Genomic DNA, 66,327 nt, shown 5'->3' on the forward strand with positions numbered 1-66,327 from the left:
CTCGGGAGCTGCAGGAGGCAGGCGTTCTGTATGGCAGCACTGGGTGCATGGGGCATAGCTCCTCCTGTGGTGCATCACACGCTGCTTGTGTCACCCTGTGGCACACACGTGCATCAGTTCCCTCAGAGTGTGGATGCATGCCCGTTATTGTCTCAGAACTTATTTACACAGGGTCCATGTCCTTTGTGCGTGTGCTTTAATCACAAAAAGGGGTTTTGGGGGTCTTCAGGACCCTCTCAGGTCCTTGTTTCAATGTTCCTTCACTCCAGAGTCTGGTCATTATCAGTTTATTCATATAACTTGCTGCTTCTTTTTCACAGTCAGCCCTTGACCACAAAGTTCTGACATTCTAGTTTGTGTCTGTGTCTACATCTGCATCCTGAGGGGCTCAGAGTAGTTGACATCTGGATGTCTGGAGATATCTGAAGTTAAGCCTATAAAACTATGGCAAGAACGAAACTTGCCACTCTTTCACTGAGGTTATTAAGCATTGGAACAGGCTGCCCAGGGAGGTGGAGTCCCCATCCCTGGAGATCACAGCATCACAGGATCTCAAGGGCTGGAAGGGACCTGGAAAGCTCATCCAGTGCAACCCCCCTGCCAGAGCAGCACCACCTAGAGCAGGGCACACAGGAACTCATCCAGCTGGGTTGGAATGTCTCCAGAGAAGGAGCCTCCACAGCCCATCTGGGCAGCCCCTGCCAGTGCTCCCTCACCTCACAGGGAACAAGTTTGTCCTTGTGTTTCTTTGGAACCTCTTCTGTTCCAGCTTGTACCCGTTGCCCCTTGTCCTGTCATTGGCCATCACTGAGCACAGCCTGGCTCCAGCCTCCTCACACCCACCCTTGATGCATCTGTAACCATGACTGAGCTCACCCCTCAGGCTCCTCCACGCGAGACACTCAAAGGCCGCCGAGCTGAGGTCTGAGGGCCGTGGGTGAGTGGCGGGCTGGGCAGGGAGAGGTGAGGGATGGGACTCGATCTTAAAGCTCCTTTCCAGCCATAACGAGCCTATGACCTATGCGTGAGTTTACTCTGCGCTAAGGGCGGCGCAGCCCCCGCTCTGTGCAGGGGCAGCCTGTGACCGCTCTGCGTGCAGAGCCGTGCCGGTGCCGCGCCGCTTGCCTCGGGGCGCCGCTGGCCCTTTAAGGCGCGGGCGGGCGGGCGGCGGCGGCCGGAAGCGCTGCGTGAGGCGCTCTGGCTGTCGCGTCGCTGCGTTTCCGGGCGCGCGGGGCCTCGTGGCGGCGGCGCGGGCGGAACGGGGCGGCGGGCGGCGCGGTGCGGTGCGGGCGGAACGGGGCGGCGGGCGGCGCGGTGCGGGCGGCGGGAGCGCCGAGGGTGTAGTGAGGGCCCGGGGAGCAGGAGAGCTGTGAGGCTGTGCCAGGCACAAACCCCACCCGGGGTGTTGGAGGCCACAGCGGGCGTGGGGCGGGAGCGGGCCGGGGGAGCTGGGCCCAGGGGTGCAGTGGGCGGGCTGTGTAGGGCAGGGGATGTGAACGGAACGGGGCAGGGCCGAGACTTTGTTTTGCTGGACTGAAGCTCTGTGTTTCTTGCAAATCCTCCTAGAACTCAGTGCATTGCAGATTTGTCGCCGGGGCTCAGCCCCAGCCCGGAGTGGTGACCGCGGGGCGCTTACGCCGGCACTTGGCGGTTTCATTGTTGAGGTGAGTCAGGGGAGCCTCGCTCCTCCTGGGCAGGGGCACGAGGGGTGTGTGTGCAGAGGGCTGGCGAAGGGCTGCTGGGTGGCGGGGCCAGTAAGCCCTGCCTCGTACCAGCCAGCCTCACCCGTGCCCGAGATCAACCCCCAGGCAGGCTCTGTGCCAGGCCTCATCCTGTGCAGTACCAGGTGTGAGCATCCATGCAGCCTTTTGATGGTCATGTATGATACTGCATACAACAGGCTTCCCTCAGAGCTGAGCAAAACCAGCTTGTAGGTTGGTTCTTCTTACGTTGCTCCTTTTTTTTTTCACGTGATTATCACTGCTACCATCTGAATTCCAAAACTTTCTTCCCCACATAGCAGGGAACACTTGATCAGGTGGTTTCTTTGTTTGAGCAAAGTGTAAGGCTTTGTTGGGAGTTTTGTACTTTGCTCTCTTTGCATCTGTGATTTTCTTTCTGTTTAGTTTTTCTGCAGCAGCTGGGGAGTTCAGCTGGGGCCACAGCTCAGGCAAGCACCTGCTCTCACAAGCATGGGAAGGGGAGTGGGTTTGGTAGTTTGCACAAGCATTTCCCTTTCACTGCTTTTGCTTTTCCCTGTGTCACAAGTTGGTATTTATGGCCATGTGGGCTGTCAGAGTAAAGCCTTAGATATCCTGATATCCTGCAAATATCCTGATTGTAGTTACGCCTGGCAAATGAGCTGTGCTTCTCTTGCAAAGCTGAGGTGCTGAGGGCCATGGGTTAGTGGTGGGCTTGGCAGTGTGAGGGGAGGGCTTGACCTTGATCTTAAAGTTCTTTTCCAACCAAAATGATTCTGTGATTCTCTCCCTTAAACCCGGGGTGTATACATTTTGCTATATTTAAAACTTATCAGGTTTCTAATAAAGGAGAAAAAAATTGAGTGTAAGGCAGAGAAGTATCTTCCAAGCTTGAAGAATTTGAATTTTAAACCCAGAGCTCTTTATCTGACCAAAGTTCCCTGACACTAACCTTTAAACAGCAAAGCGTTGTCTCCTTTCAGTTGACATATACTGTGGCTGTTTAGGACTCTGGGTCATGAGCTGTTTGTCACAGCCTTGTGAGACCTGCCAGCCTGGCCCAGCTTTCTCTGCAGTGTTCTTGCTCTTTACTGAAGGTCCTGCTCCTTTCTTTTCAGGTGGCTGGACCAGAAGATTGCTCTGCAAGATGGTGAGAGTGCTGCCTGTGCAGTTTGGTCATATCTGTGGGGTCTTTTTAGGTTATAGAAAGTAGTTTTGCCTAACTAGGTGGTGACCATGAATAAAATCTGGTTCTCAAAGTTAACTTTCTTCATTTCTTTGTATTTAATGCTTCCTGTTGTGCATCAAGTTGAAAGACTTTTGATGTGTTACAAGCATGGGTGTATAAACCTGCTTCTGCGCTGATACTTGTGATGTGCCGAGGCATTCACACGCTGTAGCGCTCTCTAGATGTGCCTTGGGGGTCTGCAAGTGTAAGTCAATCCTGAGTGCAGCAGCACGGGGGGTGGAATTGAGAGCGCCTCCTGAGCGTGCCGAGCTCCAGCACCACTAGAGGGTGTGGAGCTCCGCGGAACAGGTCGCTTAAAGTGAAACCAGGACGGCTCTTCCCTTAATGGAGAAGAGAAGACAGGGGAGACCTCATCAAAACATAAATACCTAAAGGGTGGGTGTCAGGAGAATGGGGGGACACTTTGTAGTGCCCAGCAACAGGACAAGGGGTAATGGACATGAGCTGGAACACAACCAGTTCCACTGAAACATGAGGAGAAAGTCCTTTGGTGTGAGGTGAGGGAGCCCTGGCCCAGGCTGCCCAGGGAGGGTGTGGAGGCTCCTTCTCAGGAGGTTTCCAAACCCACCTGGGCACGTTCCTGGGCCCCTGATGGAGGGGAACCTGCTTTAGCCCCTGCTAAAGCCCTGCTGGGGCTGGGTGAGCTCTGCAGGGCCCTTCCAACCCCCACCACTCTGGTGGTGGCTTTGCTCCAGTACTCACAGTGTTTAAGGTGACTGGCACCTTCATGAGTACAGGAGTGCTGTAGCTTCAGATATGGAGCATCATACATTCCTCTCTGGCTGTTGGTACCAGGTGGATGTTTTGGAGCTGGATCTTTACACCCGAGAGGGGAGCAGTTCTTGGCTGAACGATGGTGTCTGCTGGGCACTGCTCCTACAGCAGCAGGTTGGGTATTGGAGGGCAGGCTGGCTGGGGGGCAAAGAGGCGGCAGCCCAAATGGAGTGGTGGTGGCAGGGCTGAGGAGGATGAGCTGAAGGTGGGGAGGGGAGTGGTGCCTGCAGGAAGGGCAGTCCTGCAATGGCCTTTCTGCACATGTTCTCAGGGAAATGTTACATCTTTCTGACCTCATGATTTCTACAAAAGGAATATCAGTGTTCTGTGTTTCAGTCCAGAATGCATCAGCAAGGAGCTGGTCACTGCCTTTAGAAAACAATGTGCTTTTCCCCAACATCTCCTGGAGGGGATTCCATGTCTTGATACAGTCACACACACGTGACTGCCCAGTGTGGTCCCCAGCCTGTCCCAGCGCCTCTCCCAGGGTCTTGCTGTGAAAACAGTCCAGTGGCTGAAGTCATGAGCTGCACTGGGAGCACAGTTCCAGTAAAAGGCTCTTTGGGCTGACAGGTAGAGGCGTGATGCAGCCTCCACTGGCTTGGTGTGCTGAGGTCTCTGCTTAACCAACATGCAAAGTGGATTAGAGCTTGTAAACAGTTGCCTTCATTTGATGAAAGCACAACAGGCCTGGGAGAAGTGGGTCAGTTGAGTATTTGGGGCTGTGTAACTTGCAAATCATGCTTAAGGATATTACTTCTCAGCTGGAGTGACTGAAATTGCTTTGTAAAAGAGGCTTGTGCTTGTCTGGAGCAGTGATGCATCCCCTGCCCCTACTCTGAAGCCTCTCATGGCCCTGGGAAGGTGGGTGCACCTGGCTTTGCTTATCAGTTGCATATCTAGTTTTCCTACAAATTGAAGCTGCTCTGAGGCTCTTAAATAGAATTTATTGGCCAGAGAGTAGGCAAACACTCCAGCCAGTGGGTGTGGGATTGCATGGATATGTTTTGAAGCCTGTGCTGTTTTACTAGTTTTGCCTACCAACAAGGTGAAATTACTCCCCAGCATGGTTAGCTCCAGGCTTTCCTGGAAGTTTTAATCACTGGGGTCAACAAAGTGCTTGTTCCCCTCCCCCTCGCTGCTCTCTCTTGCCTGAGTGAAAATGGGCAATGTCCAACAGCTTGTGTGCTCTGAGGATTTCATATGGTCAGTGCTGGGCAATGCAGGGGCAGCTGTGAGCCCTGCATGAGTTGCAGAGGGTTGGGCTGGATGAGCTCTAGAGGTCCCTTCCAAGCCCCACTATTCTGTGATTGTGTGAGAGGTGCTGAGGGTGCTGGCAGGGATGGTGAGTGTCCATCTCTGAGCTTGTTTTGCCCCACTTCTCCAAGCACATGCCAGATTTTTTCTTCCCCAGCTGTGAAGGAGATTTGTGTGCAAAGTGCTTTGGGCACCACTGTGGCTCTTGTGTCTTTGCAAACACAACCTGACCATCAAAGCATGAGTAATTGTTTGGAGGAGCCTTGTGGACCGTTTGCTCCATGTGTGCTGCAAGAAGGTGGATCCACACCCCCCCTTTCTATGCTGGTAAGAAGAGCTTATCTCACACAAGTCTCCAGAGCAGTGAGTTATCTGCTTGGACACACTCCCCATGCTGATGGCAAGACAAGGGGAAGTGTGCTTTGGTGGAGCAAGGCCTTTGCTTGCTGGAGGGAGCGTTGCTCTTTGGCTGGTCACAGCCCTCCCTGCACTGCTTCATCCTGTCCCAAGGCAGTGTGGTGCCTTCCCTCCCCACAATGAAGAGCCCCATGTAGCTCCTGGGGCTCTGCAGCTTCTGCTCCAGCCCCTGCTTGGACACAGCTCCATGGAGGGCAGCAGCTCAGATCCTTTTTTGGGTGGGTAGGCTGTCCTGGTGCAGCATCTGACCTGTTCCTCCAGCCTCAGGCAGCTCCACCCTCTCCACTCTTCCCTTAAGCTCTCCAGTCCTTGTTTCCCAGCACATGGGATTTCTCAGCTCATTCCACACGATTGCTCTGGCTGCTCTGGGGATGTGGGGATGGGAGGATGGGAGCTGCTCCAGCAGCCCATCACTTACCATGCCCAGCTCAGGCTGGCTCTTCTTACTCCTCACAGGGAACTGATACAACTTGCTCACCTGGCAGGAAAGCATTTTGTTGTTGCTAGCCCCACAGAAGCTCCTGGTGGGCGCTGGCTGAGCCAGACCTCTGCCTTTGGCAGCACCAAGCCCTTACGTCAGCTCTGCTGGTCAGGGAGCTCCAGCTTTGCTGGCTGTGCTTGTCCCAGCCTGCTGCCTCTGCACAGCTTGCTCAGTTCCTCCATTTCTGACTGCTGAGGTCATGCTCTGAGCATCCCATGGCTTTCTGGAAGAAGTTCTGCCTCTTGTGTTTTTGTGGAGAGACTGGGATCAATCCTGTAACCTAAACCCAGGGCATCAAGCACAGACACTGCTTGTCATCTCCTCTCCTGCTTCTAACCACAGAACTAGGCTTTTTAATGATTTCTCAGTAGTTGTTCTGACTGCAGGGGAAAATCCTGCTGGACTCGGGGCCCTGGAGGTCTCAGAGCTGCAGGTGAGGGCAGCCCTGAGCTGTGCCAGCCAGCTGGCAGTGTCTGGTCCTGCTGAAGCTGCAAATATGGGTCTGTGCTCTAATGCAGGGTGGCAGGCAGGGCACTAGGGTTTTGGGAAATACTGCCCTTTCTGACATGCAGCTGATTCCTTCTCCCTGGCAGGAAAGTGCCCCAGCTCGTGCCAGGGCTGTAATACCTTTCCCATACGTGAAGGCCACCAGCACCCATGGGGAATGGTTTGGCTTCTCAGCCTATTTTTATGTCAAACTTCTTTCTTGAGAAAGAAAACTTGAGGTCAAGGCTCTTGGACCAGACTGTAGATGATCTGTAATAACTTTATGTCTTCCACAACAGAAGAAAACAAAAAGCATCTCTCCACTGGAAAGCTCTGGCTGCAGGTGCAGCACAAGCAGCCAGAGCCCTCTGCTGTGCTTGCAGACACTGCTGGTAATGGATAGTGCCACACACAGCTCTGCCACCCACCAACATGGCCTGAGAAGGAGGTTTGTGCCTGAGCAAGTTGGTATAACCTGCTAGGTCAGAGCAGCCACGTTGATCTTTTTGGATTAATCAGGATCTGCTAAATGGAAAAAGAGGAAAATGGGCTGAGGGAGGGTGGTGTGTGGGCTGTTGGGCTTCTCTTGGCAAAACAGTGCAAGGCTGATGGCTTTTGTGTGGCTGGAGCAGGCAGTGCAGGTCCTCTGTGCTTTCCAAACACATCACCCTTGGAAATGTCTTCAGAACTGGAGGCCCAGCTTGAATTAGAGGGTGAACCATTCCCTCTTCATCAGCCAGCACAAGATGTGGAGGACAAGCCAGAGACAGCCCTCTCCTCTGACTTTACACGTCACATTTGTCCTTCAGGCTGAATAACAATTCTCTCTTCCAGGCAGGGTTTAATGGGGCTGTTTTTATTGACAGGATAAGAGTTCTCCTCCTAAACAGTGAATCCCAGTCAGAGTCTGTGTCCCCAGGCTGAAAGATGCTGCCTGGGTAAAGAAAGGTTGGTAGGAGTAGAGATTGGATGAAAGCTCCCTTCTCCTGGTCACAAGATGGAATAGAATAGCTCCTCCTTCTTGTGAGACATCTTACACTGAGCATTTTTCCTCCTAGGTAGAAAGCACAAGAGCAGTTGCCTTTAGCCATCCCTGGGAGCTCAGCCTACTCCTGTTTAACAGATGGAAAAAAGCAAGATGTGTGTGGCCTGGTCAGTGAGTCCTCTTTGTACAGACACAGAGCAACTGGCTGCTGTTTCTGATGCTCTCCCCTCCTGGAGCTGTGAACAGCAAGCCTGAGGCAGGGTGAGGGAAGGCAGCTCTGTAGGGGCACAAAGGGGATGGGTCTCAGCTCTGCAACCCAGCCTCTGTCACGAGGTGAACTAACCCAGGCAGAGCAGAGTCAGGGTCACAGCTAAGCCATGGGAGGAGGATGTGCCAGCTCATGGGAGAGCAGGAGAGGAAAGTCAGGCATTTTCTCTGCATCACTGGTACCTCCCTGTGCATCTCCATACACAGTGTCGTAGGGCAGGGCAGAGGGAAAGGGCTGCAGGGCCATGGTGGATGATGCCATGCTGTGTGGTGCCCAGCAGCTCTGTCCTGGTGTGCTCATCCAAGCCCAGGAGTGATGGTGGAAGTTAGGTCAGAGAATGACTGTCCTCTGGTGCCAGATCCTGGTACAGAGCCAACTGCAGAGCAACAGCCAGGATCATAACCCAGCCAAGCAAATCCTTCATCAGCCGAGCATGAAATGGGTATTTATGTGCACAAGTCAAAAATAATGAGGAAAGAGGCAGAGCTGTTTGCATATGCACCCGTGTTTCACCTCAACTGCAGACAGGCCAAACCTTGAGCACTGGGGCTGGGTTGGGAGGAAAGCCAGACTCCACAAAAGGTGGGGCAAGTTAGTAAGCAATGGGGAAAACTGCTTTGACCTCCAAAGCATGTCCCAGCAAATGCCTTGCTGTGGAGGTGGCTTTTCCCCTTGCACTAAGCCCTCAGAGGCCTTAGAGCTGTGAGGCCACAATTGCTGACTGGGAACCAGCATCACACAGCCACACGCCGGGAGCCCAGCCGTGCTCTGAGGCCGCTTTCTGCCCTCCTCTGCTCCTGGCCTGGGCTTAGGCTGGAAGAGTTTTGAGATCTGTGCCTGGCAGGCTGGGCCTTCAGCTGGGGCAGGAATGGGTTAATGCCATCAGCCTGTTATGCAAAGCAAAGCCTTAGACTTTGCATTGTTGGAAAAGGAAATGTCTGATTTGTACAGGAACTGAGAACATGGACGTTTGGGGCTGTGGCCACTTCTGCTGGGCAAACAGCCAGAGAACTGCCTGGTTTCCACCTTTCTTCCCTCTCCATCACCAGTGGAGGAGGCTCTAGCAGCTCTCTTAAAGCCTGGTGTCTGGGAACAGTGTCAGCAACGATCAGTTTAAGCCAGATCCTTCCACTCAGCCTTCAGTGAAGGTTCACCTCTGCTAAGAGGCTGCTTTTAGCTGCTCCCTTGAGAGCTGTTTTTAGGTCTGGCTGTAGTATTGGTCTTCCTTCAGCAGCAGCTGAAGTCTTGTGTTTACTGCTGGAGGGAGAGTACAGACTGCAGGAAGGTCTGGGTGTCTCTGTGCCCTGACCCTGGGGAGGGGATGAGGCACAGCTGGAGCATTACTTGGGCCCTTAGTTCAGGAGCTGATTTCAATCACTGTGCTGTGATGATGGAGACAGGGAGCAACCAAAGAAAGCTTAAAATATATACATATTTAAACTGTAGCTAAGAAATCTGCTATGGCTCCAAGCTGGACCTTCCAGCCAGGGGTGAGCAGGCTTAATTTGACAGCTATTTCTTAAATATTTAAAAAGCTGCCTGGAATAAACTGAATGCTTCCAAGTAGTGACCTAAATACCACTTGCTGTAAATTTCATTAGAAAGTGGATTTGTGTGCCTGCCAGGAGCAGGCCACTTTGCAGCTTCATTGATCTGTCCAAACCATGTGCTGTGCAAGTGCCTTCCTCAGCAGATTTTTAAAGAGCTCAGTGCTGCATGCTACTATCCCAAAATGTGCCTTGGTTTCTTGCTTTTCTTCTCTTTTCTCCTCTTTTTTGTGGTGTTTTTTTAATTCCTTGTGCAAATGCATCATTTGTTTACTAATCACATTGCATCATTAGCTGCACAGAGTCATCCCACCGGCTGTGTGGGCAAGGATATAGCAGCTGGGAAGGAAAATGTCACTCTCCTTCAGCTTGCTTGATGTACTTTGCTCTCAAATCCCCATCTCATGCTTTGGAGGCCAAAGATTTTTGCAAGCCCTGAGGCTGCCTGCAGCTCTCTCCTCTCATCAAGGTCACCTGTGGTTCTGACAGCCCCTCAAAGCTGCCTTCCCTTCTGCTGGCCCCAAAGTGCTTGTGCAACCACAACTTTGGATCTTGTGGAGAGGTGTGATGGTAGCACAGATGGCATTTACTGGGTCCTGCTAGGGGAAAAAAAACTGGAGAGATGTGCTACTGCCAGACCTGTGGATGCATGAGCAACATGCATCTCCTCCAGGCTGAGTAGGGTCATGCAGGTGATGCTGAATTCCCTTCCCGTGGCAGCATGTTTGCAGCTCACCTGCCCAGGCTCGAGGTAGTGGAGGGGGCTCCATGCAGCCACCATGGGACACAGGGCCTGTGCAAAACTACAGCTGCTCCTGTGTTGTCAGACATGTAGCAGTTGTCAAACTGGGCTCAGTTAATAGTGAGGGGAAAGGTGATGTGTCCCTGCCTTCCTCACAGGAACCCTACTGAGGCTGTCCTTGTCCTGCTGCCACTTCTGCCTTTTTCTCTGTATGAAGCTGATGCTCCTGAGGGGAAGGGAGCATCTGCTCATGCAGGGCAGGCAGAACACAGCCTGGGCAAAGCAGCAGGAAAGAAAGGATTAACCCAGATGGGCTGTGGAGTCTCCTTCTCTGGGGACATTCAAACCCAGCTGGATGAGTTCCTGTGTGACCTACTCTAGGTGGTCCTGCTCTTGCAGGGGGGTTGCACTGGATGAGCTTTCGAGGTCCTTTCTAACCCTTAAGATTCTGTGATTCTGTGACCAACAACTCTGTCCTACAGGAATAAACTTTTGGCACCCAGCAGGAGCTCTCACAGCTCTTCCCAGCTCCCAGCACATGGCAGAGCTGCCTTTTGAAGAGGAGCTTTCCTACATCAGTACTGCCAGGCTTGCAGAGAAAGCAGAAGGTCCTGGCAGTAAGGCCAGAGGTGGGCTCAGAGGCAGGAGTGCACACTTATGATGAAGCTATGTCTATGGGAATTGGTTGCACCTCCAAAAGATGAGATTAAAAATTAGGGTTTTCCTCAGTCACCTCCATAGATGGAGCCTGTGCAGCTTGGAGCATGGGAGGAACTGAAAATACCCCAAACCTATCAGAAGGGTCAAGAGTGGAGGTTGGAGAGAAATATCTCCCTCTTCTAAGCACTATCTCTGTGTCTTGTTTATGGCTGAACAGTGTGAAGAGATGTCTAGGGTAGCCTCTGGCACTTCACTTGCTGTATGGGTGCTGGAAGTGGGAAGAAACTCCTATGCTGGAGCTGTGGAGCACAGGGCTGTCCTGCCTCCTGCCATCAGCTGCTGTGGAGGGGGCTTTCTCGGGCTGAGTTTTGTCAAGATATTGGCAAGGCTGATCCTAAGGCCTTCCTGCAGCCTCTCCCTCCCCTTTGCCTGCCAGCACAGGCAATGCCCAGGCACAGTGAACCTCCTTGTTCTCTTTGCTGGGAGAGCTGCTGCTTCCTCTCCCATGTCTGAGGGTGATTTGTTTTCAGAAGTTAAGCCTGAGGCCTGAACAAAGAGGCCACAGCCTGGGCCAGCAATATGGGCTGTCTTGGGGACAGGCCCTTGCTGGCTGTCAGCATACAGACAAGAGTTACATTAATTTCCCATCAATGTCAAATGCTCTGCTGGTTTCCAGTAGGTTTTGTGGAAGCAATGGCCTGGGTCCTGTTCCCTCCTGGCACCAGCACCCTGAGCTTTTCTTTACTCTGGCCACTGATGTAGTGTTTCTCTCCTGGTCCCAGGTGGTTTCATCTGTGCCCAAGCCTTGTCTGTCCTCAGCTGCAGGAAAGGCAGGGAGGGAGGAGAACTGGAAGCAGGAGGTCTCCTGGCATTCTCCTGCTTTGGTTTGAAGCAGTGTGGGTGGTTCAGCCCCACTGAAGGGAGGCAGATAGTGCCTGGAAGGGGAGGCTCCGTAAGCTCACCTGTCTGTCCCCAGAGCTTTCCTGCCTGCCTCATTGATGCCAGCCCATGGACTTTGTGGCTGGAACAAATGCTGCTGCATTCCATAGTGGCAAGGAAAGGGCTGATGAGGGTGTTGCTGCCAGGGGGATCTGGTTTTAAGCAGAAGTAGCAGTTTCCCTCTGCAACCTATGAGGGGGTTAAGTGACAAACCACATTTTGCTCTGTCTCCTTCCTTGTGCTTTCTCATCTCAGTCAACAGAGCTGAAGATGGGGAGGATTTTTGTTCTATATTTAGCTTTGCAGAAATTGCTGCAACTAATCGGCTTTAGGGTCCTGGGCTCTCTTTTATTGTCTCTTTTCCTGTCACTAAGACCTTGTCACGTGGCTGTGGACTGGGGCTCTCTGGCTCGCTCTGTTTGCTGGGCTCAGGGTTGGGTTGGGTTTTTTTTTCATGGAGTCAATTAATAACCCATAAAAATAACATCTCCAGCTGTTCCACTTGCAGCTGCTGGGCCAGAGTCTAATTACCAGGCCTTGGCTCCCAAATCCTGCTTTGCATGTAAAAGTGCCAGTGAACAGGAACAGAGGGAGGAGATGGCAATGTAAAAAAGGAATGGGTTTGGGGTGCTATTTTTAGCCTGTTCAAGCCAAATGTAAAAAGACCCTTAGGCTGCTTGTGTCCTGCTGGATCTGACAATATGCACAATATTGTTCCCATGGCACAGCATGGCAGCCAGGGTGGGCTGGGGTTTATTTTTGGCAGTTAGCTCCTTCTGGGTTAGTTGGAGCAGTGGTGTGTGGATGTGGCTCACACCCATGTACTAATGGTTTCTTTGCAATCACCTGTACTTCTCTGTGTGTTGCTGATTGTGCCAGTGCTGGATGTGGCCATGGCAGTGACAGGGAGGGAAGGCACATGGTTACTGACTCAGTGCAGAGTTTGCATCTCACTGAGTGGTGGTAAAGGGGTGCCCAGCCCCGTTGAAAGGTCCTTTCCTACTGACTGATACAAAACTAATTTAGCTGGAGCTCTGATGGATGTACAATGATGTCCCTCCCATGTCACCCTGCACCCTCTTCTGTTTCCCAAGCTAGATGTCATCCTTGAGTGGACCTCGTGGGCAGATCTGTCCAGATCTCCAGAGCCTGAGGGTTTTGCTCAGCTGGTGCTGCCTCAGCTTCCACCACTGCCATATCCATCTGACCTCTTGCTGCCTCCTGAGTGCTCAAGACCCCTCTCCTTTCTCACTCCCCACAGAAGTGATGCAGTGGAGGCCTAGAGGCATGTGAGTGTTAGGGATGGGGCACTAAGGAAGTGTTGGGCTTGTTTCCACTCTCTTTCCAGGGAGCTGTACTGAGGCACATCGTTTCTTTCCATCATTGGGCTTTTGTTTAATTGAGACTCAACTTTATGACCGAACAGAACAGTTGTTCATTAGCTAATTCAAAATACTTAGTAGTCACACATTAGTCTGTAGCTACCAGCTTGAAACCATGACTGCAAATAGGCTTCCTGTGCTGGAGATCATCCCCTTCATTAAACCAAGTTATTCTGAGACTGACATTTGGAAGCTGCCCTCAGAAAAAAATTCCTACACATCCCACTTGCACAGGGACTGCACAGCCAGTGCTTGACTCAAAAGGCAACTGCACCTCTTCTTTCTCTGCTCAGGCTCCCACTGCCCCATTCTGTCAGCTACGAGAGACAGGATGTGTTAAATGGAGCTGAACCCTCATTGGGTATCCCTGCACCAGAGCTCTGCTACCTGTTCACTTATCCAGGGATAAAGGATGATATCAATCTCTGTTCAATCTTGCCTGGCAAAGAGATTGCATATGTGGCTTTCCATCATGTAGTACATTAGCCAAATTAATTCCAGGACAGAGAGTCAGCCAGTGATGCTCAAGACCTGAGACAGATTAATGCTGCAGCCATGTCCAAATCAGCAGAGCTGCAGCTTGCAGCGTGCCAGCTCCCACGACACAGACAGCCTTCTGCTCAGCAATGCCCTCCATCTCACACTTTTCAGGAGCATTGAACTCACTGGAATCATGACACAGACAATTCAATTGGAAGGAACATCTGTCTCTAAATTGCACTCACCATTCAGGCTGCTGCTGCCAGGACCGGGTGACATTTTTTATGCATCTTGCTTGCTTTCTTCAATCTCCCAAGCACAGGCAATGCCTGTGGAGCACAGGAAGGTTCCTCCCTGATGACAAGGAAAAAGAAATTAGCAAGCAGATTGTGTATAGCAAGTAATGAGATTGCCTTGGATACAGGACTGGAATTCATGCAAGGAATTGTGCTGATCAGAGGAGATAAGCTGCATTTCCAGGGCCTGCAAATAGCATCGTGAGACTTCTATTTCTCAAGTGTTGTTTAAGCCATCTTTGGGTGAAGGCTGCCAGCACAGGCCCAATCCACAGACAGTGGGATTTAAAAAAATAAACCCTCAAATAGCTATACTGGTAGTTATTCTGGTGTGCAAGTGCCTCATAATGATATGCCTCACTTTCCTTCAGGCACAGGAATAAGCTGCCCAGCTCCATGCACTGTTAACTGCGGAGCAGCTGCCACAAAGGCGGTTTGTCCTGACCCAGCTCTGCTGAAAGGCCCCAGTGTTTGCCCACAGAGTACAGACCCAGCACTGCTGGAGTCAGGGCATACTGTAAGAGGAGTTGGATTTGTGGAATACTTCTAATAATAAGTAATTGTTTCTTATTACTCCTCTAGTATTTGTTGGGAAAAAGGAAAAGCCAACATTTTACAAGCAAATAGGGACAAAGTCTCTACCTGGTGAGTGACCCAACAGCTAGATTCAGCGCTTCTTAAAGTAGATGAGGGTATTTGTACTGTCAGACTTGTTAAAGAGAGAGAGAGTAAACAGCCTTTAGTTTTGTTTTTATAGTAAGTTTACTCTTCCTTGCCTCTGCTATGCCTCTTGGCTGAGATTGATGTTCTTCTAAGGACAGAAAAGTATTATTGATGAACTGCTCATGTCCAGACAGTCCTTTAACTCACTGAAAGAGATGATTGGGAATAGGCTCTTCTGCTGGCAGGTGGCTCCTAGGCAGTGGCACACAAGCACAAGGGCTGTTCCCTGAGGCTATTATAAAAGCTGGTCATCACTTCATTGCTTGCAATTTCAGCTCCCTTTATTGTGAGCAAGACATCTTCAGCAACAATCAAATACTCCAGGAAATAAGTAACTATAAAAACTATTGATTTCCCTTTACAGTGGAAAAAAGTTCATGGAGGTGAGTTCCTTTTGACATTTTGGCCTCCCAATGTCTGTGGGAGCCCCAAAAGCTGTCTTCCCCTCCTCACACTCCCCCAAGAAGACTGTCCTACTGTGATTAACCTCTTGGTGCTACTAATACAAACACAGGTATTGGAAAGATGCTTCATATAGACTCTGCTACTTCCTCATGCTTTAATTGTTTCTGTACCAGCAGAATTCTGCCTGCACCACCTGCTCACTTTGGCTTTAGCACTGTGCTGTTTCTCAGCATTGACAGCAGATTCGATGCAGGGAGCCTTGTACAGTGACAGGCTTTGCAATGAGAGGATGTGAATAAGGGCTTCCCAAATGCTCATCCCAATTCATGTATTTTATGAATCAGGACTTAGTCCTCTCTCTGCTAATGTTCATCTGTGTAACCTTTGCTGTGTCAATGGTGCCCGTGCTCTGATGTCAGCTGCTGGAGTCCAAGCACTGGCAGCTGGTGTCTCTGGCCAGCTCCCAGCCTACAATTCAATTTTCCTATCAGTCACTTGAGAAGAAAGGAAAAAAAAAAAACCCATGTTTCTGACTGTGGCATGAAAACATAAAGGGTTTCAGTCTACAAGACATTTAGGGCTTTTTGCACTGTAAGACGGGGAAGTTCAGATAAATAGTGGTATAAAGTTAACACATCTTCACTTACACTGAACTACAGTAAATTAAGGCCAGCTTAATCCTGACTAGAAATCTCATCACAAAAGTTTAATGCCTTCTCAGTTTCATACATTAACATCACCTCTCTGAGCACAGTCTGTTCTGGAGGCATTTTGCCCCATTCCCAATGTTGTCAATTGTAGAAGAGTTCTGCAGAGCCAAATGGCAGTGTTTAGGGATAAGGAGATCATCCTGGAAGTGAAGAGCTCTGCTCTGCCTTCTTATTGACCTAGTGCAAAACTTTTCCTATTATATTTTATGAGCCTCTGTATTTATGTCTGCCTATTGGGATTATTACTGTCTTCCCTGACATTACAGAGGGCTTTGAGATCTCCAGAGATACATGGAAGAAATTTCTCCTCCTGTTTCCCCATTAAGTGCTATACAGAGAGCTTACAAAAATACTTACAGCTGTTGTAGTAGAGAACATTCAGGGATGTGTCTGGAGGACTGAACTTGGGTGTCACAGTTCCTTTTAGTTTTATGAGTAAAGGAGTGAAGGAATTCGCATCACCTCATATCCAGCAAGGTACAAGATACAGCTCCCTAAACTGACAGGAGAAAGAAAAAATTGTGACACCTACTTAAGCACCTACAATGCATTTAAGAAGAACTTTGTGTAAACTAGAATTGCATGTCCCCAGGGCACAACTCTGTCTGTTTGTCAGTCATCATGCTTATTTTAGCTGCAAATGTTATCGTTTGGGACCTCTTTCATGGTTTTCAAGGTTTAGGAAGCAGGGATTTATTTCAATGTAGCCAGTGGCACATAAATATTCCACTGACTTAGATGGGGCTGATTTAGAGACTGTCTCTTGAAGAACTGCAGTATATCTTAACTCAAAATCTCACGTCCCTTTCACATACATTTAATAAATGGACAGCTTAGCAGCAAGACCTTGAATGAAGGCACATCCTCTTTGTTAAGAACTCCTAATAGTCTCCTCTCTTTAGTACAAAAGCTGCAAAGATGAGACCTGCTGGACAGTAAGAAGCCAGGACCATTTTTATTCACTCTTTGGGATGCAAACAAAAGAGAGCAAGTCCCTGCCTGCTGAAATTCCAGGGGCTTACACTGAATTACAGCAAGGCCCCCGAGGTGTTTTGAATCTTTTCTTGTACACACCAGCCTGTGCTGCTCCCAGGCAATTGTACTTTAAAGTTAATTATTATGATTAATAAAAGATACTGGTAGTTCCATTCATTTTCCTGGCACTACTGCCTGAAACAAGAGAAATGACTGGGCTTTGAGTTGTGTAACCAGAGTTCGTAATGCAGAGGAATGCAAGCCAGGAAAAGTGTTCAGATGGTGGGGAGTGACCGACCCTGCAGCCCTTTCTAAGGCCCAGCTTCCCTTCATCCCTAGCAAGCTGCATTCCTAATTTTCTGAAAACATTGCATGGTTTACACTTTCAGCCTGTGTCCTCTGAGCTTCAGCTTTCAGCATGCCTCACAGCTTTCCTTAAGCATTCCACCCACCCATTTGTTGAGTTATATTCCTTCTAGCAATGCAGTGCTGGAGCTTCCATAAGAGAAGATGTAGGAGGAATATAAACAGTCATAGGAAAAATTAAAACCAAAGCGCTTCCTTCTTCTGTGTCAACCTTGTTAAGATTATTGTTTCTGCAGAAAACAGACAATACATCTATCACAACTGATCTAGATGTTATGGACTTGAAATGACAGACTTTAATGCTTTCACTCTATCAGTAAACCCCAAATATCTTTAAAAGTCCAAATAAAGCTTTTCTGGTTATCTGGCCACTTGGTTAAACACAATAGTGGCAGTCAGTAAGAATTTAAACATTTGTCAGAATCTAAGGAGAGAAATGTTATGAACAAAGAGGAATCTGAGTGGGCGTAAATTCCTCACCCTGCTATGATGGTAGGATTTTATCTCAGGCTTTCAGAGCAGGAAAAGGATGTTACAGGCATAATGGCAGGGAATACCAATCAGATAACTAAATCTAATTACAGACTTACTAAATTAACTGGTTAACTTCAGCTACATGAAGGTAACTGGCCAAGTGCTGCATCAGAAACCAGATTCAGAGAAACAATTTCTCAACAGATTAAAACAGCTTCATTTAATGACTAGTTTCAGATCAGACAAGGCACTACTCTTCACTAGCTTTAAACAACACATGGTTTGTGTAAGAAAGAAGTGTAGCCGAATCACTTATTAATGCTAACCACAGATTCAGCCTTCCTAGAGAAGGAATTGCACCAAGAGGGCAGGATAATGACTAAATTTTAGTAGTAAGATTTATTTTCTGAGACTAAGGCAGTAATAAAGCTGGGTAAAAAAACAACTCCTTAATAGAGTCATTGCAGAGAACAGAAGCATGGGCCCCTAATGTTTAAGTCCTTATTGTGACATAGTTTGTGATATACTGGTGTCATACAAAACACAATTGTATTTCTTGGTTTGAGTAGATCATAGTTAAAATATGGTAGGCACGGTCTAAGACAGAACTCTTTCAGACAGCTTAGGCTGCAAAGCACCCCAGGCTGGGTGACTGCTGGCTAAAGAGAGAGGCAGATGAGAGGCAGAAGGATGCTCAGGCAGTGACCCAGGCAAGTCCCTGGGCTGGGCCTGTGCTCCCATGGCAGGTGCAGGGGTCCTGCTGGACAGAGCCAGATGCCCACAGAGCTCCCCACAGGTGCCTGCGCTCCGGCTGCACACCTGGGACAGGTTCTGCACCTCCTCAGGTGATTATAGCCTGAACGGGGTGACTACTTACTCCTAATGAAGTGCTAGAGTACTTGTTCTCAGGAGATACCATCTATGATCCTAACAGCAGTTCTTTGCACTTTCAGGAGAGATACACTCTGTCCCAGTGAGGTCTTTGGGGCAGCGTCTCTCCCATGCTCAGCTCCGCTTGGCCTGGCACCATCACCCTGAGGCCACCGCAGCTGCCTGGAAAGGCGGCCGTTTCTCAGGGCTCTCCCCTTTAACTCAGCATCGCTACCTCACCTCTGCTTCCCATCGCTCGTGGCACCCACCCGGAGCCCCCGAGGAGCCACAAGCCCAGGTGGAGCTGCAGCTTCCACTCCAGGAAGGACGCACCTGCCAACCGCCGCCACTCAGGCAGTGGTGAAGGGTTTACGAGCAGAGCTCCCCTCAGACCGCGCAAGGCTCGGTGTGCGTGGGGTCTGTACCCTGACACCGCCTCACGCCGCGCCTGCGCCTCCCGGCCGTGCGCATGCGCAGCGACAGCGCGGCCCGCACCCCCCCGCCGCTCGGCGCGGGGCCGTGCGCATGCGCAGCGCCTGGCCGGGGGCCAAGCCGCGCCCCCGCGCTGTCACCAGTACCGACAGGCGGCGGCGGCCGCGCGCTGCCCCTCCTCCGCCGGAACCGGCGGCGGCGCTGCCCGCGCCGGCATGAGGCCAGAGCCGCGCGGGCCGCGCTGACGGGAGGCGGCGAGCGGTAAGCGTCGTGGCGCGGGACCGGCGCCCCGCGTTCCCCTCGCGTGTCTGTGTGTCGCCCCCGCCCGCCCCCGACGTTCCCCTCAATCATCCCCTCCGCCGCTGTCCCCCGCGGCAAGTTTCCTGATGCCCACCCCCCGCACGGTCTCCGCTGGCTGCCCTCGGCGCTGTGCGGCGGCGGCGCTGGGCCGGGGCCCCGCGGTGAGCCCCGAGGTGAGCCCCGAGGAGCCCGTGAGGTGGGGGAGCGGCGGCGGGGGGTACCGGCCCTCGGGCGGGGCACGGCGGCACCGCGGCCGCTGGGCTGCCGGCCGGCCGGGGCGAGCGGGCGGCCCCGTGCGGATGCCGTGCGGATGCCGTGCGGGGCGGCGCGGGGCTGGCTCGGCGCGGGGCAGGTCACAAGTGGCCGTCGGTCCCGGCCCGAGGCTGTCCCGGCGAGCGGCCCAGAGAAGCGCCGAGTTTCTTTGTTGTGTAACTCTTTTTGTCCGAGGGTTAGAGGGGATTTGCGGCTTTTTCTGCTGATTCAGGTGTGGGATTTTTAAATGACGGGGAGTTATGGGTAGCCACTCCTGTCTTGATTAGGATGTCGGGTGAACTTTTCTTGTGACTTGAGTTTATTGTTGGCTGCTGCTGCCTGAGAAGCTGCTGTGCCCATCTGCCGTAGCTGGAGTTGATAAGGCTTTCCAGAAGTACTGTAGCTAGTGTGAGAACATAACCACAAAAAAAATATAACGAACTTAATGTAATAAACCTATTTTTTACTTAAAATGAGTCTGGCTAGAAGCCTGTTTTTTCACTACAAGTGCTACCACCAGTGTCAATAAATGTAATTGCATTCGAGACAGGTTAGGTCAAGCACTTCACTAGGAAAGGCAGACAAAAGCCTTGGAAACAACTGCTGTCACTAGTGAATTTTTCCTGTCTCTATATTGGAATGTGTGTAGTTTCTTTTACATTTTTCTCCCTAGTTATCTCTCCAGGTTCTCTCTCAAGAGAATTCAATTGATTGAATGATGAAGGCAGGCATTATATCAGTGTGCTGTAGTGATCCTTTTTTTCCCCCTATGAAAACAAGAGGGTTTAACACTTTATATATATTTTTAACACACTTTTAAAATGTATCCTTTTTTTTTGGGTCCCAATTCAGAATGACCTGTCAGCAAGGCAGCCCGCTTAGCGTGCCAGGGGACTGGGCAATGCTTTTCTGCCATTAGCTGGTGTGTGTCAGTGTTTAGTTCTCAGCAACAGCACAGGAAGTCTCACCATCCTGCCCAAGAGTCACAAAGCACGTTGGAGACTTGTTACTAAAACTAGACTGAGACTGTGCTAATTTTGTGTTATCTTTGGAAGAAGTGATAAGTCACTTTTGACAAAAATACACGTAATGTTCCGGGGCCCTGTCGTGTTTTCCCCTGCAATAAGAAAGTCATCAAGGAATGGTGAAGAGTTTCCTGTAGAATTGCTAGCATGGGATCACCCACAGAATCATTGTCAGACGAGATTGGAAATGGCTTCCTACATTTGACAGATGGCTTTAAACATTTCTTTTTCAGGTCTGAGTTGATCTTACTAACTGCAGCAATGGTGCAGAAGTATCAATCCCCTGTTCGGGTGTATAAACACCCATTTGAGTTAATTATGGCTGTAAGTATGAATTTTCACTGTAATTTTCTTCCCTGGCAGTTCCTTGTGTTGCTAAGTATTTAACTAGGCTCCCTTTGATAAGGACTGTAGACCATATGCATCTGAAACAATATACAAAATGAGGGATGTGTTTTGATGGTTTCTTTTCCACCCAGAATGTATTTTTTACATAATGTGTTCAGGTTTTCTCCCAAAGTTGAGATACAGTTCATAGATGTGTTTTAAAGTTAGAACAAAAGCAGGCTCAGAGTGTACTTCCCAGTTGATTACTGGGGGGAAATCAGTTCTAGCATGGGAGAAAGTGGCAAAATACAGTGATTAAAAGAGTGCCGGGGTTGTGTCTTCATCAGTGTAGAGTTAACAGGACTAGAGAGCACAGAGAAAGCTATGAAAACAAGGGTAAGCTTGAGAGAGGAGAGGAGAAAACATTCTGACCATTGGCAATACTTTGGGGGGGAATGCAGGGAGAAAGGTTGCTAGGGAGGTCTGAGAAATGGACAAAAAGCCTTTTGAGTGCATGGTTGCTAACTTGTCCACTAATTTTACAAACAGTAACAACAAAAACAAAATGCTGTTCTTTCTTTCTCTTCCCCTTCTCCCTCTGCTTTCTCTAGAAATCAGAAAGGAAGTAACTATTTCACGTTTTAAAGTATATTCAGCCAAAACCACAGCTGTGTGGCTCTCATGAGTTGAGGAGAGCAGTTGGGTCAGCTTCTACCTGATGAGAGCAGTTAAACCTAAATCGTCATCTATTTAGTAATTGGTTTGTTTCACTTGCTGAAAATACTGTGTTTGATAGCTTCAGAGGAGAGTTTTAATCGTATTCACAGTGCAAATAATTGGGTGCATCTCATGGTTTGGAGTGCAGAGGGAATCACTCCACAGGGAATGCTTCTATTTCTTTTCATCTTATTCCTAAAGCTGCTTCCAGTGTTACACATGCAGGTCTTACTCTTGCAAATGCTTTAAGGCAGAGGGAGTTATTTTCATGAGTGCTGAACAATCTGATGTGTTTAAGGTCTTTTAGGACCTTACTGTGCTCTGAGAGCTAGGCTTCAGAGAGTTTCTAATTTAAATTTGACTGCGTGTAACTTCAGGTTTCAGTGAAGTATACTGGTGCTTGTACATAGATCAGTCAGTCCAAATCTTTGTCTGCTGAACTGATGAATCTTTACCTTGCTGTTGAAATGAAGCCAAACGTTCCTCCAAGTTAATTCTTCAAGGATATTTTGAGTCAAAATGCTGACATCAGGATTTTTCCACAGTGCTTTATTTGATGTAATTAGAACCACTTCTGGCTATTAATATTGAATTCTCAAAGTGTTCTGTATCTTGGGGATAACATCTGAAGAAGAGTCTTTAACAAATATTAAGTCTTTCCTTACATGAAAGCTTTTCTCCTTTGGAAAGAGAGAGGCTATGCTACATATAGAACTAGGATAAAACAATAGTAAAAACAAAATAATAGAGTGAACTAAGAGGAGAAGAATGTTTATAAAAAGAAAGTCAGCTGAACAGAATGCTTTCTGAGATGAAGTTTAGATTGGCTGTGATCTATGATTTATTTCATCTGTGTCAGGGCAGAGAGTCACTGCTTGAACTTGTTCAGAGTGTAATCACTGGCTGAGCATCGTTCTCCTGCCATGTCACTTTCGTTAGTGGTTTTTCGAACTTGCACAGCTCATTGTGGTGATCTATCAAAACTGCTCATGCATTTTCTGAAGTACTTGGAGGTGCTGCCTCCACAACCCAAATTCTTCATACATAAACAGTAAATGATAGCTGGCTGTCTTTTGTTACTGTTCTCCCTTGGTTGGATACTAATTGCATAAGCTGATGAAGTATTAGTGGAAGGCATTTGGTGTCAAATTTTGTGCTCACTGAAGTGGAATTACTATGTTTCATATTCTCAATAAGGAGGTGCTATAATGTTATAGCAGTGCCAGCAGCTCCTCTGAAACGATGAACATACCATTGCATATAGCAAGCTTGAATTTAAAACACACAACAAATGACTTTAACGATGTGCTTTGATTGTTTTAACTGTCCCTCTCTTTATTTGCACCAAACCTTTGTGACAATGTCTCCTCAAATAGAGGTTTAAACCCCCACACTAGAGATGTTTGGCTGTTGGTAAGAAGCTTCTTGAAACTTTTGGTCGGTGTGGCAGCAGTGTTCCTTATGCTGAGCTGTCTGACAAAAATGACTATTTCTAGCTTGAGTCTTGTTGCACAGGATCTCATCTTTGTCTTGAGGTGCTGAGTACTTCTAAAAATTTTATGTTTTAAATCATGCTGTCTTCCCTGAGAGTTTCATGTAACTGAAGAGATAATTCATTCTGTAGAGCAAGAGCACCAGTGTCCATAAGCCCATATGGACTGTACAGATTTCCTGGATGATACGTGTTCCAATTGCAAATGGGAAGTCATTAAGTCAAACTAGTATTTGGCTTTCAGATAGAGAAATCAGCATAAAATCCTTTTTTTTTTCTGCAAGCAACCAAGTGAATGCCACTTGAGGAATGGGTCATTTACACTACAGGCTTCCTATTTGCCTTTTTTTTCCTTTCCTGGGTTTCAAAGAGGTACTTGAAGGAGAATAAAGTACAATCAGCATCCCATTCATGCTTCTCTAGTGTGTTTTGAGAGAACTTGGTTCTCTCTGTGAAGGGTGAGTGCAGCTATATTAAGACAAAAAACTGAATTTAACTCCCCTTTGATGTAAAGCAAGATTGACAAGACAAGTGTTTTGCAGACAGTTATGATAGAAAGGCTTTTAAAAGAGACACAGTGAAAAAAATCTTTTTCTCAGTTGAATTGTTGTTCAAAATAAGTTTCTCTCACAGTCTTCCACCAAAATAAACTGTCAAACCCTAATGTAGCTCTATGACAATATACTTCAAGGCACAAGCCCTTCTCTCAAGTCTATAGGAGAACTGAGCTGCTGTTGTTGATAGAAGGGTGGAAGATCCATTGACTTCTGCTTCTTACATGCTTTTAATGATAAAGGTAATGTAAGCCACTTCCCTTGAAGATTTCCTTTTACTAGTGAATTGTATAGTTCCAGAGAATATCTGAAGTTGTTTTAACAACAGCAAGAACTGGATGCAAATTCTTCAATGAAGCTATCTCTTGAGAAGATGGTAGAATCACAGGTTAGGAATTACTGTATTGTAGTCTGACATACATAACCCAGGCAACACCATTTCTCCAACTGGCTACCAATGCTGACATGATTACTTCTGTCTGCTCTGTGGCATATCTGTCATAACTTCTTGAAAACTCTCTCTGTGTATCTGTAGATATATATTTAAAAAGCCCCAGAGCAAAAACTTGCACAGCTGTTCATCAGACTGAATAGAATCTCGCCTCCTTTTTCCCCCTGTTCATGTTGAAGTTTATGTAATGCTGGAAGCAGCTGAGATATGGAAAAAAATGTCTGTTTACTTAGACTCACTTGTCAAGTTACCAAGGTTAAGTATATTGGAGAAAAACTGAGAAGGTGGTTTTACACAACTTTTAAAGATTATAGATTCCTTTTTTTTTATATCTGCTTTAAAGAGGTTTACATTTGAAGTAATGCAGGGACTTTGCTGAATAAGTAGTTCTTAATGTTAAAAGGCAGTTAAGAACTTGAAGCTTTCTTAACACACAGGAGGCTAAAATTAACTGGGGAGTCACAGCTCATTTTCAGTTTCACATGCATTAAAGAATTCGCCTTGAGTTTAATTTCCAAGGTAAATTTACATAAAGAATAATCAACTCTTATGGCATTCCAAGGGTGGGAATTGTGTAAATGGGGAAATAAGTAAGATTTTTGAATAAACCACATTGATTTGATTCTTTGACAAGAGAGGGTGAGGGGTTTTTTTTTCAAGTTTTTGGAAGCTCTGTGGCACACATACTGCTCACTAGCCCATTTAGAAAATGTCCTATTCACAGACACAAATCAGTTTCAGAAGTAAATATGAATAGTAACGTGACAGAACACGACTGGGCTCCAAACCTCTCCTGTTACATTTAGTCAGATTAAAGTAGATCTTGATGTGTGGCTTTGTGCAAACTAAGATTTTCAAATTCTCCTGTGACTGGAGACAGACTTGCAAAGACATTTTGCAGTCTTTTCAATACCTAAAATCGTGTTTCCACTTCATCAAAGTTCATGGCATTTGTTGGCTTCCACTGGTGCCAAACAACGATGATGAAGTCTGTAGGTAAACTGGTCATCAATGTCAGGAGCTTCCCATAGTGGAAATAATGCACTTAGTTTTTAAAATAGCAATGAATCTTGCACTGCCTTGAGGTTGGAAACTACTTCCTTCCAATCTAAGTGTTCTCATCAAAGACCTTTAAAAAAAATGGTCTCATGTTGTTCCCTTGTTCTAATAGAATATCTCCATTATTGAAAGCATGAATCATTCTTAAACAGGATAACAGTGCACTGCCCTATTGAATATATTGTGATTTAAATGGTTCAAATTGGCTGCTTTTGGACAACAGACTGACTGGCTCTTTTGTTTTGCAGCTCTGGAAAAAAACCCCCTGTTTAAAGTAAATGTCCATGATTTAAAGTATCCCTAAATTACCGGAAAGTAAGAAGATTGTAGATGATATAAATACACTTCAGTGATAAAGTAGATTGGAAAAAGTTTATCTGTTGTTTTTCAGACTGACAAATCAAAGTGTAATTCTTTGATCTAGATTGTAATGAGCTTCCTGATCAGGCAGAGCCATCATCTTTTCAATTTAAATGTTATTTTAAATGACACTTTGAAGTCAGTAACTGTGTATTGGGTTAAGTGCCATTCCTACTTGTAAATCCCTACAATTTTTATTCATTTTAATCTCATTTTCTTTTTCTTGGAGAAAAAGTCTTCCACACATACGAAAAGAGGCTGAGAGGCAGATGAGAAAAAGGAAACTGTTCTCCAAGTACTTTTGAAAGCAGGTTTTAAATGTATGGAGTAGTTTATTCCCCCAGTGCTGTGCAACTTCTTGAGGATCTGTCCTGGATGCTTACAGCCTGGGGAAGGGAGCAAAATGAGTGTTTGCTTCTGCAAGGGCCCAGTAGCTTTCCCCTTGGTCTTGTGACTGCCAGACTCTCATCTACTTGGCTTCCTGTTTTTGTAGGAAATTCAGGCTTTGGTACTGCTGGAAATTCAGTGGTGGAACAGTGCTTTGTAAGGATTTTCTTATTTTATATGAAGATATGATTTTTTAAATGAACTGCTCATATTTTACATGGAAAGTGTAGTTTAACTGCTGGGTTATATAATTTTTGATGGTCTCTTGTGTTAGCACACGTTGTGAGAACAAATGATTTTTTTGGCCACTTGTTTGGAATGAGTTGTGTTTAAGAAATGTAACAGTTAAGTTGAACACTAGGGCAAAATATTGACTTAGCAGCCTGCTTACCAGGCAGCTTATGTGTTGTTTCATGGCTTGCTTAGATATTTCCATGGCTAGCTGTTTCCTGTTTTTCTGTGGGCAAACACATGACCTGACTGTAGCTGACAGCTGCAGTTTTCTTGTTCACCAAATGCTTTGAGTCAGGTTATTTTAAACAATCTTTTACACTTTAAAAGCCAAACTCCTGAAAGGTGTCAATAGAAGAGAAATATGTATCAAAACAGTTCTTGTTGCTTTGTTCTGAAAGCACTCCAAGCTTTTCAGCCTTCACAGGTGTTTTTAGCTCTGACACTGGTGTGAAGTGCTGCTCTAGGATCTGCTGATCAGCCACGTGAAGTTGTCCTTGAGTTAAAAATCTAAAGCTCATGGGAACCTGGCAGAAAGGAAGTGGTTAACACATTCTGCAGAGTCCCAGACACCCCAGATACTACAGTTATGATCTGGAGAAGCTGTAACTTCATGACTGTAATTTAACGTGTGCTTTGCCATTAAGAAGGACGTGTAATAGCCTTCAGAACCCTGTGGGAAAGAGATATGGTGTACATTTCTTTGTTGTTAGTTTTAAAAACATGTCCAGTGAGAATTCAGGGGTTGCTCAGATCAGGGGTGTCTGTCTGCTGCAGACACAGGAGATGTTTCTGTATAATGTGACCAGTTCCCTACACCTCCGGCTCAAGCAATCTGCCACTTCCCATGCCTGGGGAGCTCTTGCTGCTCTCTTACAAGAGTGTTGAGCTGCTGTGCTCTTAGGAAGCAAGCACACCATGAAAGAGGAAGCAGGAGAGCCTGAGGGATTGGAGGCAACCCCTGAGGACTTTCCATAAACCATGTTCAGTCAGAGTCCAGATTTTGGAACACAGAATTGAAGGGTATTCATTGAGGTTTTCATCAGCAAGACTGGTTTTGTTTTGCACTTAGTTTGAATTTGTTCCATTTCTGGAAGGAGGACATCGATGTGATCTTAATGTTACGTTCTGAATAGAGAATAAATCTTCTGAGAATTTGCAAGGAAATCTGTTAATTAGCTCAAGCTAAAATTAATTACAGGTTAGCTTTAAATAGTCTGTTTTCTCCCAAGTGAATCTGTCTTCCCATTTTTCATGTCGTTAGAAATTACTGTGTATATATTGTAAATGAAGAACTAGGCTGTTAAGCTGAATTATTAACTTTTAATCTCACTTTTGTGATATAGTTAAGACAGGTCAGGCTAGCAGCTTGTGTCAAATGTGAAATAGGGCTCATTCCAGGTACTTTAATAATTTGCCTTTCACAGTCAATTTGTAGACAGCTGGTTTCAGTTGTAATCAGGCAGTGATGTTTGAGGGGAGAGTCATGGCAAGAGCTCATCTGGTCAAAGATACTGGTGGCAATGTGACTGGGAAGCTTGTGGTGGAAGGACTGGTTGGCATCATCTGGGTTCCACTGCAGTGTGGTGTTGTCAAGAGAGCACGAGCAAGCAATAGGCTGTCAAAATTTGAGATAGGTCTCACAGTCTTGGCTTTTCTCTGCAATGCTGTTGCTTGAATATTTCTGCCCAGTCCACAGATGTTTTCAGGTTGTAGTTCATGGGCTCCCTTTTTCTAAGGGTCAGAGAAACATAACCAGATATGTGGTGTCCTATTGTAGCAAATTTGGTGTGTGTCTGCTGTGGTTGCTTTCTTGCAAAGACATATTGATCAGCAACCACATTTAGGGAGATGGGCTGCTCCAAAGCTGCCTTGGGGTGGGGGGAAGAGAAAAATAAATACCTTTTCAGCCTAATTTTTCCCTCCTAGGCTTGTGTAAGGCTGGTGAGCATCACTGTGGGGGCAGGTGCTTGTCCCCACCTGCACTCTTAGTGAGCTGATGGCAGCTGGCCACAAGACAAGGAGTCAGCAGGGCATTTGTCAGGACACTGTGAGCCAGGGAGCCCTTGGTTCCATGGGGAAATAATGAAGGATCTGCATTTTGAGGAATGCCAAAGCCTGTGTCTGTAACAGTAAATGAAGGTCTCTCTAATGAGAACTTAGTTGGGCAGTCGTTTTAGGTCTGGTATTAATTAGCAGTGTAGCATATTTGCAAATTGTGCTTAATGGTGTGGAGTTGTTGATTCTGGGAGTTCTTCTGGTATAAAGAGAAGTCCATCCTTACCCTAGAAAAATGGCAATCAACAAAAAGAGGTCTTTTGTATGCTGTGTTGGGGTGGCAAACTGGCTGGCTGGCTTTCTTACTTTGTATTCATGTATGAAACTTCAAATTTGGACATTTTCTATCTTGGTTTCCTCTTGGGTTTTACTTTATGGTAATTGGGTTTGGAGACTATATATCAGTAAATTAAAAAATAAAAATATCACAGGGCTGTTGGAACTTAACAGTTGTAGCTCTGGTGACAGCAGAGGGATCGTGGGAGGAAGCAGAGAGGAGCTTTTCTATTAAAAGTGAATTTTTATTTGAACATTTAATTCTTAATCATATACATTTTGGTTCTCTCAAATTAGCTTTCCAAGACTTTGTCATGGGCAAATTTAGAAAGTTAAATATCTAAATCTGTTGGGTTATACATTTGGGATTACTTGCTGGAGAAAAACATCAGAATGAAAATGTAATTTATATTCTCAAAACTTGAATATAGATGCTTTTGGGACTACATGCAGCTCAATCTGTGGAACAGTTAAACTGCATTGCAAACCTCGTCATGTTTCATTCAGCCTCTCTGGTTCATGACCTGCCTTGCCTGCTGCTGCTGTAAGATTATATCACTTTGATGATAACAGATCTCTTTTTATGAAAATGAATATTTCACTGTTGATGGCCAGGATGGTGATGTGTCATTTACTTGTTTATGCCACAACAGAAGGGGGACAGTTAGTTTCCTGCTGAGAGTACTTCCTTTCTCAAGGGTGTTGTGCCTCTTTGTTTGGTATCAAATGCGAATGCCATGGACATCAAGTCCAGTTCAGTCAGTGAATCCTTTCCAGAGGATATTTTTTTTTCCTGGCTATTTCATTCTGTGTGTAAATTAAACTACATCATTTGCAAAACGCTTTGCTGTGCAAGTTGCTGGCCTGTGGATAAATTCTTCATTACTGAATTCATGGCTCTATGAAATTACTTCTTTCTATTGAAGTGTTTCATGGTCTGCATGGTGCAGCCACTGATGTTGTAATGAATAGGATTTAAAGCAATTTCACTTGAACCTGTTTGTTCTGTTGACAAAATGTGTTCTTGCTTTTGTCTGTCTTTGATGTAAAGAACAAAGAAGTGATTGTCTATAATCTGTAATTTTCATTGTATTTTAGAGGAGAATCAAAGGACTCTTGACTGTTCTTTTTCAATTGGCTTATCTTTTGAAGCTAGGTGGTATCTTTCTGTATTTTAATGGGGAGCGGATTCAGGGGTGCAGAAGTTGTACCACCTTAACATGCCAGCAATGCATCTAGCAGTGAAGTTACCTGGTTATAGATATCTTAGTGATGTATTGGATGTCTGGAGAAATGATTATCTTCTGTCTCTTCCTGAGAACTACAGGACTGAATTGCACCAGAAGGCCTATCTAGCCAGTGTGACTGTATCTGTCAGTGGCCAAGGGCAGATCTGCCTCTAGGGAAGAGGATAAGAATGAGATGAACACAGGGTAACACTCTCTCAGGATACTCTTTCATCCTGCAGCAATGTGTCTTGACAGCCCTTCTGGTCCAGAATGTGCCTGTTGTCTATAATAGCACTGCATGTGCTTGCTTTCTTCTGCCTGCCCAGTTCCTATCCAGAGCCAAGTGACACCTTCTAGCAGAAGTTTGTGCTTCATGACACGCTTTGTCAAGAGATGTTTCACTTATCTAGAGCCCGACTCTCACTTGCTCAGCTTCACGCCACCTGCTCTTGGTGTTGGAAGAAGCAGTAAATCCCTGCTCGCATTCTTAGTGCTGCTTGCCCTGTTAGATCTGTGAGATATCTCCCTCAGTCTTTAAATTATTCTATTTCACGGTCATGACTCTTGGTCTGTTTAAAGGTTTATGATTCCATATGAGGCACCAGTGTCTTTTGTACTTGCTGACCTTCCACAGTCAATTTCTAAGCCTTGTTGAGAATCTCCCGATACATCAGACTTGTGTAAGGTTAAGAGTTTTTAAATGTTACATTTAGCTTCCTGGTTTAATAGGTAAACTGCCTGCCCAGGCCTCAGACCTTATCATGCCACATCTTGATGACATTCCATTGACATTAGTGAATGGTCAGGATTTTATTGATGTACTTAATACATTTTAATTGGTTTGCATAATAGAGTACAGCTGCTCTCTACCTTGAAACTGATACTTTGTCTGTTCAGAAGCCAGGGATCTTTAGAGTTGAGCCATGCTACTTATTTTGAATTATGCCCTTTTGGCAAAGCTTTCTTTACTGATTATACTCATGGTAGAGTGAAATCACTCTTGCAGTGCTCAGGCCAATTGCCTCTGGGCAAAATGAAAACCTGGTGGGTGCAGACTGAGACAATGAGGTCAAACCTGTTTTGCTGAACCTTCATGGGGGGGGAGTTGATTTGAATAGAGATTAGGAGACTTTGTTCTTTGTGGTAGTACAAGTCTTTAACCTTTCAGACAATGGTTTAATGAGGAATTCTGAGCCTATACTGTAGCAATGTCCTCATCATCCTTTCCTCTCCAACTCTTAAATTAGGTTCTATCTACACAGTAATAATTTTATTTAAAATGCTCTAACATATTCCAGATGTTAACAGACCTGCTTATTGAAAGTGTCTGTGATTCTAAGACTAAAAAAGTAATGAACACTAATTGCAGGGCTCATAAAAGTGAGACTTAAGCATTAAGCAGTTAGGAATATCTGACTGTTCCAAAAATAGATCCTCCGTGGACACAGTAGGATTGCAGCTGAATTTTAAAGTAAAACTGACTGCAGAGGAGCCAGGCATACAATTTTGTTAACTGGAAAGAAATAAGGAAGCCTAAGTGCCAAATTCTGCTTTCAGTGTGACTGTGCTGTGTGTTTGTGAGGTGTTTTTATTGTTCAGCTGCTGTAAGACAAATAACGGTTACTTCCAAGCACTGGTAAGACAAGCTTAATGGTTTACATTGGTTTTGATGTGTATCTTAAATGTCAAAGAAAGATGTGTTCTTGTGTAAAGGTTTATGTATTGTCATTGCTGCAGGGAAGTAGGAAATGCTGAGAACAACTCACATTCCCCAGTAATCGCTAAACATTTAAGCTTTTGCTGGCCTGTTGCCAGCCTTTACTGTGATGCTTTACTGGAGGTCAGCCTCTTCTCCAGAGTACTTTAACCTTGGGCTGAAACAGTCATGTCCTGGGCAATTGGTGTCAGAAGCCAAGTTTACTGAAGTTGATTCTAATTGCAGGGCATATTCTGTCAAAGTGGTGTGCACAGAGCTACAGGGCTATGGGCTAGAACTGATTTCCATCAGTCTTGCTTGCAATGTGGGCAGAGCAAACATTTTCTCTACAAAATGTTTAATATAGACATGTTGAAGTGAAATTGCAAGTGCACCTGGTATTACTGTTGCCCTCACTAAGTGAGCTAAAGTCTATGTGTACTGGGGAGAGCCATGCTGCTAGAAGTTTATGAAGTCTATCCTCCACCTTCAGCCTACACCAGCAATTTGCTGTTAGTCTCCCAGTCACAAGCCAGCCCAACCTGAGTGATCAGGCTTTCCCATCTTACTCCAAAGGAAGGGAAGATATCCATTTACATTCAGCATGCTGCCATTAATATTTTTTTCTGAGGAAGGAGTGGTACTTGCCCAACTTCTCTATTCTAGCTTCTCATTTTAGAGATTAATGTCTTGCAGAGGCTGCAGTTGAAGCTCACTCTTCAGTGGAGTGGCACTGTGCCTTGGGCTCTGTCAGACTCTCTGGACTTCCTGAAGGGAGGCAAAAAAAATTATTGTCTTGTGAGTGTCTGGGAGGCAAGCAGGTGTAACTTTTAAACTCTTACACTGGCTATACACATTCTCCTCAGCCCAGGCTGGTCATTCAATTGTTCTATGAAGATGGACATCCCAAACAAAAACTCAAGTCTTACACAGTTCCAGCTGTGGAAATTTATTTAAGCAAACCACAAGTAACTAGTATCTCTTTAAAATAAACCACTCTTCCAATTAAAGTACTGTTGAGGCATACTTGTGGTTATTAAAGATCATCTTTTACAGATAAGTGATGGAATGTTAGCCCTTGTCTCCGGGTCACGTTCTTTATCCCCAAACTGTTTTGCCTGCTGAATCAGTCTACCTTTTAAAAGTTGCATTAAGTCACTGGAGAGTTTACTTTTTATCTGGAAGAAGATTGTGTCTCTGCCTGTAGCAGAGTGGTTCTTCGGTGTTTCAGAGCCAGTCCCCTTCCAGTTTCATGACATGCAGCTATATGCAACAATTAGGCCACTATAATTTTGCCAGTAAAGCTTCTCTGTGACCACTTTTCTGAAATGAATGCATCCAGCTATAGAATAGCATCCATTCAGGAAGAATATGCCAAGGGGAATAAAGTAGTGATCTGTATATGCCAAGGGGAATAAAGTAGTGATCTGTATAGAAGGAGCCTGTGTGTGAGTGGCTTGGCTGGTCATATCTCATGAGAGTAGAGGTTTCTGTGTCTGTTTCCTCTGGTGCAGGAAAGCAGAGACTCCTTGCTCAATCTGGCAAGTTGGTTACCCCAATTGCATAACTCAACTGTGAATTACCAGTAAAATTGCCCTTACCTCAAAGATTGCTTCATACTGTTTTGAATCTCCTGCTTTATTTATAAGCTCTAAATTAGTTTAATGAAATATTAAAATATTAAAATAGTAAAGTAACTTTATTCATGCTTGAAAGCACTGGATGCTGTAGCCTACAAATTTATGCTTCAGTACAGAGAAAGTTTTCTTCAGATGTTCCTGTTCCCCAGTAACTCCTTGCTTCTGCTTTTTGTCTTCTATCTCTTACCTTGCTTTGGATTTTGGGCAGTCTTAAGCAAACATGCAATGCTTTTATTCAGTATGTGAAATTTGTCAAGAATGCTTCATGAATATATATTTTTCAAGTATTTCCTTGGATAAGCTCAGAATTTTACTGACAGTTCTAGGTGCTATCTAAATGGAGCATCCTTTCAATAACCTGCCTGTGGAATCCTTTTGATTTCTGATTGTATGCTGGTAAAAAAAAATAGCACTTCCTTGGCTCACATAATGCACAGAATGTAAACTAACAATCTGAAGTGTGTGCAAGCTTTTGTAGTAAAAGGAAAAAGGTGGGTTTTTTTTCTGAAATGGTCACTATCTTCAGGCTGGGTTTGTCTTCTGTAACTCCAGCACTAGAAGATCATTAGTTCTAAATTCTGTTAATAAAAGTGATAATAACATGCTTAATCCTGCCTGGTCAATGCATACTTAACATGAATTTCTCCAGAACATTCTCTGCAACAGCTACCTAAAGGTGTACTTGCAGACAGTGTCCTGTGACAATGGACAGTCTATGGATCAGGATGAAGTTCAAGCACAGGCAAGGCAAACCTATTTTTAAGATGGGTACCAAAGTTTTAGAGCATGGTCCTGATGCTGTGATGAGATTGCTTGAGCACTGCAGTGTCAGTGGCTGCTTTGACAAATAACCTGGATGATACAACAACCTGTATGCTGGCTGAATTTTCAGTCAGCATTGGAGCGTATTTGTAAGGTCATTCCACCTCACAGGGACCCAAAGCTTGTTTACAAGAACTGGCCTGCATGGTAGCTGTTAGAGCTATTTAAAATGCCAAGTTAAGCATTTGAGCTGTATTTAGAATGTACTTTAAAGCCAATAGTGATCAACACTGTAACCATGGAAATGCTGCCTGAGTAGAGATGAACAGAAATGTCAGTATGTGTGCTAGTGCTATTACAGTCACTCCAGAGTGCTTGCTAGCAGCGTTAACACATGAAAGGTCCTGTTGTCAGAAACCCAGGGTGGTTTGTAATATGTTGTATGAGCAGCACTCAGCTGCAAGCTATGAGAAGACAGTTTCATTTATAATACCATTTCAGTGATATTTCAGGATTTTTGTGATGGGTGGTGTGTATGAACTACTGTTGTGCTTGAGATTCACCAGGAAGCTGTTCCTTTTGCTCTGCAGAAGACTTCAGAGAGAAAATAGGTGTGAAGTAGCCTGGACTGTGCCTATAGAGCCTAGAGACAAATGTCAGTACTTCCTGTGATGAATAACAGCTTTGCTGTCCAAAGCCACAGGGGCTCTATTCAGAAAGGTGATTTTGCTTCCTCCCTGTTCCTGTTGTGGGTGATGGATGCTAAGTGCTGTTGAGAGTGATGGTGATCCAGAAGCAAACAGAATTGTCTCCGAATGTTTGTGGTCTCAGCCAGAGAGTACCTTATTTGAGCTAAAGCACAACAGTGGCTTCTGTGCTGTTTTCTCAGTCCATAGATGTTTTTATGTATTGAATAAAAGCTCATCATACAATACTATGAAGTAGCTATTGAATTTTAGATTAGTCTATATGCTGGGTTATTTTGTACTGGCTGTGGGCAGTGTCCTCATTGCTTTCACATGCTTTGTGCTTCAGGAGTTTGCAGAATGGATGTGAAGTGCTCTGTTTCTAGGATTTGAGCAGCAAATCGCTGCATCTGCTTTGCATATGGCAGGCCTGTTGACCTCTTTGGTAGAACAAATAAGTATTGTTTGTTCTGTGGTGACATCCACAAAATGACTTTTAACAGGTTTTCATTAGCTCTGTTCATACCATCTAGGACTAGGAGGTATTTGAAATATGCAAGAGACATAACTGGATATTTTAAAGTACAATGGGCTTTAATAAAGCTAAGCTTAAAAATTGATAAAGCAGTCTTGCTGTCTTTATATGAACTATTGAAGCCTAAGGTTTTATATAGTTAAGCTAAAGGGGGAATTTAAATATATTGGAATAAATCTCTCTTCTCATCCTCCTCCTTTCTGTGTGGACTATTGCAAGATGTGGGTCATTCATAGCAGTGTAGTCTGAAATCCTTTTCAGTGAAACCTGATTAAATCAAGAGGACCTCTTTAAACAAGTATCAGCATCAAAAGACAAGGAGGAATATGGATGATGCTCTCCAGCACACATAAAAAACCTTTTCTTCCATGAAGAACTCTTGAGTGATAGAGCTGTCAGTGGCAAGAATTTAATGGCTTTGGTGAATGCCAGGGAAAGAAGTGTGATTTTTGTCTTTGATTTTCCTCAACTCCTGGTTTTCTGGAGAACTTGGCATGAATTTCACTTCAAGACCTCAAGGAGAGTTAAGCTGAGAAAGCACAATTTACTGACTTGACTGACTTTCAAATGCTTTTCTAGAGTCAGGGATACTGTAAGCAGCACTTCATACTCTTAACAAGATTAAGTGTAGCTCTGGTGTTAATGAATCGATCCAGTAATGTCTATGTGGTCATGACTGATGCAGTGCTGATTCTCTCTTGAATTGATTGGACCTTTGGTCTGGTGAATATAAGAGCTTCAGACCTGGCCTTTACATTTGAGAGCCACTTCACTGCAGTGTCACAAACAGGGCACTGTAAAAATCTCAAATGTCACGTTGCAGTAAGATCTTAAACCACTGCCAATTTTTCTTCTGGATGCTCTACCTGAAAGCTCTGTTCAGTGCATTGGAGAACATCTGAGACTGAAGAAGCAAGCTTGAAAAACACTGTTTGAAAAGTTAATTAGCCTTCAATTAGAATTCATGAACAGAATGAGGGCAGAGTAGATGGTTGTTAGTACTTGTCTCATATTTGTATAATAAAGTGTAGTTGTGTGGGCTATATTAAAAAAACACCCAAAAAATGAACACTTTAAAAACTGAAAAGCCATTGTAGTTAAAGGATTTGATGCATGATTATATACAAATTTATCATCTCCCTTTAACAAAATTTTAGACTAAGTATAGTGTTATGGAACTTTAAAGTTGGGCTCTATTCCTTCAAAGTACAAACTGTCAAGTCATTTCCTTGGGAATGCTTTGCTTTGGTAGGCTGTATGTGAACAGTGCAGGCACTGATGGTTCCCAGTGCTCTAAGCTTACAGTCTTAATACAGTAATGATCCTTTAATCAGAATGTCATAGGTCAGTAGCACTTCATGCTTCTGTAGTAAACAAGAACTTTTCAGTCTCTAAAATGAAGCAGAATGCTTGTTTTATTGATGCTGACGTCCTATTGATTTTTCTGTGCAGCTTATGGAAGGGTTATTTGGTTTATCTTGGACATACTTAATAGTCATTGTTAGTATTTGGCCAAATTTGTCTTGTACTAGGGAACAGAAGGTGAAGAGGGTATATCCTGCTCCTCAGTGACTTGTGCCACAGCAGCTAAAATGCTTTTGGACTGTAGCAGAGGGAGGACAGAAGGAGACCAAGTAAAATCAGATCAGAGTACAACTGCTAGTGTAGTGAAGTGTGATGGGGAGAAAGGAGAGTTGTGCAATTTTTCATCTGTGGCTTTGTGTAAGGAGCTACTCCCATTTACCAAGTGAATGTCAGCTCTTGTTTTCAGAGATAACCAGAGTACATCCCATCACACGATGCAACTGTCCCCTCAGAGCCATCTGCACGGCTGTCAGATCGAATGTTCTGCCAGTTCTCTGCTAATCACACCCTGACTACAGCTCAGATTGTAAAGGGTAGATTTTCCTCTCTCCTTCATAGAGTGGGAGAGTCTTTCCTGTTCCAAAATTAATGTATTAAAATGAAGGTGTATTCAAATGTGCAGCAACTGGATTTAGTTTCTTTTTAACAAAACGAGATGGAACCCAGAAGCCTCCTTTTTAATGGATGCTCACTGCCTGCTTCATTTGTCTTGCTGCTTAAAATCTTTGGAGTAGCTCTCAGTCAGGTGAAGGATTATAATTTTAAATTCAGACAAAGGGCTTACACACAAGATATTTCCTTATGTACTTCCTTATTGCTTATATCCTGCTCAGAGATAAGTTGTTATGCAAACATTTTGTTTGTTGTTCTTGCTGAGCTATCTTACTGGAAGAGCTTTGGAGGAGTGCATTGTGTTCTAATTCTAATTTGACCCTCTTACACACTTTTTTAAAGTAGAAATTGGAATGGAAGAATTGGACTCTTTATTCCCCTCCTTTAAATCAGTCAGTGTTGGCTGAACTGCTAAGGAAAGTGGTAGAGAAGGTCTGTTGCATCTAATACCAACTTATACAAACACCAATTGTACAGTGGCTCATTATCCCAGTACTTTGAAAATCTGAGTAGTCATAGGCTGGGACAGGGTTTACAGGCAAGTCAAAAGCAGGGTTAGCTAAACTGCCTTGTATTTATAAAGGACTACAAGTGTGCACATAAGAAATTTGTTTGAGGTGGTATACATTCATTCATGGGTCTGAATCTGCCTCTTGTTCTGGGTAGGCTGTCTGTAGTCCCCATAAGCCTCATCTGTAATCTTGTGTAACTAAAGCCTTCTTGGTCTGTTCCAGAGAGACTTCTTAGTACAGAGTCACTGCCAAGCAGCCTTTGTTTCCCAGCAATAAAAAAATAACTCTCTCTTTGTAAATGAGGACATTTAATGAAGTGAAAACACAGTGGAGGAATAAAAAAACCCAGCACTGAAGTCTACTTTGAACAAGGGCTGCCGTGGAGGGCCATGCTGAGGGGGAAGTTAACTGCAAAGAAGAGCCAGGTTTAACTGTGCTGCTTGCATGGCATCAGGGCTCTGGCTGTAGCAGTGAGGATCTTCTGTCAGAGGACTGTTTGTCCTTCCAGAACTGGCGTAACAGAGGTGTTCATTTCCAAAGAGCTGACTACCTGTATGTTTAAGCTGTTTTTTCTTTTCCAAGCTCCAGTCTGGTTCACATCCCTCCTTTCTGACTATTTCTAGAGCTTTGAGGTGTATCCACTCCAACCATCTGCTGTCTTCCACACACGCCCCTGAGATGATTACTACCACCTGAACTAACACGAGACACACTGGCACTGACATACTCACTGCTTGTAGAAGTAAAATGATTTTTAAACATATGTATCTATTATAAAGAGTATGGTAAAGAGCTATGAGCAGCAGTAGTGAGAGCCAATGCAGAATTGTTTCTTTCCAAATGCAACTAGCAAGAATTTGAAACAGCTTGGTTGGGTTCCCTTGAGCCAACGTTTTTGCTATGGCTCTGCAGTGCTCTAATGCAAGGCCAGGAAGAGGATAGAGTGATGTGCAGGAATGATCAAGCTGCTGGAATGCAGCCTGTCAGGCTTGGGCAGCATCTTGCTTGATGTTTGTTTCTTGTTGATGTTGATTCAGAAGTGCCACATACTCCAAGTAGATGGGAAAGCATGGGCAGTGTTGGTGTACATTTGCAGATTAGTACCCAAATGAGGCCCGGTATTGCAGGCAGAAATTAAGGTTTGTATGTGGCATTCATATAGTGTAGACTAGATTTGATTGCCAGGATGAATCTCTTCTTGTCTTCTCATGCGATGCCCTTGGAGAATGTTGTGCTGCTCTTTGGTTACTGACCTAGCAATTTTGAACAGAAAACATCAAAAAGAAAGAAAAGATCTTAACAGCTTGTTTAGCACAATTAAAACTATTAAGAAAGCAGACAATGTGTTTCATTTGCAGAGTGGGGACTGAAATTCCTACTTCTTTCACCAGGTTAGAAGTCTTACTTGGGGGATTCAGCTCCTGTAAGAAAAACAGACCTGTGTAAGATTGCTTGCAAGCTTTGTCTGATCTTCTTTTCTTCTTTTAAGTATAGAAGTTAGCTTTGAGTCATCTAATGGAAAGTCTGAACAATCCCTGTCCTTTAAGCAGAGGCTGGGAATATATTAATCCGGTCAGAGAAGCTGAAACACTTATTTGCATAAATGGCTGACTTTCCCCCCCTGAGGACTGAGCACATGCCTGTTATCAAGGTATTTCATTAGCTTTAGGCATGGTTTAAGAAGCAAAATGCCAGAACAGAGTCTTTCTCACTCCTGAAAATTGGGTTGGGGTCATACCTGGTATTTTTAAAGGATGCCATTATTGCTGGTATTAGAATCCCAAAATCTAAGGACAGAGGCAGCAAGGCTAATTCCCTTGGGTATGAAAAATGACTGCCATGGGTTTTAAATAGTCTCCCTTTTGAATAGCTTTCATGTCTTTAAACATAGCTGAAATAGCAGCGAAGATAAAAGTAAAATAAATCCTGTTATTTTGACTCTACTCTGAACATGAGTTGCTAAGGGAAGCTCTTGGAAAAGAAGCTTTAATACTGTGCTATTTTGGTTGAAATTATGCTTGTCAGTGTTCTTACTGTTACCATGCATTAAGGAAGTTAAGGGTTTATGTAATGAACCTGTGAAATTTGAAGTTCAAGCTCCTTCACCATACTGTGTTTTTCTTGATGCATGATGCCAGCTTCTCATGTAGCAGAGTACACAAATGTTCCAGAGGCTGGTGGCAAATTGTAAAAGCACATTATTAGTGAACAGAATTGCAGGCTTAAACCAATTTTTTTGGGAAAAAGTCTTTATATAGATGGCTCTCTTAGCCAAAGAGACATTATGACTTTTCATGTCAAGCCCAGTGCCAGATCTAGAGACTTTAAGGCTGAGCACAGCATGCCTGTGCATTTTACTTATGTTCCAAGGCAGAGTCTCAACATGCTGCATGTTTTACATGTCAAAAGAAAATGGTAAAATTAAGTAACATCCTTCTTGGATGTGTTTAGTCCTACAGTAACAGCATTTCATCCTTGAGTCCATGGGGATTACTGCAACTGCTTTGCTTTCGTGGCACTACTTGTCTTTAGTGACGGTATCTATATAGTACAACTGAGACCCTGAGAGAAAGGTGTGTAGTATCTAATGGTTTTATTTGTAAAGAGAGACCTATCACACAGGAAAAGTGGGGCATCTTATACTCAAGCATTATCAGACTATGAAAGGAATGTTGGCCAGTGCAGTTCAGTAATTTCCTGTCTGCTTGGCAGTGACTTGGGACAAAATTTCTGGTTCAGAACAGCTCAGTAACGCAGAAAAATCCATTCAATTCTGTTCTTAGAAAAGCAGCAGCACTGTTTGATCTTCCTTTAATCTTCTCATGCTCTTTTAATAGCTCCAGTCTTGGTGATGCATATGCTGCTTTGACTCATGTGTCTCTTATTGTGTTGTACCACAAATTACAGGTCTTCCTGTGCTGTATTGGTCCCTGGTGAAGGGACATCTTTGTATCTTGTAGTCTTTAGCAGCTTTTTCCTGCCTTTTCTGCAGTGTGAAAGACGACTGTTGGCCACATGTGGAAGACACAGCTAGGCTTAAATCAGATTGAGTATTTTGATGTGGCTATGGTTTACTAGAATCACTTTTTCCTCAAACATGGCTGTGCTGAAAAATTATGTGTTACAAGAACATATTGGCAGTGGTACACAGAGAAATAAAACCAGCCTAATTTCAGAGTCCAATAAAATTGACTCTGAACAGTTTTCAGTACTCTGTGTGCATGTTCTTTAGCAAGAAAGAGCCCTGTGTTGCTGTTAATCTCTTTGAAACCTTCAAGTACTTTGTTGTTATAAGCATTGAGCTTGCCAACTTTTGGCAGATGATTCTGTTCTCTTCAAAACTGAGCACATTCAATTCAGTCTTCCCATTCAGAACAACAAATTCTTCTTGGGCCTTTTTTTTTGTTTTGCTCACAGTTCAATAAATACTTAGGAGCAGTTAATGTTGTAATTTGGAAGTGTTCACGGGGCAAATAGGAAGCATTTTGAGGACTAAGATGAGAAATAAATCGATGTATGCAGTGAAGGAGACTTCTGTCTAGAAAATAATGAAAATAATGGTTGTAGCATAAGGTCCTCAAATAAAATAGAAGTATTAAATGAAACAATGTGAAAACCAGAAGCACTTCTCAATCCTGCTTCTTCTGGAAATCTTTTTCTAGCCACAGTCAATATAGTTAAAATAGAGATTAATTTAGAAAGAATGCTGAAACTCATTCAGGGAGAGGGCTGAAGTACCTTTGGACAACTAAATTGTACAGCCTTCTGTCCCGAACAAGAGCCAAAAGAAAGAAAGAAGAAACTTCTTATACCATATTAATGGGCCCCATCCTCCCATTCTCTTGAAGCTGGGAAAGGTTTTTTCCCCCTGCCTGCTATTGTGTTACAGCCCTAATGCTCTGTCACTTCTATTGTGCATGTGTTTCTTGAAACCCAGAAATTATTTCTGTTCTGAATTTAAACCAAAGCAGCTGTGCACAGATGAAAAGTCTGGAAAAAAAAAAGAGCATGTGTGCTCACTCACTGGTTATACTTCTGGTATGTTACCTTGCAGAGGAGCTTTATGAATTCAGGCCAATCATGCTGCAAAAATGGTTTCAAAATATGCATGACGGGGGGCAAAAAGCTGACACTGCTTTAGTGCCTTACACCACTGTCGTGATAGTAACACTGTGTTCAAACTGTGTTTGAATACTGATAACAAATTAAGTACTTTAATTGCTATAAAGAGGAGAATGAAGGGACCTTTTCTGTCCAAGTGCCACCACTACATACTTTCTGCAGGTGCTACTTATTTTCTTCTGCACCCTCTCCCGGTTGATGCTGTTCTGCTGCTGCAGCTCAGCTACATTCAGAGCAGTTAAAATCATCTAAAAAGGCAGGGTGGATATTTTATCTCTTTAAAGAATTGTTTCACACTCTGCTCTCCCTTTCACCAAAGCCTGCTGTGTTCTGATAATAAAAGTGAAAGAATTCAGATTGTGGAAAGGTGGCTAAATAATTAGTTAATTTACTGCCACCCCATGAAGAAGAAAAGCCAGAGATAAGTGGAGATACATTAGTGACTACTAAAGGGGGGAAGAAAACCCCAATCTCCAGTTGTGTTGCATTCTCCAGCCACAGTAATTCTAAAATTGAAGTCCAATACTTACTCCCATTTTCCTCTTACCTGTTTTGCTGATCACAGATTCTTTACTGCTACCCTTTCCAAGTGTCTCTCATTTACTTCCACCTTCAATGTGTCAGATACTTAAGAGATGAGCTTATTTACATGGCTATATTCTTTAACCAGAAGCCAAGCTATTGCTAGCTCTGCATATTGCAAAAAGCATTTATTTTTGGGAGTATGGAATGACCTCACTGCACTGGAAGTACCTTACTGTAGGCTGGTAACCTGTGCAGTGAGGTAATTATGAATCATCTGTGCAGAGGGAGCTTGAGAGATCTGTTAGCTTAAGAAATAGGTTTTGAAAGGTTTTTATTAGACCTTTGGGAGCTGTATGGATAACTCTCTAGACAGCTTGGTGAAACACTGATAATTGACATGTGGGGATTTTTTAATCCAGCAATTGTTTAGTCTTGTGGCATTTTAGAACTAGAGGGTCTTATTTTCCTGTTGCTGCTCACAAGAGGCTTGTCACTGTGAGCAATTTCCCTTTGGAGGGAGGGAGAAAGGGGATGGTTTTTTGTGTGGTAATTTATTTTTTACCTGGAAAGGGCTCTATTAGGAACATATGAACAAAGAGATTGTTTGGAATGCACTGTGACTTTCTTTTAGCTCTGGTGTGGACTTCTGGAAGGCTCAGTCCCTCCTACGAAAGGTATGAAGGGCATTGTGCCTCCAAATGCTGGTGATGCCAGCAAGGGAGCCAATGCACACCCTCAGGAATTAACTGTGGTTTCTTCATCTTTATAGGCATATGAAAGGAGGTTTCCCACATGCCCTCTGATCCCCATGTTTGTAGCCAGTGACACTGTAAATGAGTACAAGAGCGAGGATGAAGCCATCCATGTGATTGAACGGCGCTGTAAGCTGGATATAGATGCCCCAAGGCTATTGAAAAAGGTGACGAGGTTTCAAGTGCCTGTTTTATACCTTTGTATGTCACATGAGTATTGTATCTTAATGGAATCTGTGTCATCTTCCTCAGATTGCAGGAGTGGATTACGTCTACTTTGTCCAGAAGAACTCTTTGAACAGACGAGAAAGGACTTTGCATATAGAAGCCTATAATGAAACCTTCTCTAACAGAGTCATCATTAACGAGCACTGCTGTTACACAGTGAGTAACAGGCTCTTGCTGGTGCTGCAGATGGAGCTAAGTCAGTGTTTAGATTTCAGGACTCATCAACAGAAGTTGGATTGTTCTTGGCTTTTGCCTTGCAAGAAAAAAATAAGCAACACACAGCCCTGAGTGGTAATTGTTGTTAGTGGTAAATGTAACACACTTGCTTGAAGAACTGAAACAAGTTTGGCACCCTCTTCCTTGAGTGTCTTCTCAGAGAGCAGAACACAATGTAATTGGCTGTGTTTGGCAGCTCTGTTTGGGCAAATCTGTGGTTTGTAATAGCAGTGTGGGACCTGGTGAGGGTGATGACACTCTGACAGAACTGTTAAAGGAAAGTTCAATGTAGCTTCTTTGCCTTCTGTTCAACTCAGACAAATGTGCCTCGAGTCATCTATATTTTAACCTAGTTCTTTCCATCTTTCTTGATCTTCAGTGCAGACCTTTTTTGACACAAAGGAGTCTAGGCTGCTTACTGGTCATGGATTTTTTGAATGGCTTAGCCAATACCCATGGGCTCCTGCACCACACATACCAGTAAAACCTCGATGTTAAAGGTCAAATCACAGCTAGCAGATGTAATAGTTTCTTTGTGCTGTAGCTTTCTTCTTACATGCAGGTGAAAACATTTTCTATTGTGTACAGAGCCATGGTTAAAAGGTCAGTGGATGTGAAACCCACTTGATGCTATAATCTGATTTAGAAAAATTATTTCTGCAATTACTTCCAAGGCAGGTTTAAAAACACTTTTCCACCTGCAACTGATCTGTGAAAACCCTGTTTAAACAGGAGAAATATTGTACAGAAAAGTGCTAAATATGTACAAAACACAATGTGTCTTCTTGCTCTACTTAACCAAAAAATTAGCTTCTGAAAACAAACCCAGGATTTTAATTCAAGAAAGAAATTGTTTGTGAAATTTCATTCTTATGAAAGTTATTTTACAATTGAACTTATGAAAGAACAGGAAGATTCTGAAGTGTTGTTGTTATGATTTTTATGTATTTAGGCTGTACAAGCTATTTTTGTACTCCTCATTCCCAAAAGGTCCCTTCCAACCCCTACCATTCTATGATTCTGAGAAAATGCAGGAGCAAATTAAGGCATGTATATGGGTTTTTCTCTGTAGTTGTCCATGTTATAAAGAGTTGATACCATTCCCAGTCAGTTTTAGCATAGTTTGAGGCAGAGGGGAACATAAAGGCATCAGGACAGTTGCCTGCTCAGAAGTCCAGCCTTGTGTGATGCTTGCATCACAAATTCAGAGCCCAGCCTGGAAATTCCCTAAAAGAGTCATTTTTAGCTGAAGAGACATTAGAAAACAGCTTTCCTTCAGAGCATCATCACCAATCCTAGAATCACTGAAGCTGAAAAAGACCTTTAAGATCTAGACTAACCATAAGTAGTAACATCTTTGTTTCAGGGTCATCTCAGCAAGTTAAGATATAAGCTAAGGAGAAAGCTGAGCTCTCTACAGTAGCTTATTCAGCTGTCAATCAAATGAATAGTTTACACATCTTTCTGTAGCATTATCACAGGAGAACAAAGTAGAGAGACACAAATACTTCCTTGGTCAACAAAGGATGAATCTATGGCAGTCTGTTGCAAGCATGTCTAGACTACAGTGCTTGGAAATGCTTACACTGCACTTGCCAGAGTCCTCAATCTAGTTGGCCTGCTCTGTCATTTGAACTGCAACAGCAGCAGGTTTGCTGCAGAGTATTTTACCCTATTCCACAATTTCTAGTGTCACAGCCCATATCTTGAATGAGATGGTATTAACTGGATAAATGTGCCAGTCCTTTGGCTCTTGGCTAGTGCACTAATACTCTATCCTCCCCTTTCTTGTTGAGAAAACAATGTTCTGTTCTAGCCATGGGTCTGTCAGGGCTTCTCAATATTTTGTTCTTTAGTGTTACCTTTCCCACACTGTGTTCTGCAAATGAAGCAAAAAACTGCAAAATCTACTTGAATATTTTTGACTGTGAACCTGTCAAACAAAAAACTGAAAAGGGTAACAAATGTATGACCTTCTTTTAACTAACAGGTTCACCCTGACAATGAAGACTGGACCTGTTTTGAACAGTCAGCAAGTCTGGATATAAAATCTTTTTTTGGTTTTGAAAGCACAGTGGAAAAGATTGCCATGAAGCAGTACACCAGCAATATTAAAAAGGTGAGCTTGCAGTCATGAAGGAAGTGCCTGGCTCCAAGTTACCCAAAGACAATGTAGCTGCTGCCAATTAACAGGCTGCTCTGCTCAAAAAGCTGGGCTATTTACTCTTCAGCTCGGGCAGCATATGTGTCTAGGTCTTGTGTTTTCAAGTGGAATCTCTAGAATCCTGTCTGTGTCTAAAGGGTTGGTTTAGTAGCTGAAGAACATTTTCCTTTTTGAAGGGAAAAGAAATAATAGAATACTACCTGAAGCAACTGGAGGAAGAAGGGATAACTTTTGTTCCTCGTTGGACTCCTCCTGTTGCATGTAAATTGGAGAGCAGTACATCCCACACAAGAAGACCAGTTTCACCTGCTATCAATATACCAGACTCTGCCACAATGGAGGGCTTGAACAATAAGGAGATCCTCAACACCTCCAGCAGCCCTTCGGAGCCCACAGCAGGAACACCTGATGGTATGCTGGTCTGACCTGGTTTAGTGGGATTCTTTATACTGTAGAGGCTCCCAGCACTGTGCTGCTTCAAATGGGCAGCTGGAAATCTTCACATTGGCAGTTTGTTGGGTAACACACAATGCTGAAGTGCAGGCTTGCAAAGCAATAACGTTGGGTCTCTTGGATAGCTGTCATGGGCTGATCTTTTTACTAAATGAAGATAAGATATGAGTGGCAAAAAAACCCCCTCTTTGCTGTTCATTAAGTTGCAAATGAATGGCCTACTTCTTGCCCTGAAATACAGGGATGGGTGTAACTATAGGAATAATGGGGAAGAAAAAGCTGAAGCTTCCCTGAGCAGTCTTCTGTTGCACTTTCCTTCCACTGTTAATAAGGGATTTTTCACAAAGTCTTTGCACTGGATGATCTAGGTGAAAGCTTCTGTAAGCATTTCCAGAAGCAAGCAGCCCTATGGTGCTGTGGATTGACAAATATACTGGTAAAATGCTTGTGTTGAAATCCCTGGTTCTATTTCTGGATTGCAGAAGGAGAATTTACCTTCTTGCTTTACCATTAAGATGACAACATGTGTTCTTTTGCTTATCTTTTCATTGATTCAAAGAAACTTCAGTTCTGACTGCACAGAGCACAGTGCAATTGCTTCTCAGCTTCAGAGATCAGCAAATAAGATCGTGTGCTACTTTGGGGTCAGTTCAGAACCACTCTAATCACATGTACATCTCCTTTTAGACAAGCTGGATGCAGACTACATCAAGCGGTATCTGGGTGACTTGACACCAATACAGGAAAGCTGCCTCATTCGATTGAGACAGTGGCTCCAGGAGACACACAAAGGCAAAGTATGTCACTGGTAGTCTCTTGTGACTCTCTCTCAAAATGTGTGGTATAGAGGGTGGACTGGATGAAACATCATGCCCCACACCTCCTGTGGCTAACCTTTCCTGTTAAGTGGCCCTCCGTGATTAAAACCTAAATTGAGTCTGTACAGTGGTGACAAATTCATGTGGCTATCCACCTTGACTTTGCCAGCCAAGGTGCTTAAATGATTAGTGTGATTGCCTCTCAGAATGTCAGTAAACCAGTACAGAGGAATGAGTTATGTAAGTCTGCCTAGTTCTTAAATAACCTGATTTTTACATTTGTTTTGGCCAACCATCATGTTCTTGAATCTGTATCCCTACTTGCAGTACTGAAAGGGAAGCAATATGGCCAGTTAAATCACTGGTAGCAAGGCTGGGGGTTTTCTAGTGGCTTGTGATTTGCCTGTGTTACCTTCCTTTTACTAACAAGAAATACAGTCTGTGTTTCATCCCTAGATTCATTTAAATTGCACTGACTTGGTATAGTAATACAGGTGTAAATGAGTTCATGAGATTTTTGCATCCTTTAAGTCAAGGTACCTGCAGCACCTGCCAGGGCAACATGTCTTTGTTGCAGACTTAAGACTGATGTGCTTGAGTAACTTCTAGTGTTATATACCATCCTCTTTGGTTGGTGCAGGGCTGTGTGGTTTTCATCTTTTGTTGGTTTTTTTTGTTCTTGTTTCAAACCTTGGATATGAAAATAGATTTGGTTGTGTGGGGTTTGTTTTACTAGATCCCAAAGGATGAACACATTTTAAGATTCCTGCGTGCCCGGGACTTCAACATCGATAAAGCAAGAGAGATCCTTTGCCAGTCACTGACCTGGCGAAAGCAGCACCAGGTAGATTATATTCTAGACACCTGGAACCCTCCTCAAGTACTCCAAGATTACTATGCAGGAGGCTGGCATCACCATGACAAAGGTATGTTCTAGAGGCTGGATATTGAACAGCCATTTATGTTCTGAATTCAAGGTGATGATTGTCTCTCTGTTAACTAGAGGTGACTGCAAAGATGGTTGGAACTTCTCAGTTATGTACTAATGCTGCTTAGTTGGTGCAGGCAGACTCCCAGGTCCTAATCTTTCTGACTAACCCTGACATACTTTATTAAGAGCTCTAGCACAAAGTTAAAAATTGCCCTTCTGTAGTGGTCTGAGTTGCTTAGAAAGGTGTTATGCAAGTGCTGAGTGTTCTCTTTCAGTGATTAAAAGATGTTTGTAAATAAGTATCTTTCTAATCAACCTATTTCTGATGTAATGTAAGTCTGCTGATGGCATAAATGGTTATTTGGCATTGCAGTCAGCTTAATGATAAATGGGATGTTAAAAAAATCAAATAGGGAAGGCTTAAGAAGGGAAAAAGCTTTGGCTGCATTCCCTTTGTGTGGTGAGCCACAGCCAGATCTTTAAAACATGGATGATGAAGCCTGACATCCCCCCCATCTCTCCACTTGCTTTATGATGCATGGATCTTGTTGCTATTATGTACATAGAAATGAAAGATTTTGGAATTTGTTGCTTGAGGCAAGCTGTGCTCTTTAGATAAGGAAATGATCTCTGACTGTGAGCTATCTGTGTTCTGATTTAGTCTTTTTTCCCCCCTAGGCCTCATTGTTTCTGATAGCTCTTCCTGTTTCAAGAAGTGTGTGGAACAGGACAGGATGCTGTCAGCACTAGTGGCCAGGAGACAGAGAGGACATAGCAGAAATTTAGTCACTCTAAAGCTGAAGAGCTTGAAGGGCTGTCCTCTGCTGCTTTGGGTTTGACAGGCCTCAAACTCAGAAAATGCTCGTAGAGATTGTAGAGAAAAAGACCTTTGATTAAGGTCTGCCTTTATCTCAGTTCCTTGTCCTTACTTTGCAAAGACTTCCTCTGTCAATAGCCAGTGAGTAGTAGAGTACAGAATGCATCAAAGGGTTGTTTAATGTGTTTTTGAGAAGTTTTTCAGCCTTGTGGTGAACTTCATGTCCCCCCTCCCTTCCTTTCCTGTTCCTTTGATGTCTTCTGCAGGATACCCACAAGGTAAAGCCTGCATTTGTCAATAATGCAAACAGAACTTCAAAACTGAGCAGCTCTCTGCCATTTAAAATTTACAGTGGTAGGTTCTCAAACCCTTTTTTCTGGTATTGCTCCTTTCCCTCCCACATAAGCTGAAGTCTCAAACTGGAGTTAGCTGGATCCTGTATAGCTTGTAGTGCTAAAGCAAAGGCAGCAGTGATTATGAAGTGTGTTGTCTAGAGTGAGGTGTTGGTGCAAAAGAATAAAAGTTATTATTTTGGCTTGCCATTAGCAGAGTTTTCTAGATATCTGAGTGGCTTTTATTTTGACAGCAATACTTCAATCAAATGGGCTTTTAAATCACATAGCTCTCATGGAGTATAAAATGTAGAGTGATAACAGCATTGTCAGCTGAGCTGTGTCATTTGGATGGAGTGGGGTTCATAAGCTGTTAGTGTGGGTTCAGATGCCTGTGTATCTGGGGAGGGGAGGAGGGAGGCCTGATATGAGGCTTAATAGCACTTTTTGTTTAGTGTTTCAAAAGCAAAACAGTACATTCCAAGATAAATGTGTGCTGATGTTAAAATAACATTTCCTCTTGGAGCACCTGATAAAATAGAAAATACTGGCAGCTTCAATGGGGGTAGTGTCTTTGCCAAATAAATGGCTTGCCTTGACTTTGCAGTTTTGGCTTGTTTGGTTGGTTTTTTAATAGCCTGTCTTGACAGTTTCTTTCCTTGTGTCCCAAAGGACTTGATGATCATTTGATACCTCTCTTTGCAATTACTGAAGGGGAGTGAGGCTAAACAGACAGCAGGACTTCAGGGAGATTTTTATGTAGTGAGCTTATTTGTCTTTGATTGTTTTGTATGTGTCCTAGCATATTCAGGTTTAGAAGTTGGTGATTATTTAGCTTGAATACTAGAATAGGTAGAGCAGAACTTTAAAAATGCATCATAGCTTTGGGAGCAGGATGGAAGTTGTTGCAGACAACTAGCTCCTATCATGAAGAGCCAGAAATGCAAGCTTTGATTTTCAAATTGAGCTAATGCAGTTAAGATTAATGCCTTTCTACCCTGGCCAGTATCAGGATGCCCCAGTATGCAGTAAGATAGCCATAGAAAGGCAAGACCTTGAATGCAAAGGGCCTGTCTGAAGCTGATCTCTGGAACAGTCTGTTCTCACCAGGCTTAACCTGCATAAGTGAGTCTATGTGCCAGTTCTGCATAATCTGTAATGACATAACTGAAAGATGTGACTTCAGCAGATACTGCAGGAAGCATGTTTCCCTTACCTGTCCTGGAGGTTAATTATAGTCTTTAATGTCTTTGTCTTTAATTGTGTACGTGTACTGGTGGCAGTTGTGGAAGTCCTTTGAACTTTCCTTGCAGATAAGGAAACTATTTTTGGCATCAAGGCATCTCCATGACACTTGTGCTGTTCATTTACAGGCAGTGGTGTAGCTGGACAGGGTAAAGCTTACGTTGCTGTCTGCTCCAAGTTCTCCCTCTTCCAGCTCTTACAACAAAGTTGAAACTGACTCTGACTTGTTTGCATTTGCATTTTTAGGATAAAACTGGCTCACACAAACTGTCTGCTGTAAAAATAAGTGTGATGTTGATAGCTTTGTTCTCTCTGTTCAGATGGTCGCCCGCTTTACGTGCTGAGGCTGGGGCAGATGGACACCAAAGGCTTGGTGCGAGCTCTGGGGGAAGAGGCCTTGCTCCGATATGTGAGTATTTTTCAAGCCAACAAGTTGCTAACAATGTGAAATTTTTGTTTAGAAATTTCTTCCTCTGCCAGAGCATTCATCACACTGGGTATTTTGGTGTGCTCTCCCTCTGGTTTTGGTTTGAGTGCATCTGAAAGCTCCTGGTAGCTGATGTGCATTCTTTCCAACTGCAAAGCCATGGCAGGAAGGCGTTGTTCTTGGCAGCTCCCATAGTTACCAGTTAGCATTTTCACATTCTTCTGCAGCTTGTGCAGTGCTTCCAGTCTCTGCATTGGTACAGAAGAGAAAATGCCATGTTCAGATTTTGTTAAGCCTGTATTTCAAGGATAAGAGTAATTTATTTCTAAAGAAAAAGTGCTTGCCTGGAACTTTGCCCTCTCTTGAGGCATCACTGACTGTTACTGTGGTTCTACACAGTTTCCAAGCAGAAAGCTGGCAGAATTCCAGTTTTGCAATGGTGGCTTTTTGACTCCTAGATCATTCCAGTCATGGCTGTAATAACCACTGGAAACAGGGACTGGGTTTTACTTTTTCTCTTCCAGGGGCATTTCTGCCACATACTGAATTTGATTTGCTTGCCTTAGCCTGTTTCAAGGTTGCATTCTTTGACTTAAAAAGAAGAGGGCTTTAATTTCTGAGTAAATAGGAAATCAATGCTTGAAGAGGCAGGAGTGTAGGCATGCTACTTCTCTGTATCACTCCTGAGTCTCAGTTTTCTGGAGGATCTTGTTCGCATTTAGCTGCTTTTATGGAAAAACGTGTTTTCTTTTTCAACAAGATCACCCACTGGGGTAAGTGTAGTGATTTCTAGTTCATTCTTTGCAAAGTAAAGTTTATGCTGGTTTGAGATAGTAGATAGGATAAAGATTAAATAAAACTACTGAGCTCAAGGTTGTCTCCTCTAAAGGATGTGTCTTCTTGTACAGGTTCTTTCAATAAATGAAGAAGGACTGAGGCGATGTGAAGAGAACACGAAAGTGTTTGGCAGGCCCATAAGGTAAAATACAACCAGTGGGTCTGCTCTTTGAGATTTAACATGGTTTCACAGTGTGTGGGGGAACATCAGGCAATGTGATGCTGCTGAGCAAAATGTATTAAATGGGGCAAGCAAAGTGTAGGCCTTGCCTTGCATGTGGGTGCAATCACAGTTACAGTTAACCAAGAGCCTCCCCAATTACCACTGGAGCAAATCTGCACAAGCACACCACTTCCTCTAGCAGTCTGTGTTGTGCTCATAACAGTTCTGCATGAGGGGTGCTATGCTTCTACCCTGTTCTGTTGGATGTCTGCAAAGCAGTACAGACTACCTCCCATTTCTGTTTCAGGGGGGTTTTACAGACAGAGGTTGGTACAGGCTGCCAAATAAATCATGCTGTCATAAAAATCATGGGTAACATAGCTAGTAGTTTCAGGTGGTGTTGTCATGTCATTTATTCATTCCTAGTTCATCTATTTTTCATAGTTCATTCATACCAAGGCTTGTTACACTCAATTCTTGTTAGCATTCTCTATTTATTATATGCAGTTACTCAGCTCTTGATCCAAGGCAAGGTCATGAGGCTCCTCTGAAACCTAGGGCCTGGTTTGCCAAGTACTGGCATGACTTGTGAAGTTCAGTCAGAAATGGCTTGCTGGACTATATTTAAGTCATTGTAGGGGACACTTGTGAAAGTGTTAACTGTAAAATGAATGTAAGGATATGGAATGGATCCAGGACTGGCCCTGGACAGAAAAGTTGTTTCTTGGGCTCTTTTCATTTTCTGACTCCTTCCCTTAATCTGTGAAGGTTCAGGGATGTGTGGTACATCTCTGTATCTTTTCCCTGATAAAGAACTTGCTGTCCTTGCTCTCAGTGAGAGATGACATCCAGGAGAACACATTTCTTGTGTAACTGAAATTGTGCTGCCTGCTGGATCTTCATTTGTAGAATAATCCTAGAGGACTACATATTAAACATTTGAAAGTGAACCAGAGAAGCAGTTGTTGTTTCATAGAAGCCTTATGCATAATTGAATGGATGCTAACTGGTGCAGCACAGCTGTAAATCTTGAATTCGTGCCCAGGGCTAGACCTGAACTTGGAAAGTAACCAAAGCATATGCTGAAGCTCAGTCTTTAGTATTAAGAACATATCCTATAGGAGAGACTTCCCTCCCTGACATCTGACAACAGAATTAGCTCTGACGTGTAGTGGCACTGTTACTGCTCTGTGGTAGTAGGAAATGAGCATCACAAATGTGAAGTTGCTTCACAGGAGCAGCGTGGCCACTTAATTGATTTCCTAGTAAAAGCAATGGTTTAACATTTGGGCTGGCTGTTAACAGGATTTTGCAAAGTGATCATTGCACATATTCTGTAATGTGCTTGGCACATTCTTGCGGTGTTTTTGCTCTAAAGACCTTAAACTCCAGTGTCTACAGGTGGTGCAAGGCAAGGAGGGGAACTAGAAGAAATCAAAACATGCAGTGGGGTCCACACATTTCAGTCCACTGGCCACTGGCATAAGAAACTTGATGCTATTGAGATTTTTCTTTCTATTTTTGACTTTTTCAAACTCAGCTCTTGGACCTGTCTGGTAGATCTAGAGGGCTTGAACATGCGGCACTTGTGGAGACCTGGTGTGAAAGCACTGCTGAGAATCATTGAGGTGGTGGAAGCTAATTACCCTGAGACTTTGGGTCGTCTTCTTATCCTACGAGCACCTCGAGTATTCCCTGTGCTTTGGACACTGGTATGTTTGTAACTCGAGGTAGCCTTCAGCTGTCTCAGTACACTGCTGCACACTTGTTGTAAAAGCCATTTAGAGATCATGCTTTATAAGCATGACAAGTTACCATTTGGCAATATCTCTTTTGTAGAGTTCCTGGAATCAATCAAAAACCACTACCTAAGAACTTGCTTACATAGTCAATTTAGCTGCTTTGTAGTGTGAACTCTGCCTAACAAGGGTGGTAACAGTGCAATGATTGCTTCAGAGAGGAAAGGAAAATATGGGAGCCTGTTTTTCGTTGCAGGTTAGTCCATTCATTGATGACAACACACGAAAGAAGTTCCTTATTTATGCTGGGAATGACTACCAGGGTCCTGGAGGATTGCTGGATTACATTGATAAAGAAATTATCCCTGACTTCCTTGGTGGAGAATGCATGGTATGAATATAAACTAGTGCATGAAGGAATTCATTTGTGTGGGTTTTAATTTTCCCCCTCTACTCTTCTAAACAAAGAAGCCTGGAAGCACAAAATGATTCCTAATGTAGTTGGGAGCCAGGGAGTATGATGTGGAAAGCCAAGCATGGTTTAAAGCCATATTCTTAGTTACAAATTCAAGCAGACAGGGTAGCACAACACTGAGCAAGAGCTGTCACCATGAGCTTAATCAGAAGAGTGTCACCTAAAAGAACTGGTACCATAAGGAGTCCAAGGAAATGTGTAGCACATCTGCAAGCAGGGCTTAACCTATTTGGAAACTTACTGTATCTCCCCATCATCCTTCAGTGTAGTTACCCCAGTCCTTTCAGGTCTCTGTAGGCTCTGGTTTTTGGACTGAGTTACTATTGCCACTTTCATCCAGATTAAGTGGCTCACATCTGTCTTCAGTCCAGGGCAGTGTAGGTGATCACTACAGCATTTGCACAGTCATTTTCTGTGGTGGTACCTGGTGTGCATATATAAGATGTGTTCCTCTGGTGTCTGATACTGTAAACTCACATCTAAACCAGATCATGGTAAAATAAATCTGCCTATATGATGTACAAGCCATAAAAGTACTTTCAAACTCTGTTCATATTCTTTGGAGGAGTTGCTGAATGTGAGTGTCTCTGAAGCTAGTAGGCAGAGAGTATGGCAGGGCATGGATGTACAGGAAGAATGCTTCTTAATGGCTGTTCTTGCTTTTAGTGTGAAGTACCAGAGGGTGGGCTGGTCCCCAAGTCCCTGTACCGCACAGCAGAAGAGTTGGAAAATGAAGACATAAAGCTTTGGACTGAAACAATCTACCAGTCAGCAAGTGTCTTCAAAGGAGCTCCACATGAGGTATGGGTGCAGCCTGCCTTTCTTTTCTTTCATCTCAGCCCCCTGCCCTGGACTCTGACTCTTTGAACTGAAAAATGCTTAGAACTCTCTTTAGTTGCTATGCTTCCACCTCATTCTTCTATAGTTCTGCTGCTTAATGATGCTTTAGTAGCTGAAATTGGTGACTATTCCTGGTATCATTTTGTTGCCATTTAGAAAATGTCACTGTTTTTTGTTCCAGTCAAAGCCATATCCTTCTAAGCAAAGACAAACATTCTCTCAAGCTACTTGAGAGCTTCTGAAAGCCATGTGTTAAAGGCACTCCATCAGGAGAGAATTTGTATCTACAGTAACTTTTTAATAGTTGAAACAGCCCATCAATAAGAAGCTCTATCCTTTGTCTTTACTGAGCAGGTTGCTCTTGTCTAATATGACTTTTGTGTCTCAGGTTCTCATTCAGATTGTGGATGCCTCATCTGTGATCACGTGGGACTTTGATGTGTGCAAGGGCGACATTGTTTTTAACATCTTTCATTCCAAAAGAGCCCCACAGCCTCCTAAAAAGGACTCTCTGGGAGCTCACAGTATTACATGTCCTGGTGGGAACAACGTCCAGTTGATAGACAAAGTCTGGCAGTTGGGGCGTGATTACAGTATGGTGGAGTCTCCTCTCATCTGCAAAGAAGGGGAGAGTGTGCAGGTAAGAAGGCTGAATCCTCCTGTGGGAGCAGGTGGAGGCTCCAAGATTACATGTCCTCATTCACAGTTGGTATTGATGGCTGAGTGGTGCTGCAGCTCTGGGCTGTCTGCTTGCCTGGGGGCACTATTTCAGCTGTTCCCTGCTGCAGGGAAAGGGATTGGATTGCTGGGAGGGGGAGGCTGCCTCAGCACAATAGTGACTGAGATTGATCAGCAGGGAAAAGGGAAGCCACCTAGAAGAAAGTGCACATCTAGGAAGCAGCAAGACATGCTTTGTGCTGCAATTTGGGCTGTTAGTTTCTGAATCTATGTTTGAAAAAAATCATTGTCTCACCTCAGTAATGAGAGGAATCTGGAAATTAAGACTCAGCTGCTGAGTGCTTGTCCCTGTAACAGGGACCAAAGGAGTGTCCTATGGGTCAAGGTTCCTGAAGGGTTTTTAATGGCACTTGCAACCTACCCTTTAATTACCAAGTTTGATAGTATTTGCAGCACACTGCAGTCATACTCTGCCATTGCTATTCCTTTTGATTTGAAATAAGAGTTAAGAGCCTTTGAAAAAGGAGCCCCTTAAGTCATCTCAGATGTGTTAAACTGGAAGTCTGGGCAGTGACCTCTGGAAGTGCACTTTCTGTGAGGCAGGAGCCTCGGCTGCTCTTGCACTGTCTCACAGGACAGTTGTTAATGAGAAGAAAGGATCGATTAAACAAAAACTTTTTTTCACTATATTTAAGTCCTAACCTCTTGATAACTGTCAAAAAGCAGGAGGAACCACTGCACTGGTGTTGTGACTTCTATAAGCTCTGCTGTGTGAGGAGAGTTGCCCAGCACTGCCAGTTGGCTGAGTCAAAATACTGGAACTGGGGAGGAAAACTATATGGGCACATAGACAGTTTTTTCTAAGCTTGGAAAAGAAATGTAAAGCCTACAAATCTTTGTGTTAATGAAGTTAACTTTTAATTTGTGACTGCTTCCAGGGATCCCATGTGACCAGGTGGCCTGGCTTCTATATTCTCCAGTGGAAATTCCATAGCATGCCTGCCTGTGCTACAACCAACCTGCCTCGTGTGGATGATGTGTTAGCATCACTACAGGTCTCCTCTCACAAGTGCAAAGTGATGTACTATACAGAAGTGATAGGATCTGAAGATTTCAGGTATGTCAGCTGATACTCAGATGAACAAACCAATGTCAAGGTCACTTGACAAGTAAATTGTCAGTACTTGAGTTTTCTTAGGCCTCCAAAAAAGGAAACAAAACCCAGTCAGTATTGGCACTGGGGGCAACTGATGTGTAAGAGGGGTAATTAGTTACTGTAATCATCCCTGGTCACTTTGCTTGGAGGGCATTGTGTGAGTTGTTGGGCTTGGCAGGTTGTCATGTAGAAATAGGAGCAACTCAAAATGGAACTGAATCTGTTCAGTTGCCTGCCGGTTGGTAGGCTTGACTGAATCTAGTTCTCAGTCTCTTGAAACAGCATCCATTTTCTGCAAGGTGTTTGGTGGCCCCATTATGTTATGTGGTGAGGGGGGAAAAGCTTTTGAGTATCTGCACCAAAACTGTTATTTGTTTTTTATTCAGTGTGCAAACAAATACAATGCTGATTCAGAGCAGAAATCAAAATCCTTGTGTGTTCTGAAGCTTAACACTGCTTTGCTTTGTATTGCAGGGGATCTATGACCAGCCTTGAATCGAGCCACAGTGGATTCTCCCAGCTGAGTGCTGCCACCACCTCTTCTAGCCAGTCACATTCCAGCTCCATGATTTCCAGGTAGTGCCACAAGAGATGAAAAGCAAGTGGATGAGATGGCTGGACCCTCGCCTGTGGCAGCTGACTGCAATACAGCATATTCAACTGGCAATTGTGCAAAAAAACCCCACCCCACAAAAGCCTTTTCTAGATAGTCAAGTAGCTGTTTGAATTTTAAACTTAGTGGTTTTGATCCTTGATAGATCCAACAGCTTGTCTCTTTAACCCTCTTTCCTAACTCAGCCATAAATGTATTTGCAAGTGTGCACAAATCCTAACTCTGAACACAAGGGCTCTCGTTGAAAAGAAAAATAACCAGTTCATCAGTTGATTGTTTTTAAACTCTGTAAATGTTAAAGCAAAAAAAAAAGAGAAACCCTACCAAAAATGTTCCTTAATGCATTAGAGATCAACTGCAAGTCTCCTGTCAGGACATTCCTTGCATCTTAAGAAATCCCCTGTGATCTTCCAGTGCTGCAAACTCTTTTCCTCTTACCACTAAAGTGATGTCTGAGACAAAAGCAGTTGCTGGATACTTGACTTTGTGAGTCCATTCTTTTCAAAGCATGCCCACAGAGCTGTGGACAGACTGTAAACACTAATAACCTTTTGTATGAGCACATTTAGGGGGAGAATTTGAGCTCTGGGTCTTGATGGGTTAAAGCAATTCATTCTTTTCCTTGAATTTGTGCTTGAAGCACTGTGGAGAGAGAGGCAGAGAGCAGGCTCTCCCTTGCTGTGTCACACTGGGCTGATCCAGAGTTGGTCTGAGGATTTGTTCCCACCTCTGTGCTGGAGCTTCACTTCCTTAATACACTCCATAGGAATTGATTTTACTCAGAGACTTCTCTTGTCAGGAATTTATGCAGAACTTGAGCTTGCTGCTTAAATTAGTCTAAAGGAGATATGGCTCACACCCTTCCATGCACTTCTCAATGCCTCTTGTCTCCTGTCCTTCCCTGTGCACGTCAGAAATAGACTGCTTTGGTTCTGAGTGGTGGAAGCTTTGATGTAGGCAGAAAGCAGAGGGATTTTCCCTTGAAGTGGTCGTTGAAGACAGTGTAAGCAGTGCCAACTCAACCACATTCACTTTTGCCACTCCAGTGGTGAACTGGTGTATTGGATTTTGCCCCTACTCTACCCAGGCCCAAGCACTCCTACCTGAACTCTTGTTGTTAACGTTTGTTCAGATGTTCTTTCCCACTGAGCCCAGCAAAAGGCACAACAGCCTGAAGTGCTGAGCAAAGGCCTGTTTCTAGATAGCTGCAAACCACACCTGGCAGTGTAGCAGAGAAGATTCCAGTCTGAAATGCAAGCAGGATTTTTGTAGTTAGACCCTGCCTGATCTTTCCACACACCCTCTTAGAGCTCAACTATTTATGTGTGACTGTCCCTTAGGCTGCCCAGATGTGCTGTTGTGTGAGCCAGGCACCACTTTGGTGTCCAGCAGCTCCCTGTGCTGTAGCTCTGGGCTCCTGCTATGAGCTGTCTACTCAAGGGCAGCCCCACATGCTGCAGAGGTGGTTTCATTCTTGACATGCAGGATCCCATGTTCCCAAGCACAGGGGAGCAGGAGGCACAGAGAGCTTAATGTAATGACGCTTGTTGCTCTTGGCAAATGCCACTTTCCATCTACCAGGCTGTCTAGGGTTGAAGATGGTCCCCTTTCTTTCTTTCTTTCTTTCTTTCTCTCTCTCTCAGATGGCGATTTTGCTGACAACTCTAAAGAAACTGCTTCATTCAACACTCCACATCTGTCCAGAGGTGTCTGGCTTTGTAGAGCTTTGAGTTGCAGTCACTTTTTCAAGTCTGAAGATCTCTGTTTTGTTTTTTCACTTGAGCTGGCTCAAAAGTGGCACTTTGGGATTTCCCTGCTGTTAATCTTAACACATCTTTCAGAGCTCAAAGCACATGACAGCACAAACAGCTGTGGGGAGGTGGAATTCCAGCAAAACAATAGTTCATCCTCCTCTAAGCAAAGTGCTGTGGCAATATGACTTGATTACTGCAGTCTGATTCATTTCCCATAACCTGGTCTTTTGTTGTGTGATATTATCACTCTTCTTTCTCTCAACCAATGACTCCTTTTGGCTTTTTTTTTCCCCTGTTCTCAATGTCCTCCTGCACTTTCCTGTCTGTACTCATGAACTGCATATCAAATCCTGTATATGTTTTGTATACGTAATACCTCATTCTTGGTAATAAAATACAGATAGTCTTTAAAAGGTTTTTTTTATTGTTATCAATAAATGTGAACTGTTTGGAAAGAAGGGTCAACCTCATTATTTCATTCATCTGATGCAAAGCTTCCAGCTTGGTTTTTGTGGTGAATTCAAGGCTACCAGAGCTGTTGGGGGGGATGCAGAAGGTTCTTCAGCTCTCCTCCACTGTGAGGGAGTTTGAGCAAAGCAACTTGTCTATGGGAGGAGAAACCTAAGCAGGCACAAAGTATCAGGAAATGTGGTTTTAGGAGGAAAATGGTCTCTGTTGGTCACCTCCCTGTCATGTAACAAAATCCTATGTGGTCCCTTGTACAAATACACAGAATTTTTTTTGTTTTGCCTTAAAATCACTGCTTTGATGGATTCTGTAATGATTTTATACTCTTTCACCACAGCTGGAGCTTCAAACTCGGCAGTTTGGCTGATGACAGCAGCATCCCTTGTGCAGTGTGTTTTTGCAGATGAGCTCAGGACAGCAAAGGTACAGGGAACTGTCTCATTTGCCCCTGTGCAGACTGTAATGTGTCCAGCTACCTCAACTAGCAAAAGCAGTAGCTCTTTGGTTTTTCCACCTGCTTATTTCTTCTTACCAGTGGCTTTCTTGAAGAAGAAATGGCTGACTGTCCTTAGGCTCAACGTGTTGTGTCTTGGGAAAGGGTGAGTGGTCTTGGTGCAGCCACAGCTCTTTGACCCATAAACCTTCCCAGCTGCACTGGGCTCTGCTCCCAGGGTGCACTGTGGCTTGAGAAGAGGAATGACTTCTTTCAAAGTGAATGTCCAGCTGCACTGCCCTGTGCTGCAACTTGGTGGATGCAGCTACTGTTATGCTCATGAGGTTCACGTGTTTTCTTGTAACTTGGACTTTAACAATCCAAAGGTACAACATTTTTTTTCTCTCCATCAAGAACAAGCAGGTTGCTGCACAGAGCTGCCTGTAGACAGGGTTGATGCTGCCCACATCAAAAGCTGAGGACACCATTGGTATGAAAGCCCTGAGCCCCAGTGTTGGCAGAGACTCTGATGTGCCCCTAACACAAGCTTATGGGTGGGCATTTCCTTCTTCTCTGGCACTCCTTGTGTGGGAGCAGTGGGGAGATGTTTCCAAATTGGAGCCAGACTATTTTGAGATTGAGGATGTTGAGCTGGGTGTCAGGATTGTTAGGAAAGAAGGAAAGTGCTGAGATTCAGCTTTGGTGGAAATTCTGATGCAGCTCTAAGGGAAGATTAAGGGTAGGCACTTCTTCCTGGCACCTCATGCAGGAGCAGGGATGAGATGTTTTCAGTTTTGGAGCTGGGCTTTTTGGGGACTCAGAATGTTGAGAGTGTTGGGATGGTCAGGCATGAAGCCCCAAGCCCCACACTAAGTGGTAGTTCTGATGCAGTCCTAAGGAAAGACTGAAGGGCAGCCACTTCTTTCCTTCTGGCAGCCTCTTGTTTTGGAGCAGTGGCAAGATGTTTTCAGTTTCAGGTTTGGAGCTGGGCTTTTCAAGAGTTGACATTTTCAGATGAGCGAGGGTCAGGACATTAGTTATGTAGCAAAGCCCCAAGCCCCAGATTTGGTGGAGATTCTGCACCCAAGAGAAGATGAAGGGGAGATGCAACTCTTTAGTCCCTGCACCCCTTGTGTGGCAGTAATCTTTTGTTTGGGAGCAATGGCTAGAGGTTTTCATGTAGGAGGTGGGCTCAGCCAAGACTGAACTAGCTGAGAGGAGGTGGTGAGTATAGGACATTAAGGCAATGTGTAATGAGCAGATTCCAGAGCATATTAGTGCATCCTAAGGCAAGCTTCCAGACAGCAACTGCATTCCTTCCTAGTATGTTCTGTTTGGAGCAATTGCTAGATGTTTTCAGTTTTGGGAGTGCACTCAGCCAAGAGTGAAACGTTGGACAGTGAGGGAGCCAGGAAAGCACAGATCCACAGCATTTCTGAGCATATTCCTGTGTCCCAAGGAGAGCTTCCAGCCAGCAAAAGCATTCCTTCTGGTACCTTTGGGCTGGGAGCAACTGCTGGAGGTTTTTGAGAGCTTTCAATAGGGTTTCCAGATTTAGGAGGTGGGCTCAGAAAGGAGTGAAAAAGCTGACTTTAGGTGGAGAAAGTCATACAGTTGAGAAGCAGCAAAGCACAGATTCTCAGATTTCCTCTCCATTTCAGAGAGTCCTAAGGCAAGCTTCCAGACAACAAAGGCATTCCTTCCTATCACCTTCTGTTTGGGAGCAATCTGCAGGTGGTTCCAGTTGCTGTGTTCAGCTGAGACTGAAAAAGCGAGGGCTCAACCCAGAGAGACATGGACTGTGTTGGACAGCTGCAGAAGCAGGAAAGCTCACAGCCTCAGAATTCCTGGCCATTTCAGGTGATCCAAATCAGCTGAGAGGAGAGGGTGAGTATAGGACAGTGAGGGAATGAGGAATGAGCAGATCCCCAGATTTCAGAGCATATTAGTGCATCCTAAGGCAAGCTTCCAGCCAGCAAAAACATTCCTTCCCAGCACCTTCTGTTTGGGAGGAATCACCTGACATTTGCACCTTAGGTGGTGTTACTGAAATCTGTAACAGGGAAGCACTCTCTAGGCTTCTTTTATAGTTATCTGCCAGCCTGTTTCCAGTATTTACTGGAGTGTCTCCAAGTTGGTCACCTTGCCATGCATTATTGCTGCTTGGTAGGTTGATCTTTTGTCACAGCTCCTGTATCTGGGTCCATACTTAACAGGTGAGCCTTGGGAGTTCTAAAGTCCTCTTTCTTTCCAAATAGCCCCATGAGGATGCAGAACCCTGAATACAAACCTTGAATCAGTCCAAATATTAACTATTTCCCCTTCTGAAAGCTCCATGGCCTTCAGCAAGTCTACTAACTCTGCCTTTTGTGCTTCTGTATTTGTAGGTAGGGCTTTAGCTTCTATAACCTCAGTCTGTGTTACTATAGTGTATCCAAATTTCCATTCACCTCTTTCCATAAAGCTACTGCCATCAACAAATAAATCCCATTCAGGTTTTTTAATGGAACATCCTTCATGCCCATTCAGCTGGAATACACCTGTTCTGTAGTTTGCAAACAGTCATGTACCAACTCCTCTTCCCCAGGACCTGCTGTGAGGTAGGATGTGGGATTTAATATTGTTACTGGAACAGGATGACATTGAATTGAAAGTAAAACAGCTTTGATAGTTCAGCTTTCCACTGGGGAAAGCAGTGATCACCCTTCTGTTCCAAAACAGCGGTAGCTGCATGTGGTACAAACACAGTCAATTTTTGCCTGAGTGTAAATTTCCAGGCTCCTTGAATCAGGAGTGTGGTGGCAACCCCAGCCCTGAGGCAGCCTGCCCAGCCCTTACTAAAATTGGCCAGTTCCTTTGGGAAAATACCCTCCTGGTCCTTGTCAGGATCCCAGCTTCTGAGGAAGCACTCCCAGGGCAATTTGTAATTTTTCATGTACAAAGAGTTGAAATGGTTTCTCTGAATTTAGGAGCCCTTAAACTGTGGGGCCCTCGGCAAAGCCTGTTATAAGTTAGTTCTTGAAAGCATCTTTACAACCCCGAGTGCACACTGACCCATCACCTCCCCACAGCGCTTCGGACAGCGTTTGGCTCAGTCCCTGATCCATCGGCGACATCATCCGGCCGTTCCCAGCACTGCTCAGACTTCTGGTTTAGGGACAGCTCGGGGATTTGGGGGATTGCTTCCTTCCTTTCCATTCCCTGTGCCTGAGAAACTTGCAAACCCCAGGTAGATGACCTCTGGCAGAGTGATCAGGGCTTTCTCCAGTGACACTTTTATAACCTGCTCGTCCCAAAGAGTTCAAAAAACCAATTGGCAACTCTATAATAGTTTCTTTTCGTGTGTCATCCACATGTGGCAGCAACGTGACCTTGCCATTATCCTTTTTCTATCCCTCTAATTCTTTGGCTACCTGATTGCCAAAAATCATAGGGCTATTTTTTGATCCTTCGAGGCAACACTGCCCAGCATAACTGCACTTTGCTGCCAGCTCTGGGATTCTCCCATTCAAACAGTTCTTGGCTACTGGTTTCAAGTGAGATGCAGGAAAAAAAGCAATTTTTAGATGCAGCACTGAGAGCCATTGATCAGTTCCTTGTGAAGGCTTTAGGGGTTGGCCACCACAGAGTCAACATTCTGTACAGTTTGATTTATAGCTCTTAGATCCTGTACTAATCAATGTTCATGTGTAGGGAGTTTTCTCACTGGTAAAACTGGAGTGTTATACTCTGATTAACACTCACAATAAACCAAAATCTGCACATTTCTCTTCGTTTGGTAACAATCCCTTCTTTGCCCCTCACTTCATCACGTTGGCAGTGCGGGGGCCCACACACCGTCACCCAGCCCCTGCAGCGCTGCCCCCGACCACAGCCCCGCTGCGGCCCCGCGGCACACCGAGGTGGGGCCGGGGGAGGGCGGGGGGCGGCCGGGGCCGGGGGGTTTCCCCGGGGCGGGGGGCTGCGCTGGCCCCGTTTCCACGACAGCGGGGCCGGGGATAGAACTGGAACCGTGAGAGCAGCGGGGGATTCACCCGAGTGCCTTGTAAGCACTGTGCTTCTGGGCACTCGCTTACACTTGCGAAACCTGTTGTAGGGTGATGCACGCAGGGATTGCATCTTACACCCAGCACTGGCTATTACACTCGCTCTATCTGTTAAGTGTGAAGTTGCAGTGAGGTGTGGGCTGGGTGGGACAACAGCCGTTCTCCTTCACGGGGGGGGCAGGACCCCGTTTCTGGGTGTCTCTGCCCAGGACGTGCCCCTGCTCACCCCTGCTCCTTGTCCTCAGGCACTGGCATGTCACCAGAGCACGGGCTGACTTCATCCCACCAGTGGCCCCGGGCACAGCGGCTCCTTCCAGAGCTCCACGCCTCTTCGGACAGACCCAGCACGCCGGTGTGTGAGCAGGACTGGGCGTCCCTGTCCAAACTCCTACATCCCTCACAGCCCCTGAGCAGGTGAGCGAGCAGGGACAGACAGAGGCAATGAGGGACAGTGGGCAGCCCTTGCTGAAGCAGAAGCAGAAGAGATAAAGCTGTTTCTGCTTTCAATAAAAAGGTGCCAAGGCATTTTTCTGCTACCTGCGAGTGGAGCAGCGGCTGCCACTGTCGCAGCAGAGAGGACTCGAACACGACCAATATGATGGATAAGCACGATTCGTGCGGCGGCTGCGGATGGAAGGGGCGGGGGGGTCTGGTCACTCCGTGCCGTCCCCGGCGGCGCAGTCGCTGTTAGTCTCTCCCGTGTTTTCTTTGTCTCCCCTCTGGTGCCCGATGGTGCCCAGGCTAACACGGGGTCGCGCTCCCTCACTCTCTGATCATCCCGCACCGCGCCCGACTGCGCCCGCTCGGCTTTGCCCTGCGAGTCGCCCCAGGGGGAGCTCGGCGCGGGGAGCTCCCGCGGGGGCTCTGCTCCGAAGCCCCTTCGCCTCTCTGACTTTGCCCCCTTCCCCCCCTCGCAGTACATCCCAGTTCAAACCAGTGGCCACCAGTTCATCTTTACTGGCCACCGGCCACTGGGTGCAATTGGTGGCACCCGGAATCCTTTTGGGGGCGCAGGAACTTGTGGCGAGCACCACCTGGTGGGGGAGAGGCCAAAGCACAGTGACCCTCCCAGTGCTCCCAGTGACCCCCCCAGTGCCCTATTCTCTCCCAGTTCCCTTCCAGCTCCCCCTCTCCTTCCTCCCAGTAGCCACTCTGGGCCTTTGGTAGCCATCAGGGAGCCCTTTAGCGGCCCTTCCAGTAGCCAAATGACCTCAAGGCACTTGCCCCCTCCCTCCCCTGGTGTGTCCCAGTTCAAACCAGTGGCCACTCACCTGTCTTCCTCCTCACCAGCCAACACACCAATAGGAGGCCGAGGAGCAACGTGGCTACTGAAACGGCACCCCAGCGGCCACAGGGCTAGTGGGGAGAGAAGCTGGCTACCAACGAACCTCAGTGGCCACCAGCCCCCCTACAGTGACCCCCAGAAGCCTCGTGGTGGTCATCCAATTTGTAATTTGCTCCCAAACTTATTAGCCACCTCCCAAACTTAGTAGCCCTCCACCCCTTTTTTGTCAGTTTTGGATTCAAAATCCCCTCCAAGAGCCTCCTGAAGGTCCTCAGGGCTTCCCCTCATGTAGTAAGCCAGCAAATCTGGGCTAATTGGCTCCCAAACTTAGTAGCCCATCTCCCATAAAGCCCCTTTTCCCTTCAAAGGAGTCTTTGGGCTCATAATCCCCTCCAAGAGTCTCCTGAAGGTTCTCAGGGCTTCCCCTCGTGTGATGGCCACCAAATCTGGACTAATTGGCCTCCCAACTTAGTAGCCCACTTGGCAAACTTAGCATCCCCACCACCAAAATAAAAGCCCTTTTTTTCACCATTTTGGGGGGAATTTTTGGCCTCCAGGAGCCACACGGGTGAGACCAGTGCAGGAAAGCTCTTCCTCTGCGCTTCCTTGTAGCTCCCAGATGCAGAACTTCTCGGGGCAGCCTGTGTTAGCAATGGGAGCTGAGCAGGCAAAGTGCATGGGATTGGAGGTAGCTCATGCAGGAAAGCAGCTGCAAAGGTGGCACAGTGCTGGCTGATAGGCTACACAGGGACCTCCCCAGCAGTGCAGGCAAGGTCTGCCTGTGGGCTCTCTTGTCCAGGGTGCTCACTCACTCCTGCCCCTTCAGCGTCAGGGAACCAGACAAAAAGGGGAAACCCCGCAGAGGTTGGAATAAGAGTGGTTTAATAGAACAACAAGAAGAAGAAACAAGTTCAGGAAAAAACAGTTTGACCAGTAAATGAGGGGATACACAAGAGGAATGGTGTGTGCTGCTGCTCATCCCCCAGGAACCGACACCACCGCTCCCGGCCGGCAGCTGAGCTCGAGGTTCCACAGTGCTGCCCCCCACCAGCTCCCTGCCTGTATGTACTGGGCACGATGTCAGGATGGTATGGAATACCTGTGGCCAGCCCGGGTCAGCTGCCCCTGCTGTGCCCCTTCCTACTTCTTCATTGAAGTTAGCCCTATCCTAGCCCAAACCAGGACACGCTCCCAGATGCAGTGGCATGTCTTTTAACAACTGCAGCCTGTATTTTCATAGAATCATAGAATGGTGGGGTTGGAAGGGACCTTTAGAGCTCATCCAGTCCTGCAGAAGCAGGGTCACCTAGATCAGGTTGCATAAAAACGTGTCCAGGTGGGTCTTGAAGCCCTCCAAGGAAGGAGCCTCCACACCCTCTCTGGGCAGCCTGTGCCAGGGCTCCCTCACCTGAACAGGGAAATAGGTTTTTCTTATGTTTAAGTGGAACTTTCTGTGTTCCAGCTTCATCCCATCACCCCTTGTCCTGTTGCTAGATAGAAAAGAAACAAGTGCTGCCCCAACCTCCTGACACCCACCCTTTAGATATCTGCAAATATTAATGAGCTCCCCCTTCAGTCTCCTCTTCTCCAGACTAAACAGCCCCAGCTCCCGCAGCTTTTCCTCATATGAGAGATGTTCCAGTCCCCTGATCATCTTGGTGGCCCT

At 45.0% G+C, this 66,327-nt stretch overlaps 1 protein-coding gene, 2 long non-coding RNA genes and 1 other non-coding gene across 9 annotated transcripts; 3 read left to right on the forward strand and 1 right to left on the reverse strand.

Annotated features, from left to right (window-relative positions):
- Positions 1 to 1,227: 1,227 nt before the first annotated feature.
- LOC133627184 (uncharacterized) lies at positions 1,228 to 2,964 on the forward strand. Of its 4 annotated transcripts, none has more exons than XR_009819993.1 (3): positions 1,228 to 1,278; positions 1,567 to 1,664; positions 2,819 to 2,964. It is a non-coding gene; the product is annotated as an uncharacterized LOC133627184 (long non-coding RNA). The 4 variants fall into 4 exon arrangements; XR_009819994.1 differs by having other exon boundaries at positions 1,241 to 1,283; XR_009819995.1 differs by lacking the exon at positions 1,228 to 1,278 and adding an exon at positions 1,287 to 1,314.
- On the forward strand, positions 1,720 to 1,899 carry LOC133627233 (small Cajal body-specific RNA 16). The gene has a single exon (XR_009820031.1). It is a non-coding gene; the product is annotated as a small Cajal body-specific RNA 16 (non-coding RNA).
- A 4,265-nt stretch (positions 2,965 to 7,229) lies between the features above and the next one.
- On the reverse strand, positions 7,230 to 18,622 carry LOC133627228 (uncharacterized). Its single transcript, XR_009820024.1, has 4 exons — positions 18,520 to 18,622; positions 15,859 to 16,000; positions 13,613 to 13,721; positions 7,230 to 7,418 (listed from the first exon to the last, which is right to left on the reverse strand). It is a non-coding gene; the product is annotated as an uncharacterized LOC133627228 (long non-coding RNA).
- Positions 18,623 to 18,799: 177 nt separating this feature from the next.
- Positions 18,800 to 58,842, forward strand: SEC14L1 (SEC14 like lipid binding 1). 3 transcript variants are annotated; one of them, XM_062010580.1, is made up of 16 exons: positions 18,800 to 18,879; positions 20,429 to 20,519; positions 42,561 to 42,710; positions 42,796 to 42,927; positions 44,978 to 45,106; positions 45,328 to 45,562; positions 46,292 to 46,401; positions 47,159 to 47,348; positions 50,068 to 50,156; positions 51,083 to 51,153; positions 52,715 to 52,886; positions 53,170 to 53,304; positions 54,055 to 54,189; positions 54,617 to 54,868; positions 55,845 to 56,023; positions 56,537 to 58,842. In XM_062010580.1, the coding sequence occupies exons 2-16, from the start codon at positions 20,457 to 20,459 to the stop codon at positions 56,640 to 56,642; spliced, it is 2,148 nt and encodes a 715-aa protein (XP_061866564.1). In that variant the 5' UTR covers positions 18,800 to 18,879; positions 20,429 to 20,456; the 3' UTR covers positions 56,643 to 58,842. The 3 variants fall into 3 exon arrangements, with proteins under 3 accessions (XP_061866564.1, XP_061866562.1, XP_061866563.1); XM_062010578.1 differs by lacking the exon at positions 18,800 to 18,879 and adding an exon at positions 18,921 to 19,091; XM_062010579.1 differs by lacking the exon at positions 18,800 to 18,879 and adding an exon at positions 42,423 to 42,465 and having other exon boundaries at positions 20,502 to 20,519.
- Positions 58,843 to 66,327: the final 7,485 nt, after the last annotated feature.

This window comes from Colius striatus, chromosome 18 (genome assembly GCF_028858725.1).
Source record: "Colius striatus isolate bColStr4 chromosome 18, bColStr4.1.hap1, whole genome shotgun sequence".
In the NCBI taxonomy this organism is placed as follows: Eukaryota; Metazoa; Chordata; class Aves; order Coliiformes; family Coliidae; genus Colius; species Colius striatus.

Excerpts from the sequence above, each read along its gene's own strand:
- SEC14L1 (XM_062010580.1), top strand. The coding sequence starts at position 20,457 with ATGGTGCAGAAGTATCAATCCCCTGTTCGGGTGTATAAACACCCATTT. Across the intron at positions 20,520-42,560 it reads CATTTGAGTTAATTATGGCT|GCATATGAAAGGAGGTTTCC; the intron begins GTAAGTATGAAT and ends TCATCTTTATAG. Across the intron at positions 50,157-51,082 it reads AAGAGGCCTTGCTCCGATAT|GTTCTTTCAATAAATGAAGA; the intron begins GTGAGTATTTTT and ends CTTCTTGTACAG.